The sequence below is a fragment of the Manacus candei genome, unplaced genomic scaffold (genome assembly GCF_025592945.1).
Source record: "Manacus candei isolate 608988 ecotype Guabito, Panama unplaced genomic scaffold, ASM2559294v1 h1tg000067l, whole genome shotgun sequence".
NCBI classification, from domain to species: domain Eukaryota; kingdom Metazoa; phylum Chordata; class Aves; order Passeriformes; family Pipridae; genus Manacus; species Manacus candei.
The window spans coordinates 12,514,713-12,586,801 of record NW_026138115.1 but is presented as its reverse complement, the minus strand read 5'-3'; the positions used below and the strand labels follow the sequence as shown (position 1 = coordinate 12,586,801).

The 72,089-nt window shown below is 38.1% G+C and overlaps 1 protein-coding gene and 1 long non-coding RNA gene across 5 annotated transcripts; one reads left to right on the top strand and one right to left on the bottom strand.

Annotated features, from left to right (window-relative positions):
* Positions 1 to 23,247: 23,247 nt before the first annotated feature.
* On the bottom strand, positions 23,248 to 39,155 carry MBIP (MAP3K12 binding inhibitory protein 1). Of its 3 annotated transcripts, none has more exons than XM_051806185.1 (9): positions 38,988 to 39,151; positions 34,621 to 34,740; positions 32,690 to 32,911; positions 32,482 to 32,578; positions 30,988 to 31,053; positions 29,180 to 29,332; positions 26,620 to 26,717; positions 25,346 to 25,384; positions 23,248 to 24,195 (listed from the first exon to the last, which is right to left on the bottom strand). In XM_051806185.1, the coding sequence occupies exons 1-9, from the start codon at positions 39,102 to 39,104 to the stop codon at positions 24,085 to 24,087; spliced, it is 1,023 nt and encodes a 340-aa protein (XP_051662145.1). In that variant the 5' UTR covers positions 39,105 to 39,151; the 3' UTR covers positions 23,248 to 24,084. The 3 variants fall into 3 exon arrangements, with proteins under 3 accessions (XP_051662145.1, XP_051662146.1, XP_051662147.1); XM_051806186.1 differs by having other exon boundaries at positions 23,248 to 24,192; XM_051806187.1 differs by lacking the exon at positions 26,620 to 26,717 and having other exon boundaries at positions 38,988 to 39,155.
* Positions 38,776 to 55,383, top strand: LOC127479361 (uncharacterized). 2 transcript variants are annotated; one of them, XR_007907542.1, is made up of 5 exons: positions 38,776 to 38,921; positions 40,289 to 44,300; positions 44,897 to 44,949; positions 52,367 to 52,438; positions 54,294 to 55,383. It is a non-coding gene; the product is annotated as an uncharacterized LOC127479361 (long non-coding RNA). The 2 variants fall into 2 exon arrangements; XR_007907543.1 differs by lacking the exon at positions 38,776 to 38,921 and adding an exon at positions 39,293 to 39,518.
* The last annotated feature ends 16,706 nt before the right edge of the window (positions 55,384 to 72,089 follow it).

Below are 72,089 nucleotides of genomic sequence, written 5' to 3'. Positions count from 1 at the left end.
TGGAATATTATTGTCTAATTATTTACTTTACAGGCCTAAAATGACCTGGAAGATTAGGTGAATAACCTCATCTTTCAGTTAATAAACTTATCTATTTGTAAAATAAGATTTTTAATTGGTATATTGGTAATTATCTAGAGATTTTGATCTTTATCATCACCTTAAATGAATATAGTAAATTAATGAGATATTATGAGATAAAAAAAGAAAGAGGAATAAAGTAAAATAGTTTAATTTTTTCGAGTCTCTCACATAAACAGATACGAACTGACAATAATTGATTAGTATATGTTTTCATTAGCTAACATCTTAAGTTCAAGGACTAGATTTCTATTCAACCTAAGGTCCTTTCACCTCTCTTTGGCAGAGTGTCAGGGACTGCATGACACAGCACTTTCTCATCAGAAAAAATCTCTATTTGTCAAAACAAATTAGTTCTAATCTGTGCTATGGAAATATCTGTTTCTAGGCAGTGGTGGCAGGAGAAAGCATCTCAGCTCCAGTTCAGCCCAGGGTTATGCTCTGTGGGAGCAACCAATCTCTGGCTCAGAGCTCTCACTCCATTTGATTTAGGCAAGAGTCTGGACATAGTCTTTGCTATTCCGGTGAGTCTCTAAATCCCTTTTTTGGGTGCTCATCAGCTGTGCTGGAGGGAGTCTGTCTTTCTGTTTTGGAGTTGTTCCTTTTTGTGTCATCCCTGACCCTCACTCAGGCAGAGGGCTGATACCCAGGAACCGTTCATGTGCTCTCATCCTTCCTTGCTCATTCTTTCTTGCTTGCTTTATGGAGAAATAACTAAAAAAGAAAGGTCTTGATGAATTGCAGTAAGTAATGGGGAAAGGTTTGCAGCTCAGGAAAAGTTTTCTGTGCAGCTTAGTGCAAGTCCCACACAAAGACAGTTTTGAATAAAGAACCAATGACTTGTGCCTGCACTTTAAGGACCCTTTTACACCTTCAAAGTGACTCAAGAAGTTCCAGAAATGACAGGGCTCTGGTCCAAAGTGTTTCTGCCATATTTCCTTTTGTTGGCTGCTTGTTAAGGTGGAGGTAGGGAATAAAAAATACCAGAAAGTGCTGTGGGACTGTTCGTTTATTTGTTTGCTTTTCCCCTCTCTCGTGCTGCCCCTCCTCTCCTGATCTCAAACTCTTCTGAAATAACTCATCCTCCCGCTCTCAGAGGGGCTAGTATTTGGGGGGGCTCAACTGGGACCTTTCCTCTCCGTTGGTCAGGCCCCGTGTCAAAACACTCCTGACTCCTGGGAAGTCAGCTCTGCTGAATCCTGGGGTTTGCCAGTGCCAGTCAGCTGCTGTTTGAACTAAGTCCTGACCGCAAAATCAAAAGTGGGTCCAAAGAAAGCTGTAAACAGTGTGCAATGAGCCATTTGAAGGCAGCTGATGCCTCATTTGGGGTGACATGTTGTGGCTGATGAGTGTGGATGATGTGGGGTTTTCGATAAGTGCCTCATCAGTATCCTCATCATGATCGTGTTGCTCAGCCACGGCGTGTGCCCTGACTTGATTGTAATTGCCTGAATCTGCTCCTGCTGCTCAGGAGCGCACAGTAATATGCAATAAAACAGCAAGAAGTGAATGTTAACCATCTGAGTTCTGACATGGCTGCTTGCAGTTCAAGTTTTCCATTAAGGACAAAAAAATCTATATAGACATACAAATATGGATATATAATTGCATGTTTAGAATAATTATTGTTTGTATATGCAATAAACTCATTTTATAAATAATGTATGATGGTCATATACAGATAAATAAATAGATGTGTTTATATACATCTTCCCCTGACCCCTGTCTATACTGTATACAAACGAACATCACATGCTCATGGTCTGTAGGTAAAGAGCAGAGGGATGAAAAGCATCAGGATCATGCTTAGAGTCAAATTTTTAGAAACCTAAGGAGAACCTGTAGCTAAATCTATGCATAATCTTCATGAATCTTAATAACACGTGTGTGCATACAGATAAGTAATTAATTTTTAGATGCAGTTAATCTCCTCATGTAAATGTGTGTGTATGTGTGTGTGTGTGTGTGTGTGTGTGTGTGTGTGTGTGTATAATTGTGCAGGTGTGTCGGGGGGGTAAGGTACACATGCATATATACTTTGTAGCACTAAATTAGTCTTTGGAGAGAACGCAATTTATTTTCACAAGTTAACTGCTTTGGATTAATTCTGTTGCAGCACTGGTTGGAGAGAAAAAGAAAAAAACCCGAACCCTAAACTTCCTGACCTCTATGCCTGTTACGTCTGACCATACAAAGTACTGAGAATTTATGCCAGGGGGAAGCCTTTCAGATCAGAGACCTTTTGTAAGGTGGGAACCGTCATTACTCTGTTGGGGTCCCAGTGCATGAGAGGGGCTCCAAGGCAGTGTATTCATGCCCATCTGTGGCATGGATGTTGTTGTTGAATTTAAAATTACTATCAGCTTTGATAATAGGTCAGAAAAGTAACAAACCAAACAGATTATGGTTGTATAATTGTATCTGGTGTCTCAGATACACCTTTGCTTTGGAGTTCCTGTATGTAGCTAGTTTTTTTTAGCATAGTTTGGGGAACATTTAAATAATAAATTTAAACAGGAAAATTCTATTTGCATTCAGTTAATGCTTGATGGATTGAACGTGTGGGTTTTCCTCATCTCCACTGTGTTATTTAAGCATTTCAGTAAAAGTGCAAAAAAAGGTCTTGAAAATGTTATTTGCAGCTGTTGTTGCTACTGTGCATCGTCCTACCTGCTCTTTGGCTGCATACGGAGAGTACTGCTGGAAGGTACAGGTCCTGCTACACCGAGATAGAAAGATCAGTGTTAAAGTGAAGGTGGATAAGAGATTGTTATTTGCAGACCAAAATCACCAGGGCATAAGAGTTTTTGAACCCTTTAAAAATAATTCTCTTTCTACAATTCAAGTGAAATTTGCACTGTCTTGGAAATGTCCTTAAAATCTTCATTATAGAGAAGAAATCTGTACAGATTAAACACTCTAAGTCTGACCATTTGAGAGGTAAGACAATCACTATAATTATAAATATTTCTGTTGTCATGTGTGATCAAGTGGTTTCGCTGTTGTAGCTTAAATATATTAACTTTAACCCTTTTTAATTACGGATTTAGCACAATGGTGACTGAGTCCCTCCTAGAATCCGGCAATCACCCCGGGCCTCTCTTTATGCTCAAAATATGTAGACTAATAGAGAGAAATTCCAAGGAGGATAGAAAACATGACTGAGAAGTTGGAAGGATTTTTTTACGAGGAAAGATTAGGAGAATGAAATGGGGAGCTTTAGTTAAATGGGATTAAAAGCAACTAATCTGCATGGCTTTTATAGTTTCAAGGGATGAAACCCATAATTCCTCTTAAATTAACTATGCTTCATTCTTCAAGCTTGTGTATCAGATATCTGATTACTGCTTTACTTATTAAAGAAAAACTTCTACTATCAACAATTTTGATTTTTCATAATTGTGAGAAAAGAAACTGTTCAGAGGAGCAAAATGATAACAAAGGGATGGGTTATAACTGGGGACAAACATACAGAGTGTTCAGATGAGGAATGGCATTGCTTGACTTGGTAAATATTGATTCTGACTATCAGGAAAGAGAATTTTTTAAAGCTAACGATAGCTGGGCACAGGCCCAGACTTCCTCTCAGTAGCACCTACAGGTAGCAAAACAGTTTTTCAGAAGGGATTCTAGGATCTCCATTGCAAGAAACACAGATTACCAGTTTGGATTAAGAACTGGGACAAGATTTAGCAGTGAGAGCAACCTGACAGACCCAAGTTACACAGTAATTCTTTCATTTGGTAATTTTTCTTATCCTCTTTTTTTTTTTTTTTAAATAAAATATGCATTGCCTCACATGCATACAGACAGCTTTGATGTGATTTATTATTATCATTAGAAAATATCTTGAGAAAAATTTCATTATGAGTTTTTCCAGGAACTTTCTTTACCTTCAGAAAGGGGCAGCGTGTGTCTTAAAAATTTTTTATACTAACTTAAATTAATCCAAAACCAACAGCTTTATGCAAACATAAACCAAAATTAATGCAATGATGAATTGGGGCCCACATCTTGGACCTTTCTGAATCCTAAATACAAATCTGAATCCTAAAAACAAATACAAGGAAGATGTGGTTTGTTATGAACTGGATATTTTTTTAACTTTACAGGATTAATGGATCTTCACAAGAAAAGTTTTCTTAAGAGATGGAGGATAAACAATTCTTACAGATTGTAGTTTCTACTTGAAAAACATCACAACAAAAACAGGTGTGTTTTTTTATCCTGGAAAGTTTTTGTAGCATCAGGATTCCTTTGCAAAAAGATAGAGAGTATTAAAAAAATAAACAAATGAAAAAAACCCACCCAGGATGAAAATCTAAGATTCAGCATAAATCCATTGTAAAAATCATATTTCTAGCTCTTGTGTTCATGAAAAAATGCACTGGTCCAGATTCTTGTTCTGTATCTTCTAGATCTCCTATCTAGTCCTGTCTGTGCCAGTTGGGATCAACCAACTTGGTGGGTTTGGATGCCGCTTCTAACTCCAGTCCAGTGCTCTGAGCCTGTCTGGTATAGATATGGTAATGGAGCACTTGTTGATAAATTATCAAATAAATCCTGCCAGATCTAAGCTGGGCTGCAAATTCATCCTTCCCTCCCTGCTCTAACCCTCCATTCCTGCAACAAACATGATACTACCCCCAATTTTGTTTTCCTCTGCTCAAGCTATATTACCAGAAGGGTACAAGAAACTGTCCTATGGGCTAGATATGCTCAGCAGGTGGGTAGTCTTGAAACAAAAGAAATTTCCTGGGATTTTATCTTTCTCAAGTCAGCACAGCAATGACCATATAAAGAGTTAATTGTTGATAATGGGGAATTTAATGCTGGGTAAGAAGAATGACATCAGATAAAAATACGATTGTCCAATAGTAATGTTAGAAATCATTCACATCTCCTTGCAAGTTGAAAAGGATATTTGATTTACAAAAAACTTCTTATTTTTTTTAACAAACAGTAAGTTCAGAATTAAATTTGGAATTAAATTCTTAGTTATTCAGAATTACATCTTTTTCACAGTATATGTGAAGGTTGCAAGGAAGAAATGTGTGCATGCTGCACCCCCAGGCACCATTGGTACAGCTGTATTCCTGCTCTGGAATGACTCTGCTAAAGCCAACACAGGGGAGGGTGATTTGTGGCCCATCTTCTCCAAAGGAGTTTCAAGCTCTCCTTTTTACCAGGCCTTGTTCTTCTGTTCAGAGCAGAGCCTGCTGCACACCTGCATCTGACTCCTTGCCACCACCACATAAGGCATCTCTCAGAACACCAGCAGGGCTGAGGGGGCTCTTATGAACCCTTGCCCACCTTCTGTACAAAACCCCAAATATTATGTTTATATTATATACACCAGCAACATCCATCTCCTTCTCAGAGTGCTGCTGGCATGGTCCCCAGGCAGGGGCTGCACCTGGCCAGGCACACTGTGCTCAGAGCAGGGAGCAGAGCTCAGCCTGCACCACGGTGCACAACACACAGTCTGTGCAGCTGCACTCCAGGTGAACTTTTCTCTTTCTAAATGATGGCAAGGGAAGGGATTATTTTTGCCTCACTGTGGCAAATGTTCTGCCTTCACTCTGAACACGTCCCAAATATTTCCATGTTCTCAAGATAACTTCAGAGATAAGGGGTTATTTGACTCTGCCAAATTGTGGCATTTGTTCTACATGATGTATAACTAGCAAATATTTACACGATTAACATCTGAATTCAAGCATACTTTAGTAGTACAAAGATGCGATTAGATTTTTTAATGGACATGGCTCCCACTTTCCAGCAAAAATTTAATAGCTGAGTCCTGCGGGGAAGTCTCCATTTACTGAACTTTTATAGCGTTAAAAATATCCTAGGGTACATTTTCTAGCATGCAGAATGGCGCAGCACGGAATTTAAATGAAATACTGTATTAAAAATGAATGAACAAAGTGTATATTGTCACTACCCTCATCCTTTCCTTCCTTGTAGAGCCAAAATCATTTAATGACTGGTACTGACAATGGGCATGGCCCTGGTGGTTGGAAGAAACATCATTTTTTTTCAGCCTGAAGATCTGGAATAGGGTGCTAAGAGGCTCTGAGCATGCCTTTGGGGCACCTCCTCAGCCTTTTCCACTCCACTGGAGACCTGCTGGCATCTCCAGAATGCAGTGACGAGACACGGAGGCAACAGGCTCACATAGCTGTTTTACAGCTTCCTCAATCCCAATGTACACAGGTAGACAGAGGCAGTGGCAATGGCATGGGCCTTTCCCTTTTGCCTGAACACATGCATCTGTGGCTCCAGCTCGGTGTGGGTGTCTCTGACCCCTACCAGGTACCCTGAGGGTTCTGGCCTCCCAGTACAACAAGCTCTGGTAAAAGTTCCTGAGCTGCGGGAGACAGCCATTGGGACTTCCCATAAATTTCTCCCAGTTTGGTTTTTAACGAAATGTACCTTTTCTGCCTTCACACCATTGCCCTCAAGATCAATGGTGGCTCCCAAGCTGCCTAAGAGAGGGCAAAGGTTAATTTGCCCATCAATGCATTTGGAGATAGAGAAATTAAAATAAAACAGCAGAATCTCAAATTGCAAACCCCACCACCTTCTTCCATTTCTTCAAACAGTTAAGTAAACTGCAAAATACCCAAGTTGGTTTTGGTAGGAAGAAAACTCAAACCAAAACATACACAAGGTGTTTCATCCCTAACGATGATGAGGACAGTCAGTGGTCAGATGAATAACCTTCTGCGTGCTACCGGGGGCTCAGACTATGAATCTGATGTAAGTAGCTGGGTGTGCCATAACTGCAGAATCAGCATCTTGTTTTGAAAGGACTCCTGCAAACCCTGCAGGAACATTTCAGTACTAGATGGTGTTGCTATGGGCACCAAAGGGAAGCTTAATATAAGAGAAACTGTCTTAGGAATTCATGGGGGATGGGTGTAAACAGTATGTGTACATAGGAACTGGAATGTCCCTAGCACTAAAAAGCAAATAGCATTTTTGGGTTTTTAATGTTCTGTTAATAACATTTTAGGGTAGGTCTTTCCAGAGGAACAATATAAGTTGGTACCTTTTTTTCAAGATGCTCGAAGTGAAATATAGGTAAATAGATGATCGAGTTCTGTAAGGTACATCTGCATCCTGTGTAGCAGAAGCATAACGAAATCTGGATGCTACAGATAGATATAATTTCTCTGTAAAAACAGATGTTAAAAATGGGAACAGAAAATTAAGGAAATTGAAGGACTGCAGTTCTCTCTAGTATTTGGGAAAGAGGATGTCACTCTGCATTTGAGTACAGTTCAAACTTTATTCAAGAATCACATTGGCAATGGACAGCCAGATGATTTAATTCACAGCTAGATTTCTCCCATTCTGGTTCTCTCTCTGCCAGTGTAGACTACCTAAGTAGATAAAAAGAACGAAAAAGTACCCACTGTAGAATATCTGCAAGTGTATCTCAAGACGGACAAAGAGAATGCGAAATTAAATTCTTGATGTGAAAAGAATGGGACAATGAGCCCCTCTCCCCAAGATACCTTTGGAAGGGATTCCATTTCAGTTCTTTCTTGCTTGCTTGCTTGCACTATTTTTCATTGATGCATACCAAAGAAAGCCTGAAAGCTTTTTATTATTTCTTATTTTCTTCTACTTTTTAGTATGTGGTATAAGTTCTTTTTTAAAATATTATTTTCCTGCCAATGTTAAAGCAGTTCCCATTTTTCTAGTTTGTTTCTGACACCTAGCTGTGATCAACAATGCTTCTCCACTGAATCACTTCTTTCATCTATTCAGCTTCTGTTATTTCCCTTATCTCACCTCCCCCCTTCACCAGCTTACCTCTCATTAACCCTCAGGGTCCCAAACATATTGTATCTCTCCCAAAGATACATATTTTTATTCAGACATAAGTCATTTTTGCTTGCTAGCTTCAGTTTCCATAATTCCCTAATAGAATAGCTGTGTGTAGTACATACTCTTTAAGGTACGGTGAACAATAAACCAAGACATTAATTTATACTTGTGCATTGTACACTGTTCCACTTCACCTTTTCCCCCTCTGAACCAATAGTCAGAGAAAATCTAATTCTTTTTGATGTAAGAAATATAGTTCTATCCACATGTAAAAATCTGCTTGACTACTAGTCTTGTTTGACCAACAAAATTAATATTTTCTAGAAGTCAGTTTAACCCATTGCAGTATATTTAAAATCATGTTTTAACTTTCAGAAGTAGTGGTTGTGATACATTAAGCTCAGTTTCTGCTACAATAAGACATACAGGATGTTTCCAGGAAATAAGCACTCTTTTACCTACACTAATGTATTTATGGCCTGTTTTCAGATATATAACTACCTTCACTTTTCTGAGGATGAAAAATAAGCAAAACCCAAGAGGTTTACCACTTGAGTTTTAGCTATAACTTTTGTGATTGAAACAGGTGAAAGCAGCTGGAAGTACATCCAGCTATTCATGTAGACATCCCTATCTACTATCCCTCCAATTAATTGTGTAACCCATCTCCAATCATGAAGTCAGATAAAATTCATATAAAGTTTTTGGATATGTGTGTTGTGAGCATGTGAGCATGTAAGTTCAGATACACATAGAGAAAGCTCATTGCTCATACTGGTAAATAAAATACCTGTATTACATAGACATCTATATTTAAGAAAAATTAAGGGAGATATGTAAATACAGGGAGACTATATAAATAACTTAGAATTCATCATGGTTGCATAAAGAAAACCTCTTTGGAAAACACATTTGTTCCTTGCTATTCTATATGTTATTAGCATTGCCTCTAAATTGAGGTTATTCAAGAACCATAGAAAGTTAATACAATGCTGTGTTAATACATTAATGGGTGTATTTATTGGAATAAGGTGGAAGTTTCCATGCGTGAATGTCTCAACTTCAGAACTTAAAGTTGGATGATTTGATGTTTATAAAACACAAATGACTCTTTTTTTTTTTAAATTTAGGCAACATTTCTCCTGATTTTATTGTGTAACTAATCATTATCACTTGACTGTACAAAATATAAAAAGAAAAATCCATAGTAAATGAATACATCTTTCATATTTTTAAATGAAATGTTTATACTGGTTTACAATAAACTTTTTCAAAATTCAGTAAGATTTTAGCACAATTCAATGCAGTCTTTTAAGCAAAAACAAATTACACTCAAGAACATTCTCATAGATAATAAAAATAATTGCCTTCACTAAAATTTTCAAGTTCCTGCCAGAAGCAAAATAAATATTTAAGTTACATTTTGTGCAAGTAGTCCTTGCTAATTTCATCCTCAGAGATACTCAGTCCTTTATAACTTAATCACTCCTTCATCTTGTATTTATTACTTCAAATGGTTAGTTTTCTATTACAGAGGAACTTATTGCTGTATCAAAGGCTTAATTGAGCTCCTTTTAAAAAATCATGATTGTCACTATAAAATCATGCATCCACAGTAAGTGTGTTTACAGAGAACTTACAGCTTTAAATTTCACTTAGAAAAAAAGCCTTACACTTTCCTGCAGGTTCTGAATGCAGATTTACTATAAAATAAATGAATAATAATACCAGGTTGTTTTGGAAAGAGTTCTTTCATGCAATCCCTGCATTTAGCACAATCCCAAAATGGCAGCCCAACAGGTGGCCCTTTCATAGCCTTCAGCCCAAACAATCGGGACAAAAAGGACACCAAGAATCGAATGTTCTTCAGGATTTAAAAAGCTGTTCACTTCCCTTTGTTCATTTTCAGATTTAGCCATGTTCGTTATTGTTGAGCCACAAATGCAGGACATTCTTTTTTGACATTTTGCCATAAATAGACACTGACTGGGGCTGACTAGCCAGCTAGCTGCTTTGTCACATGCAAGCGGAAACTACTTCACAAAGCGAATGCATTCTTGGTGACTCAATGGCCCCGGCAAGCACCGGTTGTGACATGCGGCAAATCTGGCAAAGTCTAGGTTAACAAAAGTATGGGTGACAAAGGCTGAAGTTTCTCTTCCTATATTTTCCTCCACAGTAAGTATTTAATTCTGGCCTAATGAATTTGCCTGGAAGACTGGGTGACATTGACAGCCTCTTGAAACTCTGAAAATATACTTTTGCATTGTGGGCCCTCTTCAGAGGGAACTGTTAGCTAACTGGTAATGACAGACTTCAGGGGTGAAATCTAAGTTGAAATACTTGTTTCTCTGTATTTTAAAAGTTGTGAAGGTTTCTTATTACAGTGATCTCAGTCTCAACATCCATAACAAAAGATAGGCCCGGTCCTGTGGTTCTTTAATGATGCAAGCAGCCCTTACAGCTGCCTTCACTGTGCTGCAAGGAATTACTCTCACAAATAATGGGTGTAGAAGCACAGATCAAACTTTTTCCTTCATGTGTATGAATAAGTGTGTAAAACACATCTTGTAAAAAAAGCAGAGCTATCTATAATGGTGTCTAACTGTTCAAGAATAGTAAATGAATTTATCTTCTAATTTTTAAATTGCCATGTCTAATCCTCTTCTGCTACTGTGTATTTTAAATGGAGTACACACAGTGGTTTTTTTATTTTTAGTTTTGGTTTTGGTTTTTGTCTGTTTTTTTAATTTTTTGACATCTCCTGACAAGTTCAAAAATTCCAGGACCTCCCGCTGCTATTACCTTGGAGATTTTCCAATGCTCATCCAAGTCCAGGCTTTCTGACCCCTGCTGGGATGTGGATGAGACCTGTATTTGTAATACCTCTAGTGTGTGGGATGAAGGTTTGATACTAGACCCTTGTTAACCTGTTAGATTGAAATTAGACCCTGTTAATATCTTACTTTCTACATTAAATTTTTGGTGGAAAATGTGACTTGCTTCAAACTGTCTTATGAAAAGCTATGATGCAGATATAAATAAAAGAATAATGCATTTTAATTTTAAAACATCTACATGAAGAATTGTTTATAAAAGTTTAAAATTATATTGGATCACTGCTGATAACAATTCCAGCACAGGCACAAGGAAACGTGTCTCTCAAGCCCTACTGCTGCCAAAGGCAACAGTACAGCCTAGAAGAAAAAAACCTGTAGGTAAAGACACAGTCTTGCCTATGTTAGTAAGGTAGCAGCTATGCTGAGCAGTGAATTTTTGCTCTTCAGTTCAAAAGCCTGAAGTCAGCAATGGAAAAACTCAGTGTTAAATAGGTTAATGAATGAAGCCAATGTTCAGTGCTGTTTGTCATCCCGATATTTGTTTCATGGTTTACCTGAGCCCACTGTATGTGGAGAAACCAGTTTATAAATGAATGAAAGGGTGAAAGCCAAGACCTGCTGTTGACAACCTGAAAATACTTGGGCAAACCTCTTCATTGCGAGTCTCCCCTTTGAGGGAAAACATCCACTACGGTGTTTTCCTTGCAAACCTTCATGGAGGGCTGTGAGTCCTCATGGTGTTCTTCCAAAGGAGGAGGCTTCTGCCTTTCTTTGTAGTACAGAAGCAAAATTTTTCAACTTTTTAATAAAGCCATGTAAAATCCATAACCCTCATGGACTTCAAGGGAAACCAGTTAGTAAAATGTTTAGGCAACAACCAGTCAAAATGATTATTGGGTGCTAAATGATGAATAAGCACTGTAAGAGGATTTTGGCTTATTTCAACCACAACGTACACACAGACCAGAATGGTTAGCTTGTAAAAAACCACAGTAAAATGACACAAAAGAGAGACTCGATGATCTTTCCACTCTTATCTTTATTTTTAATTTTATTCTAGCAATACTATCATTCCAAATTTCCCTAACAACTATTTTAAATCAAGATGTCTTTCATCAAGAAAAGTATTTTTATAAAACAGATACATACATTTTCCACTAAAGTCCAAGTTCCAAGTTAAAACTGGGAAAAAAATAATTCTGTTTGTGTGGGAGTGCTGATTTAAGGGAAGAAAAATAAGAGTCACAGGATACAGAGAAACTTCACTAGAACATATCAAACAGCACTGAAAGTCAAGTAATGGGGAGGTAGAAGCAGGGAAGCATTCAGCTTTACCTCCCTCCAGACAGCAATAAGTCTCTTGCAAATTTAGCTGTCAGAAATGATTGCTTTGTTTTCAACAAGTGGCATTACTTCCTCTTATACTGGAATTAAAATTGATTGAAATTGATTCATTACTTTTCAATATTTCCCACACTCCTTCATCACTTCCAGTTTGAAAACACTATTTCAGTGAAACAAGCACAGATAGAAACAGCATATGCTTCTGGGTTTTGTATTTATTTCTTTCTTTGAGACATCAAAGTATTAAGATGAGATACTGGCATAGTAGTTCATTTTCCTTTAAAAAAATGCTTTCAGAAATTATGTCTTCCTTGGGGAATGAGGTTTTTTTAAATTTTTTACTTATTTTCCTGAGGGAAAAAAGGGAACAGAATAACTATAAACTCTTAAGCAGCCACACAGAATGGTTCAAATCACAACAAAAGTTTTGCTATGCTGCTTGAGAGGATTTCCCATTTGAAGTCTGGCTCCCGCTTTTGGACTCACCTGGATGAAGGGCAGTGAGCAAACAGTGATGCCAAGTGGTAGGATTAGCCCAGGAGCGGAGCCAAGCAGGACAAGAAGCCTGTGACAGGCAGTGACCTGCAACGGAAAGCAGAGTGCACTGATGGTTCAAGGAGCTCGTGACAACATTTCATGGTGAAACTGCCTGCAGCATAGCTCTGCCTGCACTTCTTCGGTTCCAGCAGCTGTAAAACTGTGTTTGTTTGGATTCAGCTGCAGCACCAGCTTACCTAAAGTCTTGCAGCAGCAGATTACAGTATAATTCAGGCATCTATTCTGTAGGATTACTAAAAAAAGATTGTATTAAAAAGTCTGCTTATTCTTGTCCCAGATACATTATACGAAAACATCATTCTAAGTGCAGGACCCGGACAAATCCCTAATATTTCTTGATCTATCATGACAGTAACCTTGAAAGACAGTCTTTATGATGCCCATTTACTTATAGGGAACTGATGGATAAAGCATGGAAAAATCAAATGTTTTGCACAAAGATTCACCAGTAACTTGTGGATGTGGAAAGCACTGCTAAATCTCAACAGAGAATTGCAACCATCTTTTCTCCCTGAACACAGAAGTTTGTATTTAGTCTAATTGAATTCTTTGCTTTTCAGTGTTTCTGCCTGCTTGTATTTCAGACCTTTGCTGACTTTTGTTCAGCTGTAGAACCCCACATGAAGCCAGAGTGTGTTGCTTTGAAACAGAGACTAGCATGTCATCTCTATATAGACTCACTGCTGAAGTCCAAGGACTTCCCTTATGCCAGTGGGCTTTTTCTTATGTTCCAATAATGAGAAGATCACCAAAAGCATGACAGAAAAAGGGAGGATGAAGGCAGTTATCTGAGCAAGGGAGAGCAGGTGAGAAAGGGAGCAGTGCTTGCAAGTGCTTGTCAAGAATGGGAGTGACTAAAATAAATACAAAACAGCTGGAGTCACAGGGAACATTCTAGGATAGGGTGAGAAGGAAGGCAGGGTTTCTTTCTTGCCATGAAGGTATGCCATGTTCTTGATGATTAATACCTGCTAAACCTCTTTTTCTAAATCTTGCTGTAGTAAATCTTTTTTCCCTCAGAAGGACGCAAACAGGCAACATTCGCTGTTGCCACACAGCAGTCTTTGAATGACTGACAAAGTGAAAAGACATAACAAATATTTTGTAAGTAATAAAATCTGTGGAGTTACAAAAATGACTATATATAACAATCTCCATAAAAAACTAGATTCTGAAGCTGATTTCTTTCTCAGTTAATCCTACAAGAGCCCTGAACCCTCATTATAAGCTGCAACATTGATATTACTTGAGAGAAAATTGGTTCCTGAAGCCTGTAGTCATTGCAGGTAGAATCATGGAGCTCTGTGTTGCTAGGAGTCAGAAACACCTTTTTCTGAGACATTCTGAGGGACTAATAGTCTGGTTTTCTTCTGCACAGAAACAGCTCTTCTCTATGCATTTAATGACCTGATAACCCTTAGACTTCTTGGTGTCTGTGCAACTGCAGCAGCAGCAGCCTGTCAGTCATGTAACCAAAATTTGTTCCTTCCTCTCCTGTCAGACTCCTGCTTCTTTGTTTTCATCTCCTCTGTGCTAACAACCCTTCTGTGTAGCATCCTGCAAGGTCAATCTCTGGCATTCTCCTTTGGCACATCTTGTGTCATCCTGGTCTCTTCCCTACCTGTACAGCTATCTGTGCTGGGTAAGTGTCTTTTCTGCGGCTCCAACACCTGGAACAACCTTACTTTGCCTCCTGTTGACCCTCTGTCTTGTTTCAAATTGCATTTGAAATAGCTTTTCACCTTTGCTATATCTATTTTTCCTCTTTGCTGCTTGTTGGACTTGTTAGAGGTACTCAGTGAAGCACTTTGGCACAGCTAAAATACAAGTCCATACACACATGTTCTGTATTAAACTGGAATTCACTGGAAGAACAATTTGTTACTTGATACGTGGTATTGTAAAAGCAAAGCAGAGATGAAGCACTCCCTGTAAGTGTGAGTTCAGAACTGATGCTTCCCTCAACCTGTGCTGGAGGGTATATCAAAACTGTTTCTCCATGTTGCAATTAGCATTATCAACTTTTAACATACTGATTTTTAAATGCTCTCCATTTTGCAGTGTTTTCCTCCTTTGCTGTTTGCAACATGTATTAATGAAGAATTGTGAGTGTGAGAGGACAATGTTTCTCATCTCCACAACGTAAGAAATGTTTTTATCATAAGCCATTGCAATGTCAGTGAAGGTTTTCCACTGCACTGGAGAATTCCTGTACTGTGTCATGTTAAACTGTGGTAGATAATTTTTATTGTTTACCTTGGCTGAATGCCAGGTATCCACCGGGCCTGCACCCAGCCTCCCCTCTGAGGAGAGGGGAGGAGGAAAGAGGAAAAAGGAAAAGAAAAAACGTGAAATCGAACCTGCTAAGAAAGGCAGTTTAATATTTACATAGAGAGGAAAACAAATTGTAAAAACTATACACACAGAAAAGAACTAACAATAAAGACTCCTTCCCCACGAGAACACTCTTCTCCTCTGAAGAAATGGCCCAACTATTTGTGCAGCTACCCAGAAGAGAAAGCCCTTGCTTCCTTCTAGTCTCTTTTATATCTGAGCTGACGTAACATGGTATGGAATACCTTATTGGCACAATATGAATCAGGTGATCTATCTAGTCCCTCTTCCCTCCCAGGGAGGGTAACAAACTCACTGCAATAATTCAGCAAGTGTGATGATGTGCCCTGCAGCTGAAGTTACAAGCAGTACAATCTGCTTAGCTGTGTAATCTGAACAGGCTGCTTTCCCACAATGGTAGTTTAGTCTGTATTAAACAGAAGACTCTTTCTGCCCTCCTATCCCATTTTACGATGCTATACTTGGTGGCAACAAATTCTGAAAAATTAATGTGTACATGAAGGCAACAACCCATATATTTTCTTTCATGAGTTTTGTGCAAAGGCTATTGTTCAGTATTTGAGCTTGTTTGATACTACACACCTTCTTGGCCTGAGAAGTGTCTGGTTAGTTAAACTCCTTGTTAGTTTTCTTCAGATTTATTAGTGGTGGCTCCTGTGACTGATCACAAAATTAATCCCCTGCAAGGTGGTCAAGCAAAACAGTTGGCACACTTAAGCAAATATCTATAGTATGATGTGTACAGAATTGCTGGCATGAAATTGTACCTCTCATTACTGTAATAACTGCTGACATCTTGCTTTCTTGCTAATATACATACAAGTTACATTCATGAAGCTCCAGGTACATAAAGCAGAGGCTGGAGCACTAGGTAATTGATGGTACTTCATTCTTTGAATGATTTGGATGATTCGGGGTCTGGTGTTGACAACAATTCTTCTGTATAAAGACAACTACAATGCAGGTTCTTCAAACTACTCCTCATATACCCAGAAAACTCAGAAATAAAAGAGAGCAAGAGCTAGGTTTGCAGACCAGTGCTTGGTAAAGACTTGCTTGTGCTACGTGTCTTTTCTAGGAAGCATCTAGCCAGACTCCACTGGTCTTGACAACTCAAAGGGGAGTGATGGTTTCCACCAAATGCAAAATTCTGTATAAACTGAGTATAAAATAATGTAGCATATACATGTACATGTGCATAAAATACTATGTATTACAAACTTACTAGAATTATCATAGAACAGGCTACGGAGGCATAGCTTTTATTCTCTCACAAGTGTTAGTAGGTGTATAATTCGAGTTTTGAGACAAATGAGTTTGTGACAATTGATTTATCCTGGCTGTTGCTACAAAACTGCATAACAGAGCATATTGTAGAACCTGTAAACTGGGTCATAATTAAGTAAGAAATTTTATTATATTTATGTATAAACAACTTATTTGTATTCATAGTAGATTGTCTCCACAAATCTATTCTTGTCTCAGAGCCAAATAGAAATTTAATGTCATTGTTATGTTTAGGTGAACATCACGCTCTTATATTCCCCTCTGTTTGGCCTTGAATAAAAATCAGAGCAACAATAATATAAATGGTATGAAAGTAGTCATGAACGGTAGCCCATCTGTACTGGACAGAATTCTATAAATCAATTAGATGGTCATAAAAAAGCTAATCAGATGTGGATGAATCAACTGTGGAAATAAAACAGATTGAACTCTTATGTTTATTGTTCATGTAGAACCCTTTTTAATAATCAAGATGGGTAAATTACAGTAATTAACCTTTAAAAATTTAGATGATTTCCAAATAATAGCTTCGAACAATGCCTATTCTTTTCATTGTTAATTCTAAGTGTTTTGCCCATGACAAGGCAGTTTCACTACAAGATCTACAGAGGTAGTTGTTCTGTAGTTGTGCTTTCTTTTTTCTTATTTCTCAATCATTAGACTTTCTACAGTACATAGTCCCACTTCGCCCCCATCAGATAGGACTTGAAGTCAGAAGAAATCAAATTCATATATCCTAGGAAGCAATGTCAAGAAAACTTGGCTCCTAGAGACCACTTGAGTTGGGTCTCACTGTTCTTGGGTGGGATAGATTATCTGACAGGTCATCAAATCCTATTCCTAGCCACAGGAGCATCTTGTCTGGGTTAGGGCAACTCTGGCAGCAAAGGCAACGTGTAGCCCAACACTTTTGGACAGGTTGCCTGGATCCTTAGCAACTCACAGGGCTGGGGATAGTTTCATACACTTTTTGCCATACTTTGAGGTAGCAAGGAATTGTGACAGGATTATATGGCTTCATGCTATAGCATGAATGAAGAGAGATCTCTACTGCTACAGAAGCCTGGAGTACTCAGTAAGTCTTCAATTGGAAGGGTTAGGGGAAACAGTTGCTTTTATGGGGGAAGGGAAAAAGTTATCTGTAAGGGAATCTTTCTGTAGACTGTTTTTTACCTCTTCAAAGCTCTTTCTCCAGGTCTTCATTAAGGAGAGGATGGCTCAGCATCTGTTACTGTAGAAAACACGTTCTTTGTTCTCACCGGAACAAATGATTTGTAAACTGGTCAATCAAAAATGTATTTTTATTGTCCTTCAACTAATTCATCTTCAGCATTCTGGGGTTAAAATTTCTCAGTAGTGTTGTAAGATCTTAATTACAACAAAAGAGATAACTTATAATGTATTAAAAATAAATAAATAATCCAGTACAGATCACAATACATTGGATGGAATGGTGAATGGTTTGAGTTTCCTAAATTACTGATATTACCTGCTGATATGAGGGCTGTTCAAAAGGGCACTTCACTTTTGGGTTTATTTATTAAAATCCTGCACTCAACTGTAAGAAATTAGCCTCCTAGAGATGAATCGCTCCCTATTCAGAGGAGCCTGAAGCAACAAAACCAATCATGCACACACTGCAGAACTGCACAGTAACACAAGCTCCAATGTTTTATTACATCTCTCACACAGGGTGCTAAACAGCAATGTGAAGTGTTCCTAGAGGGAGACAAATGTTCTTAGCTTAAAAGTGATGCTCTTAGATATTTCCTCAAATAATTAATACCAAATTTATAGTGCTGTATTATTATCCTTTTTATCTTGTAACTGGAAGCCCTTAATAACTGAGGTGAAGTGTGAAACACTGACAAAACCTGGAAAGATCACTAGATCAGCATAAATAAGGAGATGGAATGTCTCATTTTATCTGTGAATTTTACATATTGAAGCTGGGATTAAAGTCTGTCTTGAGTTCTTGCAGTGGAAACAAAGCTAACCTTTCAGTTCTTGGTTAGCTACAGGGATTTTAGCATTTCCTTTATAGCATGCACCTTAAAGAGCAGAAGAGAGGCAGCTCAGGTAAGTGCTTTGGCAGCCTTGAATGCTTTGCAATCTCTGTAGAGCAGGACATAACATGGTCAATCTCTCTTTCCCAGCTAGTTTACAGCACAGTAAGCTTGCTGTTGTTGATAGCGTGGAATAGCTGTACACTAGAACAATGGTAAACCTGTGCTGGGTAATTAAGCAGTGCAATTCTTAATTGACTGGAATTTTAATATGTATAGATTGGAAATGTGTGGGAAAGGTTCACAAAATTTCCTCTGAACCTTGTGATATATGATCCTGCAATGGGTTTCAGTTGTGTTCAGCGCAAGAGTTCCTCGATGGGGAAACCTTCTATATAGAACTAATATTATGTAACCCAAATCTGGGTGGGTTTTATTTATTGCCAAGTTAGGGGTTCACATTGTCCTAAGAGAATTGCTTTTCTTACTCCTGTGTGACTTCAGAAACAAATGGTATTTGTGCATTGATTGATGTCAATAGGATTTCCACTACTGAGTGGAGGGGGGGGGGTGGGTAGTGATGCTGGGGCATCCTCTTAAATGTTGGCAGTGCCCCAACAGACCTGCTGTTTCTGAACAGAGAAGGGCTGGTGGTAGATGTGGTGGTTGCAGGCTGTCCTGGGTAGCAATAATGAAATGATAAGGTTTTTCAATCCTCAATGAAGTACGGAAGGGGGTCAACAAAACTTCTGCCTTGGACTTCTGGAGGGAGGACTTCAGCCTGTCCAGGACACTGGTTCAGAGAGTCCTTTGGGAAATAGCCCTTAAAAACAAAAGGGTCCAGGAAGGCTGGACATACTTTAAAAAGGAAATCTAAAGGGTGCAGGGGCAGACCATCCCTATGTGCTGACAGGTCAATTGGCAGGGAAGACCACCAGCCCGGATGAACAGGGAGCTTTGCTGAAATACAGGGACAAAAAAGAGTTCATAACCTTTGGAAGAAGGGATAGGCAACTCAGGAAGAATACAAGAATTTTGCTAGGTCACATAGAGTAAAAATTAGAGAGGCGAAAGCTCAGCTAGAACTCAATCTGAGTGGCTAGAACAGCCACTGCTGTGAAAGATAACTGAAAGTGTTTTTATAAATACATTAACAACAAAAAGAGGGTCAAGGAAAATTTCCATCCTTTATTGGATGCGGAGGGGACCATTGTAACCAAGGATGAAGAAAAGGCTGAGGTACTTAATGCCGCCTTTCCCTTCGTCTTCAACAGAAGGACCAGTTATCCTCAGCTGAACTGGTCCCCCCAAGCTGGTAAACAGGGACTGGGAGCAGAGCAGATGCCATGGTATCCAGGAGGAAGTAGTTACTGATGTGCTGTTCCACTCAGACACACTCAAGTCTATGAGGCCCAATGGGATTTACCTGATGGTGCTACAGGAGCTGGTGGAGGAGCTCTCCAAGCCAATCCATCATTTATCATCAGTCCCAGTTAACCAGGGAGGTACTAGATGACTGGAGGTTGGCCAATGTGACATGCATATACAAGAAGGACTGGAAGGAGGGTCTGGGGAACTACAAGCCTGTCAACCTGACCTTGGTGCCGGGGAAGGTTATGGACCAGATTGCCCTGAGTGCCATCATGTGACATGTACAGGACAACCAGGGGATCAGGCCCAGCCAGTAGAAGTTTATGAAAGGCAGGTCCTGCCTGACCAACCTTATCTCCTTTTAAGACCAGGTGACCCACATAGTGGATGAGGCAAAGGTTGTGGATATGGTCTACATGGTCTTCAGCAAAGCCTTTGATACTGTCTCCCACAGCATTTTCCTGGAGAAGCTTGGACAGCTGCATTGTTTGCTGGGTAAAAAACCGTCTGAATGGCCAGGCTCAGAGAGTGGTGGTAAATGGTGCTACATCCAGTTGGTGACCAGTCACTATTAGGGTTCCCCAGGGCTCAGTATTGGGGCCAGTCCTATTTAATACCTTCACTGATGATCTGGATGAGGGGATCAAGTGCACCTCAGCAAGTTCACAGACAACACTAAGTTGAGTGGAAGTGCTGATGGGCTGGAAGGTAGGAGGGTGCCACAGAGGTATCTGGAAAGGCTAGATTCACGGGCCAAGACCAACTGTATGAGGTTCAATAAGGTTAAGTGTCAAGTCCTGCACTTGGGTCACAACAGCCTCAGGCAGCAGCAGTCTTGGAGAAGAGCAGCTGGAAAGCAGCCCAGCAGAAAGGGACCTGGGGGTGCTGGTCAACAGTGGTTGAATGTGAGCAAGCAGTGTGCCCAGGTGGCCAACAGGGTCAGTGGCATCCTATCAATGGCACACTATCAAAAATAGTATGACCAGCAGGACCAGGTGTCCTAGTTAGAACACCTGAGACCAGTTCATCAGTGTGTAGATGTAACCCAAACTGTGTATTCTACACCTTCCATGTCATTTCCCAGGAACTGTTAACAACAGACCATTTGCAGCAGCTGCCCAGAGCAGACCTGACCCTTCAGGCTATAAGCTGGGTGTTAAGAGGCCTGAGAAATAGGAGAATGTTCCTGTCCTCACAACCACTACAAACAATTGTGGAACTTCCCTCCCTGGGAGAGGTACTGGGCATTCCTGCCTGAACCTGAGGGTATATAATCTTGGGGTCTTGGGACTTCTGGTACCACTCATAGGATCCAGAGGAGGACCAGAACCTCAACCAGACTGCGACCACCACTCTCAACCAGCCTGAGACCATCACTTGCACCAACAGGTTTTTCTTCTCCTTTTACTTTTGGACTCAGGGGACCATGTGGGGCTCAGCACGGGGGCCAATGAACACCATTCTGTTCATGCCCCAAGGTGCCAGGTTATATATCTGGGGGTTTGTGGGCTAAAACCAATTGTTCATCTGTATAATTGTATTTATTGTATTATTTTTATTAAATTGTAGCTCTGACTAATAATCTCTTTTGGGTTGAGTTAATTTCTCCTGCCAGTTTACCTTTAAACCAGCACACCAGGGAAGTGATTGTCCCTCTGTACTCGGCACTGGTGAGGCCATACCTTGAGTACTGTGCTCAGTTCTGGGACCTTCACTACAAGAAAGACATTGAGGTGTTGGAGTGTCCAGAGAAGGGCAATGGAGCTGGTGAAGGGTCTAAAGAGTAAGTCTAAAGAGCAAACCTCTTCTCTCAGGCAACTAGCAACACAACAGAGGCAATGGCTTAAGCTGCGCCAGGGGAGGTTCAGGTTGAACACAGAAGAATTTTTTCACTGAAAGGGTAGTTAGGCATTGGAATGGGCTGCCCAGGGAGGTGGTGGAGTCACCAGCCCTGGAATTGTTCAAGAAACAGTTTACTTGGCATGGTGGTGTTTAGTCAAAGGTTAGACTCCATGACCTTGGAAATCTTTTCTGACCTTAATGATTCTAGGCCTTTAACATTACTGGGATTATGTATGCTGGAGGAGGGTGAAATGGACCACATAAGTGATGTACAAAAATGCATCTGTACAGTTTTATCTATGTACATCTAAATCACTTCTTCATACAGTTCAGATTCAAACCTGGCCTTTTGCCAAGTAAGAGATGTTTCTGTAGCAAGCAGCAGCCACAGCAGTGCTTCTCAGAAGATAGGCCTCTGGATGCCAGGAGCAGCCTGAGAAGAAAACATTATATAAGGGAAGTTATCCTCAGTGTTAAATAGCTCTAGATGGAAACAGGGAAGGAAAAGATGATGTGTAACAAAGATATAAAGTTCCCTTCTTAAGGACACTTCCATGCATCCTTTTGAAGGCAAGAGTGTAGATCAGCCCAACTTCAGTAAAAAGGTATTGGTCAAGCTGTTGAGACATGTCAACAAGATAGTAAACACTTCCTCTGCTTTTACTTCATCTGCAGCTACCTTTCAGACTACTTCAGCTACTGCAGCCCCACTTCTCAGCAAGTGCTGTAGTGCTTCAGGTGCAGAGGAAGAGAAGCATAATTGGTAGATCTTAAAAATGGATGGTGTAAGAGGTCTATCCTGCATCCACTTTATTATGAGGCTGTGGTGGATTGGGTATTTCACTTTTTTCTGAAGAACCAGTCCTTACAGTAGAAGTTAACTGTAGGAGGTCAAGCCCAAAGAGACAAAAAGCAAGCAAGGATAAACTAGTAAGACCATTAGTACTGAACACCAGAAGAGTCTTGTTCCCCTGTCCCTTTGTGCATACAGGTCACCTAGCAGAGGAAGGAAAACTTCCAACAGCTTGGCAGCCCTCTGAAATACGCAAGTACTTTTAACATTTGGCTCAGAGCAGAAAATATCTTTCCACTGAATTATTATAGTACAGGAACATTGGCATTAAGCATTCAAGAAATTGAGAACTTGAAACCAAAGAATGGTAAAGGACTAGTAACAAAGCAAGATGAATATCATGACGTTTTTCAAGCTTATCCATAGCAAGTTATTTGATAAATTATATAGGGTTAATAAATTACAATCCAGAGTACATCCATCATCATCTCCTTAGCTATTGTCATGCCACAATGTATCTTTATTATGCTTTTAACCCTTAACTGCTATGTTGCTGCCATGTCAATAGAGGAGAAGGAGAGTTCCATGGCAAGAGATCTTTCAAGTAGCAGGCAATTCACTACTGAAAAAGCCACTTTGAAACTGCAAATGCAGTCTTTGTAACCAGTCTCTCTTGAGGAAATCACCTTCAGAGAAGCATTAGCTGCAGTTGCTACAACAAATGTTAGTCTAGATAAGAACATGGAGTCACAGAAAACGCCTACTGTTCTTCAAAGACTGTGTCCAACTCAGTACTGTTCATAACACCTGTCACGGTGATACAAGGACATCAACGATATGACTGCTGTAAGCAAAGTAGTTAACATAAAACTCCCTTTGCAACAGCTACTTCTCTTCTAAACTGGAATAAAGACAGTAAATAAAGAACTTGTATAAATAAAAAATGGTTTATTAAAACAAACAAGCAAAAATAAAGTGTCACAACAAAATCACACTGCAGTGTGTGGGCAAAGGTCTGACTTTAAACTACATAGCATCCATGATTCAAAAGTCATGTAAGCATGCAAATGGAAGGGAAGTTGGTGCCTTGCTGGCATACTCCTCAATATCTCCCATCTTTAGAACATATTGAGTTTGTTAGCAGGGTATGAAGTTTGAATTCACACAGAACACTGAGGAAGTGAAGAACACTTGTTTTTATTTACACATATAGGATTTTCATAACCACTTGTCAAACAAATGCAATTTGCTGCATTTTTAACAGCTGTGAAAATGGTGACAAATTCAGGAAAAAAAAATGCAGGTAAGCATGCATGCTGCAAGATTTTTTGTAATTTTTTTCCCCGAGACAGTTTATTTCTGAGGAAATACTTAATTTTATTTCACAACTCTATGCAAACTACTTAGGTGAAAAGTACTCAAAAGACAGCCCTTTTAAACACTTAGTCATAAAGAATTACATGAGAGATATAGCTTTTGTATGCAGGTTGAGACTTTCCACACACAAACAATGCTGCAATCCTTCTTTATAACAGAAGGGAATGGATTATTAGAATGATATTCCTGAAACATTCTTCATTTTAAAGTAACTATTTCATTAATAAGAATGCTTTTAAATGAGTTATTATGAAAGAAAGCTTTCAAGATCATCCAAATGGAGCTTATATGCATACTTTGTCTTCATTGCTAAAATCATCCCCAAAGCACACTACCCAGGTCTATGGTTTATGTGTAAAGCACGGTGAAGATTCTGCAAAGACTTTTTTTATCGAAGAAGCTGCTCAGCCTCCTTGGACTTGCTTTCTTTTGTTTTCCTCAGTAATGCCTGTTTTATAGCATTAATCTTTTCATCAAGTTCAGCCAATGAATAGTTCTGCTAAAAGAACAAAATAAAAATCACAATCATTTACATCTTTTACTTGCTAGAGAAGTGGCCTAGCACTTGATACTTGAGGTCACTGCATATTGCATTAAGCGACAGAAATACTTTTGCAGAATTGTCTGAATCTAGTCTTTGGCTATTTAAACCTGAAAAAAAAAAGAATGTAAACTTAGAAGAAACAGACAGTCCTAATCAGAGATTGATTGATATAGCCATGTTATTTCTGTTAGACGTTTGTTTAATCTGCTCATAAAAAAAACAAGAAATCCTTTGATGTTAAAGCACCAGATGAGACTGTAGATCTCATGAAACTTGGGGTTTACAGCTGAAGGGTTTTTTCCTATTGTCCAACATCAAGCTCCTCTGCGCCCACTTAACCTGACAATCTTTCCATGTCTTCTTACACAAACTGGTCGTCATCCTTTTTATAAAAATATTTCATCCTATGGAGGATTTTTTTCCTCATATAAACAAGCCTAGTTCCTCAATTCTCAGATGGCCCACATCCCATTCTAAGCATTGTCCCCAGTCTCTCCGTCTCCAAGTGTGATGGTTAGTAGCAGACAGCGTTCCAGCCATGGTCCCACTTGCCCCAAGGACAACTTCTCTCTTGTGGTCTAAGGTACACAGTTAATGCATTCTCTTATGTGATGGTGTTGTGAAAATGGCAAGTCTTACTGACTTAGGTTACTATCTGCTACAATGCTGGGTCCTTCTGCAATACTTTTGCTGAGCCAGCCATTTCTACTTTTGTCTCTTCAAAAACCAATAAAGCAAATTGAAAAATGATTTTTAAAATCAACATAAACCATTAAGCCACAAAACAAAACCAGAAGGCATTAGTGATCAGAATACAGAAACTGCTTGTTACTCCCAGCTTGATTCACATCATTACAGATTTGTTTTATTCTGTCATCCTTCTAACCGGTGAAAACACCGACTTACCCTAATACAGATTCTTAGAAGACTCATTTCATTGTAACACCTATTACCTTTCTGATTCTTTCCCTCCTTGTTTGCCAGCAAACTATCTAATACTGATGCAGCTATTTCTGAGAACTCAGATATTTGCTTGGTAGAACTTCTGCTTACTTTCGCTCCAAACATCTTAAACTTAAGATAAACAAAAGTTAACGGCACTTACATGGGGAGGTTGAACCTTTCTCCTCTTGCCAGAACAGCTCTGAAGAAAAGACATAATCAAAACATACTTAATGTTGCACTAACAGAAGACCACAAATAATTCTGTAACAACATTGACAAGAGTCTTTAAAGTAAAGTAAAAACACTGACTGCCATTCCATGGATTAAAGAAATCTTTTTTATAATTAAGTACTTTGGATCATGAGAAATACTACTGGAGAAAAGTCAGAACCTGTTCAAGCTTCTCCATGCTTGGCAGTCAACAGCTATCAATTTAACTGAAGCTTCCTTCAGACAGAATTGAGCTTTTGAAATATTTATGCAAAACTTTAGATAAAATATACTAATTACTGTGAAACACTACTATTGACACGATCACCAATTTTTCTCTAAACCTCATTCTAGAAAAGACTCAAAGCACTTTCCATAGAAATTTCAGCTTATGAAAGTGTACGTTTTAACTTATGGTTTTGAACAACTTGAAGGAATAGCCTCACAAATAAAGAACTTTACTGACCTCCAATACAGATTAAAAAATGAAATAAATTTATAATATTGCCATTTATTTTTATTGCCGACTCTTCTTTGGCTGGTCTCAAGGGAGAAGATATAAATTAAAATATGATCAACAGGAAGAGAGGTATTCCTACTGTTACATGTGGAAAGAAGAGCAAGACAACTGACAAAAAATTTCTACAGTCAAGTAGAGCCTAACGTAGTAACGACTAATGTTCTCTTTGTCCTAATATACTTCGGTGAGTGAAGGTTAAGGTGTACTATTCAGAACTCTGCCTGAACACCAGAAACAAAGAAATCTAAGTCATAGAATCGCATGAATCCTTTTGGAAGTTATTCACATAGCTGATTGTTAATAATTAGATCACGTACAGAAGCCCAAAAGATTTCAGCTGATTTAAGCCATTAATGATTTGTATCAAAATCAAAACTTCAGTCAATTTTCTTGACATAAGAAACACTTCGGATTTTAGGGCAGAGGGGAGAAATCCAACCTCTGAGATATATTTCTCACAAATTATTTCAGCTTGAGTGGCTGCAATTTTTTCCCCCAACAGATAATATTTTCTTTGGAATGAGAAATTAGGTAGACATGAATATGAACTTGACTAGATGTAATGTAGCCACTACATCAAGCCAGAGTTGTCTATCAAAAGTGTCTGCCCTCTGACTCCTTAAGTTTTTCTCTGTACATCAAAGATTTAAGCAGAAAAGGCCCAAATGCACTTAGGTATGCCAAAAGGTGAGAGAATTTCTTACTACAGATTGAAAATATTCAGGAGACAGTCCTTCCAGCTCAAGGATTTTATCTTCAAGCTTCTTAATTCTCTGATAAATGTCTCTTGGTACCGGGCCACCTAGATGCATCAGTACAAATGCAAAGAAATCAGGAAAAGCTCTTGAGTAACTTTTAAAACTAAAAATTGCAAATTTGACATGTGAATTCTTCAAGACCAGCTATCAACCAGTAGCTGAAACAAAATAAATGGATGGGATAATAAAAAGGAAGTATAATTAGTATAATTCAGGGTAAAACCTAATTGATAAGCCAGTGGCAGCCAGTGAAGGCAATAAGACAACTTCAGCATTTGGCTGAAGTTCTTACAATGCATTGGTCATACACGAAATGTTACCACTTCAAAACTGACAGCAGCATTAGAGAGGGCAGATGGGATGGCAGAGCACACATGAATTCAGCGCTGATATCTAAGATTGTTTTGAAAGAAACCTATCTCCACTGGACATCAGAGGTTAGAGGACAGTTATGAGTTGTGCTTGACAAAAAACAGCATTTGCCTGGCTATAGGTGGGAGAACAGGGGTGGGGAACGTGTGTGTCAAGTGGAATAAAAGAGCCTTGGGGGATCAAAAAAAAAAAAAAAACCACCACAAAAAACTCCAACCCCCCCCGACAAAAAGCCAACCAAACAAAAAAACCCCAACCCACAACAAAACCCACAACACCACAAAGACAACAGCAACAAAAAACCCACCTCAACCCATTTGCTGTTTTCATCTATACTACAGCAGCTTGGGCTTATCAAAAAGATCAGTCTTTGCAGTCTTTGCAAGCATCTTACTTACACACAGTATTTTATAAACTGAAATAACTGTTTATTACAAGCGCTGGCTATTCCAATTAAAATGACAGTCTGGTTCTGAACACTGACAACCAAAGCCATAGCAAACTTTTACTTCTTGTCACCCATTTTCCTCTCTTTCTGGGTCTTTTAGACAAGACAATTCTATTCCACAAACTACTGAAATAAGCACTAATGTTTGTGGGGTTTTAGTCATTCACCTATTTTGTCCCTTCAGAGAAACAATTTTTCAGGTAGCTTCCCTCCTTCAGTTCTGCTCTCTACTCAACACTCAGCAGCTACTAATTAAATTGGCTAACCTCTCACTCTTCATATTGCTTTCTCTTAGTGTAAAGGGAAAAGAGCACTGCTAGCACTAGAAGAAGCTGTTCTGAAAAACAGCAGGTGAGTCAAGATTAACTCTTCTGTTGCCAGAAACAAAAATTGGCGAGCAGGTAGATGAGGCATGTTACCTGCTCAGATTAATACTTTTTCCACAGCTGCTGGGATAAGCATCAAATAATCTTGAGACCTTCCCCATGAATGCTGATTTGGACAGGAGTTGAGTTGGTATTGCACACTTTCACTTTCTTACCCTATACTGTAGTTAAGCTGACCTCTTCCTTCAAACAAAATTATCTATCATCTTTTATAGGCACAATGTGGAAGCAATGACCCCTCCTTAACTACCTCCAGTCGTTATCCCCAATGCACATGAACTGCAAAGCTACCACACATTGCCACCCTAATACTGGTCAGCCACTTTCAAATTCTATTTCCATTCACAAAAGCCAGCTTATTTTTCAGACAGCTATACAGCTAAGCATGAAGCTCTCACTGCTGCCTCAACTGTATCTAGGCATATCCTACTCTCCTTGCTGCCAGAGGACTTTTAATACAGTACATATTCAGAGGAATCTAGTAATCTAGTGAATATTCACCATATTCCTAGAGAATGGATTGGCATCTATTCAGTATTCAAAAGACAAAATAAGTCAAGCGTGCCTGCAGTGTGATGTGTAGAAATTTCACTTTACTAGATGAAGATCTGGGCTTTTGTCCTGTTTTGTAAACAATTTTCAAGAAAAATACAAATTCCTTCTTGATAAGTGCCTCATTGATTTATAATATAAAAAACTGGGGCTGTGGTGAGGAAAGCAACTACCTAAAACATGTCAGTAGCCTGGTGGCTATGGCATTTATTTTAGTGAAAGGTGTGGACTCACATTTGCATGGCTAAAGGGAAGTACTGACAACAAGCTTCCCAGATTCTGGGAAATAAGCTTTACACTTAATTATTTTAAGAATCATCCACTGTTAGGAAAGGTTTTCAGTTGTCCTCTGGGTTGATTCTGTCCCCAGGACATGTTGTCCATGAAGCAGCACTGAGAACTAACCTCAGCTTTTCCTGTTCAGTGGGTCCAGTCAGGACAACTCTAGTGGCTATGAAGAACCCCTACCACCAAATATTCCACGTTGTTTTAAATCCTGTTCTGAAGTGCCTCTCTCATTTGCCACCACATAAAGTGTACATTCACTAACTCAGCATCCCGATTTGGGCTTAAACCTGGGTTCCGTTTTGGGCATAGGATTGTTGCACTTGGGGTGACTAAACCCTTCAGTGGATCTACCCACTGTTTTACAGTAACAATTTTTATAGACATGCCCAGTTTTACCATAGTAATGATAACTGTAGTATAAACTGGCATACCAATGTCAAAATTAAAACACGATACAAACCTGTTTGTAACCGTAAGTGTGCTTCAATGTTTTGCAATCTCTCCTCAACAGCTTGGTTTCCACAATCATGCATGGGTAGGCTGGCTTTGTGACTAGACCTAAGCGCTCCTTCAGACCTAGTCTGAGGTCCGTATGTATTTACTACCCTAGAAACTAGGTCAAGAGAACACAAATTTCACATATGAAACATATATATAACTAAAAGAATCAAAATATTCAAACATAAAAACCCGTGTTAAATCAATTTCACACAAATCTCTCATACGAAAGGTCCCACATGCATTAAGATCAAAAGTTGAAGTAAAAGTATTTTCCTATTTTTTGCATGAGCAACTAAAGAGGACAAAAATCTAGGACTTCACATATGCAAACTAAAAGATTTACTCATACATTCATGTAAAATAGCAGTACCAAGAATTTGTCATCAGCTGCTGATAAATAGCAGAAACCTTGATATCTATGTCAGCAGTTGTACATGTGAGCTGTTATGAATGCAAAGAAGAGGCCAGACCAAATATTACAGGAAGCATCATAAATACATGAAGACATGGAGAGGTAAACAACCAGAAGAACCAGTATGAACCTCAACAAGGAAGTTCACTTCTAATCTTTGTTATTTGAGTAAAAGCTTTAGTGACTCTACAGCAGATTCTTTTACCCATGCTGAGCCATGTCTTCATCAGATGATTTTGATCACTTCTCTTTAAGTCGCAGTCATTTCTTAAGTCCTTCCTGATACAACTACTGCAGTGTACTGTAGACTTAAAGACTTTGTTGGCAGTTCCAGACACTGAAGCACGCACACACACACACACACACACACACACACACACACACCTTCTTACTCAGTATTTCATGAAGGCCACATGCTACATTCTTGCTTTAGTTTATGCTGGTTTTACTTCCAATTCCTTTCTATTCTATGTCTATTCATGTTTCAGTTATGAACTGGTCCTTGAAGCGCAAACTAGCACTCAGTTTAAAAAACTGACTCGTGAAAGAGCTTCTTAGTGAAAGATTCTAAAATCAAACTCACTTGCCCATCTCCCTCTTAACTCACCAGACCTTCCAATACCTATCATTGTGCTTCACAGTATTATTCTGAATTATATAATTCAGAATAATTAACTGGTTTTTAGAACCAATATCAAGTGGATAACTGAATACTACCTCTCTCAAAAGAGAGACAAGAGTTACTTTCATTCTCATTTTGGGTATTTTTTTTTTTTGTTTTTAGACAGGGTAACTTGTGTACACCTAGAGAGCAGCAGATGGACAAGCAATATTTTATACATAACTTCTGTTGGACAACCATTTCTATACTATCTACTCCTTTCAAAAAGTTAGTGCAGTGGTAAACTTGTTCCCCAGTCTGCCACTTCCCATAAACCTATGTCTTGGAACTTTCACTGTGTCCCAAAACTATTTTCTATTTCAATACATTATACCAACTAATGAAGAATAGAAGATAATTCTATTTAATTTCCATTCCTTAACTGAACTGCTGGCTTCATCTTTGAAGAAAAGCTAAGAATTGTTCAGCTTCTCTGTCCTGCTCTATCTTTTGCACATTTCCTTTCAGACAATGAAATAGGCTATTTTGTTTTGGTCTTTAGCGCCTAAGCATTAGTTTAGTGAAGCAGATATGGGATTGAAAACCTTGGAGGCATTTTACTGGAGATGTAAAATTATTCACTAGAGTCAAAAATCAATATGTTTGCATTATACAAAAAGTTCTGAAGTCAAAAATTCATCAATGCTATTATATCTGGACAATTAATAAAATGGGTATTAGAAGAGTTGCTTACCCTTTATATGGCTTTTAAATCCAGGGTAGGGTGTGAAAATTGCATCTGTTCTGGCACAGCTATTTTCTAAATAAATAATAATATAGAAAATGAGGTCTTAATTATGTATTATTTATTTATTTAATTTGTATTTTACAAATCTAATTAAAATGTTTCAGACAATAAAAACATTAGAAATACTTCATTCATTCTATAAACACTTGCCCATTAATAGTTTCATACACTTGCATGGACCTACTGGTTTTAATTGGATAAGTCTCTCATATAAATGTATGCACACATGTACATAGTAGTTTATTGGATCAGGACTAAATTTACTTGGTTCTTACTTCTCACTGTGTTTCTCTGTAACTTATTTCTTTCTTCCTGTAGAAGCCTTTTTCCTGCTTACCAGTGTTATTTTGGTTTTATGCCCTTTTCTGAAACTGTTCTCGTATTTTTAGACTGATATAGTGTACTCATCAGCATTCTTTTTTAAGTCTTCCTGCATTTATTCTGATGCCTGTGATTTATTGCATTTGTTTAGCCATAAAAACCTACAGTAGAGACCATCTCAGTTTATTCTAATGTTTACATTTTAAACTCTGTTCATTTACACTAAAGCTTTACATGTATTTTATTTATTATGTCTGAACATACCAAGAAAGATCTTACAATTTCTTCTGTATGTAATTAAAAATTTTAAGAATCAGTATTTTACTATCTAGCATATTCTACTAGACTTCAGATGTCATTTGAATTCCAACTAACGTTCAAGGAATTACTCTCCTAGAAGCTTATGGAACAACACATATTGATCTCCAAGAGCATAAGTACATTACAGAGACAATGCACATCTGGGTTCACAGGTACTTAGAAAATGTCTCCATACCACTTATGTATCTAAAAGTGTCTTCACTTTTAAGATGGATTTGCCTACAGGGTTACTGATCGTATAAATGGAATCCAGCCTACTAGATGGATTTAAGATTGTTTGGTTACCGATACAGCCAATTGTACCAGTTGGTGTATGTAAAACAGCATGAGCAATGTTAAAAGAAAAATGTTTTTTTAAGTAGCTAGTAACTCAGATTGATTGTAAAAATAGTTCTTTGTAATTTAACTAGCATTAAATTAACTTCAGTTGGAATATGCAATTCACAAGGCATTTCTGAATTGCAATTCCATTTACTTTGGAGGAACACCTAGTTAAGCACCGGGAACAATTGCTACAAAATCATCTGATCTAAGATAGAAATTCTTAAAATGAACACAATAATAGCTATAATCTTTCCGTATCAGATGCATTAAATATTGTCATCCAGTGACTACTTTCTTTGTTTTTCTGACAACTGCAGTGCACATGCAAGTTCCTAATTTTAAAACAAAGTCACTCATAAAAGAAAGTTCAGTTTTAAATATAGATCAGTGCTTTTGAAAATAAAAAAATTATTAAAGAAAAAAACCCACACAACTTAAATTGCTATGAAGATTAAAGTCTGGCTAGCCAGTTACCTTGATTACAATCAATAACATTGCAAAATTCCCTGACATTATTTTCATTGATCTCAGCTTGTTTCCTCTCGATGAAGGCTGATATCCGCCTGTCAATCTGCAGGTAATAAACATGATGGCATATATCTACTTCATTCTTTAAATTTAAAATTTAGAAAGATTTTTTTTTTTTTGCTTGTTTGTTTTTAAATTTAGGTAAATCACTTACTTCTGCTTTTCCAGCTTTTATTTGGACCACCTCTGGATCAAAATGAATACGAGTGTCCTTCAGATCTCCCAAGTCATAACTTGGATACTTTTCTTCAGTCTGACAGTTACCATCATAAATATCTGAACTTGTTTCACAGGTTTGGCTTTCTGGTTTACCTGCGGGTTCAACATGGCCTATATTTTCCTCTTTAATCAAAGTCTGGAGTTTTTCTAAAAGAGGCTGAACAAAGAAAACTGTATGTTAGGGTTAAAAAAAATAAAAGCCAAAAAATCCTATAAAAACAAAAAGCTGAGTACTACCACAATTTCCAAACCAGACCAACAGAAATAATTTTTGGGAATTACAACATCTTCCTCTAATGGAGTACAGTAATAAGATTAGAAAAAAGCCCTCCAAATACTGTGCACACCATGATTCTGACCTTTTTGACCTGTGTCTTTTAGAGATTTGTAGAGGAAAACTCCCAAATTTCTGTGACAATCAGTCTGTACTCCCCTGTTACTAGCTGAATCAAAGCTTCAATCGCTGGCATCATTGCCACTTAATTAACATGTCATTCAAATGCTTACTCAGAACAGTAAGGCTTAGTATTTTTTCCTCCTTAACATGAAAGCCAGTGCTTTTACACTGTAAAGCCTTTTACTTTATCACCACAGCACTAGGTTCTCCACTTGAAACCACAGTTGCCCAACTGAATGAGAGAACACAGACATGAAATATGTAGGCATTATCCCGAACACATGCTTTGCTTGACACGGTTGATTATCTACTTAGGTCATGAAATTAAATGAGAGAATGCACTGACATTTGTAGTGGCAAAAATGCTTATTCTACTGCACTAATTCTTACACGTGATGTAATAGCAAAACCTCAGTACATATATCTGCCACTGCCTCTTTTTTAATTTTTAACAGTTTCACCTAATCTGAATACCATAGCTTTATTTTCTCTCTAGTAATTATTTTACTTTTTTAAAGACAACATGATTTTTACCAGTCATGTTTCCTTACATGGAATCAAATTCCTACTTGCAGTGTTTTGACAGCTGGATGTAAATTTTACTTGCCTTTATCTTGCATATTTTCTCTTTCTGTTCATCACACCAAAGATTTGGTGGATGTCTGGAAAACAAAGGGCCTTTCTTTTACCTACAGACAAGCAAATACAGAAACTTCCTTTCTCATCCTCTCAGTACTACTCACCTGAAATAATTCATTGACTAGCTGAAGCAAAATACTGGTATTCAAATCCCCATCTTTTACATATGAACTATCAAAGTCAAACAGTGTTCAGTTACTAGCTGACAAACAGCTAACCCTCCCTGCCATGCAACTAAATTACACGTACTTTTAGCAAGGTAGGAAAGTTTCAAATAGTTAAAAGAAATGACAGTAATGGTGACTGGCTACTTGGCAAGATGAGACATTAATGTCAAAGAAATTACTCTTTAAAAAAAAAAACTACACTGAAAATATATTTAATTGCAGTAAGACACTCCAGGATGTGTCATGCTGGGATAATGCCACTTCTTGAACCACTGAAAGCACTCTATGAGCCTCAAAACTCACCCAACGCATGGAATCATTATCATAGCATGACACACACCTGCCGTGTCTTATTGCTTAATTATAACCCACCATAGATGGAAATGTATCACATTTACAATGCAAGTCTAGAAATCAATGAGGCTGCATTTATTCAGCCTGCTCACCTACAGTGGCTATTCTCAACACTAATCTGAAAAATCCGTAAGCGTGAGTACCTATGGAGTATAGTGGAATCCCAAGCATTTAATACTTTTGCATTCCTTTTTTGTTGAACAGAGCAATGTAAGATCAAAACTACTAAAATTTTACAGTTTAGATATATAACTACTTTCAGTTGTTGATCACTTTTGTCAAGTCAAATGCGTCCCGTGAAATATTTACCTGTAAACATAAAATATGCTCCTGAAGTGCACTAAAGAGCAATGCTGGCTGAAGTGCTGATGTGCTCTGAAGCTTGCTCCAATCGATTACAACTTTCACAATATCGTCTCCGAGGTTAAACTTCAACAGGGCAAAACAAACACAATAAAAAATTATGTTATCTGTATCAACATCACAGAACTATACAAGACAACAATTATGCTCAGTCTCATACAGACCCACACCCTTTTTATATGAGGACATTGGAAAGGTTTGATATTAATTATAGTCCAAGCAGCTGTCGTGGTATTTGTAGAGTATATTCAAAAATTAAAAATTCCTTACTAACTCATCATATAGTCATTGTATTAATCTGGTCCTTAGCTTTATTCAATTAATTATTGTACAAAAACATACCATTTATGTTGATCACTTGTACCTACTTCTAACAGCCGCTAGCACCACCAGTAGGAAGAAACATGTATCCAGGATGGCAATCCTGGATGTTCATATATTTTCTTCAGAGATTTGTAAGACTATCTATGCCTGCATGACCAATGTCTTGATGGCATTATGCCACAATTTTTTACTTGCTGCAAATCCAAAGGAAGCTTTGCATTAAAAATGTGTATAAAAATAAATATTTAAAAAATCTCAAGGTTAAACAAACTCTAGACTACACAGCACCACTACCAAATCCATTTCCAAACCACACTATTTTCCTGTATATGCATTTGGATCAAAATAACAATTGCCACGGTCTATTCTGTTTACCAAGGAATTGCAATGTTTAACTCCCAAACCAATAAACACATATAGTGAATCTGAAGTTTTATTTAAAAGAACTACATATCTTCTATAAGCTAAAAATAAACTTTCGCTTTCTAATACAAAGCCAATTGTCTGTGATCACTAATTAACTACACACATTCATTCACACCCACCTTCACCATTTTTGTTATACTAAAACTCTTCAAGATCTTGAAGTAATGAGCACTTTCATTTCTTAAAGCCAAGTAGGTTTTTCTTCAAACAAACATTCTGCAAGTGATCCCCAAATTCTAAATACAGATAAAATTCTTGTTTAAAATCAAGAGGACGTACAGTACTCTGCTTGCCACACTGAATTCCCAATTTATATGCATATTTGTATGTCTATCCCTCACTCCTCCTTCCATTAAAAAAGGGGTTGTGGGTGAAACAGAAAAAGGTACCTCAGGAAGATGACAAAAGTGACCTTGAACTTATAGTCTAAAGACATCTACCTTCTAACAGCATCAAATATTACGGATGAGAACATAGAATGCATATGCATTTGTTTCCTGAATCCACTGCACAGAGTACAAGGAAACAATGGGAAATGAATACAAGACTGCCTCCATCATTCTGAAGGAAAAGCTGTGGATGATAAGTTGTTCCACATGAGTTATCACAATTTTGTATGTAAAGAACTATAAGCCTGAGCCTTCCTTCTTTAGTCAAAGATCAGCCTTTTTAAATCCAGCAGTAGTTCCCAAATTACACAGCAAACAAGACAGTCTGACTAGATATATAATGTATTTTAGACAATTTTCACACATTATTATTCCTGTTTAGTACTTAAGCTACATAGGATGTAAAAAAAGTAATGTTTTAGGAAATAATAGTTTTAAATACCTTTCAAAATCACGAATGTATTTAGAATTTAGGAAAACAAAATTTACTTTAAGAATTAAGCCATTGTGTGTATGTCATCATCTGAAACATGTATTTCTCCACAGAGTTTCTACAGTAACATCTCCTATATACTCTATTACAGACCACTGTCAGGGTAAAAAAGGTGCAGCTGTAAGCTGTTGTAATGAAACAAAACAGAAGTCCTACTGCAATTTCCTAATAGGCCCCCTTTTTCGAAAAGAATCAGCTGATGTGTGCCTTCATACCACAGTGCGCCACTACTGTGTCCAGGTGGTTCAATGTACAAAACCTTCAGAACTTCTGACTTCAAATAATTTAGAGGCCAGTAACATTTTCAACTCACAGACACTGTTTTTAAATACAATTAAAGAATAAACCCCTCCTCTATCCAAACAAGTTTCCAGTACAACAGAGTAAGTTCTCGGTGTTTCACGTCCTTATACCTATTAGAACTGTAACAAACAGGTTTATAAATTCAGTGTTTTGATAACTTTAAGGCCTTTGTCTGTTTATAACTCCACAGCCTATTCTGCAGCCATTTACAGGATTGTAAATCACTCCAGCTCTTTGAAATCTGTTTTATGAAAAACACTGTCACTAGAGTTTTAAAGAACTTTCCAGGATCAGCCATATTGGTTTTATGAGTTGTTATTCTCAGAAGTCCTCCCAGTCACTGTGCTGCAATTGATTGCCCTAGTAAAAAAATTACTGCACCAGAAATATTCCTGTTTACAATCCAACCTGCTAACATAAATCCAACCTTAACTACTATGACAGACCACAAACTGTGACTGCTAAGAATCTGGCACATGCTCACTCATCTCTATAAAAGAAAAACAGGGAATCCGTACTTTCAGTTAAAAATGCAAGACAGATTGCTAGAGTCAGTAAGTGGGTAAAACACCACAGTTAAATCTAACTCAGGTGCTGGCAGAAAGCGTGTAACTCAACAGCTGGAAAGGATCTTGACTGAGCAACTAAAATGACTTTCCCAGCTAAGATGGAGCAACCAGCCCCTTATAGTTCAGCACAATGGACAGTAAAATGGGTCTGCTGTCATGGAAATAAGACAGTCCAAATACCAACGAAGACCCTAACTACTGGAACTCTACTGAGGGGATGCAGCAACTCTAAACTGGTCTCTCACAACTGTCCACGCACACTCAGTTATTTTAAAAAATCACTAAGCTCTCCCCAGTGACATGCTACCTGTACAGCAAATTTTGGAGAACAAGTAAGCTACTGAAGAAAAGGGAGAAAGTAAGAGTATTTAATGTAGTTTTGAAAACAATCAATTAAACTTGTGATGAGTACCCTGGTTAAGAGCTTAGGAAACTTTCTCGTTAGTCTTCTTTGTGGTTTTCATAAATACAAGAGTTCCATCTTTTCACCAACATTAACGTTGTAAGTACAATACTATGAATAACAGCATTACATCTAGATAAACTGACATTCACTAGTTCTTCACTGGTCACATTTAGAATTTTCACCAGGAAGAATTATGGGGCATTTCATCCTCACTACATAACTAGTTTTCATGTCTCTGTGTATGATTATCAAGTTGTTTAGCACTGCACTCCTATTCAAAAGCTAGGGTAGTTTTTAACCACTTCAGAGATAGGAAAACTGAGACTCTTACTACTCAGTGCCTGAATTTTCAAGCCCGTAATTTGGGATGCTGTTTGTTTGAAAACTGAAACAATTACTAGCAGATTTGGAGGTGAGAAGCAAATATAATACAGAGTTCTACACAGACAAGAGGGGAAATACTCTAAAAATTAATTTCAGGTCAGCCAGCAACTACTACCAAACTGCCTCTGTATCTAAGAGTCCATTTCTGAGTAGCTCTGTTACATAAACATACACTAAGTTACACTAGCTCCTGCAGATATAGCTCATCATCTGGTCCCAAACTTCTAGAGTGCTAATTTTTGAAGCAAGAGTGTACTTCTACTGCCTTCAGAGAACTACATTTATGTTTCCACAGTGGAAAATAAATTAATCTGTAAGTTATTTAAAGTAATAGTTGTTACTAAAACCTTCTCCTGATAAGGGCCTCCCACCACTACTGTAACATCTGTTAAATAATTCATAGCCATTACTCAACCTAAAGTAGGTGTTTCAACTTAAGTACCATAGAGCAAAGCTCCTTCAAAAATTCTGATCCACTGAGATGCACTGTTTGTTTCACAGTATGTTATTCCAAGGCAGGGCTAACTTCAACCTCCTGATCCCTTACACACAGTAAGCTTTCAGTAGCGTTTCAATTCAGAATCGCTGAATGTGAAGATACAGCAATTAGGCAGACTGCAGTATCCCACGGGAGAGATCATCCGCCAAACTACTAATTGACACGAAACGTCCGGTCACTACGAGGCAAAGGCACGGCCCCGGCTGTGAGAGAGCAGCAGCAGTACCCTTCCGCCCTAGGCTGCCCGGGCCGGGACGGAAGGAGAGGGGGAGGCCTCCGGCACCGCCTCCCCGGTAGCCACGCTCCTGCGGGCGGGCGCGAACAACCGCCAGGAGCGAGGCCGCTCCCTGGTTTGTAGCAGACTTGTGTCCTCTACAGCGCCGCAGTCTGTTCCTGGAGCCCGGGAGGGCCCCGCAGGCCGGACACAAGCAAGAGCTCGGGCCCCCGAAACGAGGTGAGGTGAGCTGGGCGCGGCGCCAGCCCCGCCTCGAGCCTCCCCCTCCGCCCGATCCGCACTCACCTGCCCCGCCAGCCCGGCCAGGCAACGCAGAGCGCTGCTCGCTACCTCGGAGGCCGCGAGGTCCGTGTCCGGAGCGCTGCTGCCGGGCGGGAACGGGCCGGGCGCCGCCGCCGCCATAACGCCGGGCCGGGCTTGGTCGCCGTCGCGCCGCGATGACGAACCTGCCGCTAGCCCCGCCCCGAGCGCTGATGGACAGGCGCGGCAGCCAATCGGAAGGGCTCTCCGGCAGATCGGCGCAGGGCGCGGGTGGAGTCCTGCCTGCGCCGTGCCCGACCGTGCCGGGGCACCTTGGTCCCGCACCGCCCTCTTTGCCCCCGGGCTTCATCCTGCCCTGCTGCAGGCTCGCCGGAGCGGTCAGCGCGGGCCCTTGTCAGGCACGCTTATAGGGGGACAACAAGTGTTTATTTAAGTGCGTCAGATTGCTGCCCTTGCTTCAGCTGTGTTTTTCTGGATACACCTTCGCTATTTTTTGTTCTTCAAAGATCTGACTCTTCTGGTTACAGCAGGGCTGTTTTTAAATCAGGCTACAAGGTTTGTCAGAGTACTCTGATTATGGGGATTGCAAAATTGCGTTCCCTGTAAGATGGTCTTAATTCTTTCCTAAAACAGTGTAGTGCTGACAAAGATTTTTCTACCTGATGCTTCTTTTGATACCCTAATTTTGCTCCTCTAACCTTCATACTAATTCCTGTTCTCTGACACCCCCCCGCCCCCAATATCTTTTATTCCATTGGAAAATGGTAAGTGCTGTTGTATATACAAGTGTTAAAACATTCTTAAATAAAAATGTTAGAAAGGCAGATAATTTTTTGGACAGTTATTTTAGGTGTTACTTTAAAGGCATTTCCCTATAAAGTATCCAGATAACACTTACCTAAATTAATTGAAAATAAATCCCACTAAACTGAAGGCATTCAGCAACAGCAGTTGGCACAATATTTCAGAAGACTTGAGTAGATCCAGCCCTTCTCAATTCCAGAGGAAAATAAGTTCCAAAGAGGACTTCAGTGTTAATGATTACAAATATATTTCATGGAGAGCTGCAGTTAGCAAGAATATTTTACCTAAGGTGAGCTAGATGGCATTTAGCTGGATTCAGTTGATGAGAACCATTCTTTGGGTTCAGAAATGCTTACAGCAGAACGTGTTCATGAGTTGGAAGCTCGGAAATATATAGCAATTTACTTAATTCCTGCAAAGATACTGTTTTTGTCAAATGACAACATCTTGAAAACATACACAAAATATGTTAGTCAATTAAGATAAATTGTGAAATTTTGTTTCACATTTCTGTGCAACAGTGTTAACTCCAGCTCATGGTCAAGCCGTGACTGCTTCAGCCTGCCCTACTTCTTGCAGTTTTGGCTCCGGACAGGCAGCTGAAACAACTCCGCAAAATGTAATCATCTCATTTGGATCAAATTATGAAGCTTTCAGAAAAAGGGAAAATACACTGTCCTTCCCCCACCAGCACTACAACAATGAATAAAGGTGTAAGTAATTTGCTGGACAGAACAGAATATGGAGCATAGATGTAACAACCTGGCATTGTTTGTTGCTTCTGTGTCAGAGGAGACAGTTTGCCCTGGCTGATTTCCCCATGACCTGCAAAGATGGAGCAAGTCCAGGCATTTGAATCGAATTTTAACTTCAAGTGATGAACGCTCAGCTCCCTGATGAATTCCACTTTTGGAAAATGCAGCTTTCCTGGAGTGATAAGCAGGTGTGTGCCTACTTTAGCAGCGAGCATGTGTAGCTTTCTTAGTTGAGTGACCTAAGATCTTTCCTTTGCTTTTGAGCACATTATCTTTACATCTGCAAGAGGTTGTTTTGGGGTACAAAACATTTCAAGTGAAAAATACATAGATAAGCAGAAAGATACTGGAGGTTATGTTGCCATATACTCAGAAATACTAGGGAGATTGAGTGAATGTGGACGATACCAAGAGACCATGGAGGCAATACCTGGTTATTTATTCAGTGATAATTACAAGAGTAAGCAAAAGACCGTGAAGTAGTCTGTAGAGTTGTTGATGTCCTCCTATTATTTACCAAGCAAAAACTAGATCTCAGTCTTCTTCCTGTTGACAGCAAATACCTTCTCCTAGAGAAAGAGTAACAATTCCCATGGGTAAAGATTTCCTTCCTACTTTCACTGTCTCAGAAGACCTTGATCTGCATTGTGGCTGCTGACTGGATAAATTCAGTATAGTCTGAAACATCACAGATTAAATTATGCAATGCATTATGCAAACATGAACAGAAGTAATCCAAAGTAATATAAGAGATTAGGAAAATGAGAGCATGTGGGAAAATGAGAATAGGGAAAAAACGTGGAAATACAGCTAAGACAGAATATGTTAAATGTTCATGTCTAATGGAAGAGACAGGCCAGAGCAGAATGGTTCCAAAAGATGATTGTATGCTCACTGCATGTAGTGCATGGTAAAAATGAATGCACTTGCAATTGCTTCTGGCAGTAAAGCTGGCCACAGTAAATCCAGGCCTCCCATAAAGACAGAGGAAATTATATGGCATGCTTACTAAAGCTGGTGAAACAATAAAACATTGGAAGCTCTCATTGCTGGAAAGATACTGGCAATTTGGAATGAATTTATAGGAAACTGGCAAGAAGTGGATTGCCAGAGATAGAGATACTTGTTTAGAAGGAATCAGAAGATTTAAATATGTCTAACTTGGCAGTAATGTCCAGCTATTTTAATAATGTGACTACCAAAGGAGGGAATAATCTGCAATTGCTTTCAACATTCAAGGATAGAGTTATCATGATAATATTAAATCTTCTGCAGCTTTGATCCCTGAAATGGATCTGTGAGGCCTATAAAAGCTTCTCCCGCTAAAACCACTGTGAAAAATATAAGCAGGAAACCATTAAGTTCTTAAATAGCAAATATTGTTGTTGGATTGAAATGATTTTCTTTTGATTTTGGACTATTACTTCTTTTTATTTGCCCAAATTCTGTTTAGTGTCCTTATCCTGACATGAACATAGACCCATGGCCCTTCCTTTCTGAATTCTTTTACCCTCGAGATTTTCTAATACTGTTCCATGCTTTGCCATACTTTATTTTTCATGTCTTTGTTTAGTAATTTTACACCATATTTAAATTTTATCTACCTGCCTGCCCCCCCTTTCTTGGTGCCATATGCAAATAAGATTGATTCTCTCTGCACAAAAGTCTTCAGTTCAGTTATATAATTTGGGATCGAGAACTGACCCCTGCTGCAAGTCCCAGCTCAACAGCTCTTCTTGGAAGTCAGCAAACTGTTATTATAATTATTCTGTGTTCACAAATTCCAGACTTCTATAGCTACTTTGAAAGATTTGAATATAAACCTCCTTCCTATCATTCTTTGTGAGACTATCACATGAAAATGTAGAAGGTATCTTGCAGAGTAGGTGTCCATGCTCACAGTGTTTCCCATCTGTAAACTGTCAATAATTTGACACACGCGATGTGAAATTAAGCACTCACACCTGAAGACAGTCTAAAATGTAATAACTTTCCATTGCATTAATATGTACGGGCCTCACATATTATATATTTAACTCAGGTTTAACAGGACACTTGAAAATCTATATTTAACAGGGAAACAGGAATTATAGCATATTTATTTCAGAGAAAATTTAACTTTCGGGATTCCTTGATTACTGAGTACTTGATTTTAAAAGATGTAGCTTGCATCTTTATTAGTATAACTTGACTATTATTTTAAAATAAATAATAGTAATAGTTACTTTGGAATATTTTAAAAAGGGTTCTTCAACTATGCTATGTACAAGCTTTTCACATAGGTGCGAGCCAGGTCTTTTTCTAAATATTACCGTTTTCCTACCCTTTTCTGTGGAACAGTTGCACTGCTCAAATTTAAATTTACCTCCTGCTTCAACAGTTCAGCTTATAAATTTCTGTACTCTGTAGCTGGACAGTTATCATCTAATAGATCACATCTGTCATTATTGGTCTGATCAGTCCTTCTGTATCCTAGTAGGCTCCCCCATTGACTTGAGGAACCAGATCTGTATCTGCTTTAGATGTGAGATTCATGGACTGATAGTTGAAATTAGGGACCTGTATTATGTAGTTGAGTTGAGCCTCTCAAAATAGCCATAAGGAGTTCATATATCCATATGGCAAAGTAAGATAGGTAGCTGAATCCTTTAAGCTTAAACTTATGAATCTGTACAAGTAATGTACAAATAATGCCCTTTTTGGATATAAAGTAACTACAAAGTTATTTGAATGATCTCATTTGTATTATAGTAAATGAACAAAGGATTACACTCATCTTTACACTGTCAGTATTTTTCTAATGCAGAAGAGGCATTTGTTAATAGGGAATATGGAGTCTTTGACATTTTGGGTCCCAATCCTTCAGTGAAGCTAGTCATGCACCTGCTTATTTGTGCACAAATCATTCTAATGAATTCTAAAGGACTATTCATGTGCATAAAGCTAAGCCTGTGTGTAAAAGCCTTTGCAAGACTGGGCCTAGGTTGTAAGTTTGATAATGACCTGAGACTGATTCAGCAGAGAAAAAACAGTCCTTTTAAAAAGTTGAGGAGTGTAACTCCAGCTCAGCTGAACAGGTATGGGCAGTGCTAAAAGACAAAACTAAAAACTGATCAAGAAAAAATGGCAAGAGATATAAATCTTTTTTTTGTTTATATTTTATAATACTGCATTTTACCTTAATCTTATTAATTCTTGGCTGCATTTTATTTTCATTATGGCTATGAATTCCACTTGAATAACTTTATGTCAGGAGCTTAGAAATTTCCTGTTTTAATTTCATATATATATATATATATAGCCTGTGTGGAAGAGTAGATCCACTTAGAGAATGGTAGTTGTGAGAAATCATAACTAGACTCTTCAGGAAATTTTTGCTTAAGGAGAAGTCACGACATCAACACTGTTTCAGAAAGAAGTGTACAGAAGAGCTTTGTGCACTTATTTGTTTGTACCATGCAATATTCTGCCTTCTGCTGCATTTTGTGCTGCACTGCAGCAATTTATGTTCTCAGAAACAGCACAACACCTGCAGGAGCCTCCGAACAACATCAGGGGAATTCCAGTCATTGTGACGCATCTCCTGAAACCATTTTCTAGATATTCCTTCCATGAGTTGCTTCCATCAGGAACTTCCATAGAATTTGGTAAAGACTTTTCATGTGTTTGATATTAAACACACAGGCAGTGCTACTGAAAGTACCATGAAAAAAAAATGAAATTACTTAAATATAAACTGAGTTCCTGCTTGGGCCTATGGTGTTTGGCATTTGATATTGTGAGTGTATGAAATAGGCATCTTTATGCACAAGAAATGTTTTCCTTTGCATATAGCTAACTGTTGTCTTAACACGATCTGTTCACTGGCAAAATAGTCACTCTACTCAGTGGCCTTTAGGTAACGCTGGCTATGAAATGACACTTGTTTGTTAGGCTCACTAAGTTAAACTTGATAAAAAAAGAGGGAAAGTGTCTTTGTCCTGCAGCTTAATCACTTTTATTCACACTAAATATTAAAAAAATTTCAGTTTCCTCAGTTAAAGGATGAATTTAATAGCTCAGCTGGGTGAAGAGAGCAGATTAGGCATAGACAAACCATACCAAAGCTGCAGTGGGTGAAGGTGATAGCCCAGAGACCACCACTGCTGACTTTATTCTAGTTGTTGGCCTTGGGGACATGACAGATCTGTTGCTGTTTGATGCAGGAAAAAGAAGGAACAAGGTACATCTTATAAGGCATGGTTCTCCTTTACTAACCTTTTAAATTATTATTTAAGTGAAGATTGAAGTTTTGGAGTTGGAGAGTATTTTGCTGTTTTATAATTTAGCAGTTCAGGCTGAAGTTTCCTTTATATTCTTTCTGGCTTTATACAGGCAGCCTAGAAGATGGACATTTGACAGGCCACAATAGACTGCTCCTTTCCCAGGTATCTCCTGCTTGTTTCCTTTATCTGTGAATAGGAAATGGCTTAAAGGCACCTGTGTTATGAAGGTCCCAGGGGCAGCTGCCTGACTAGTGAATGCCTGATTATGTGTTAACATGCTTTGTCAGATATTGGCAGAATCTGTTCTCTTCTTTTGCCTTTTCAGCAAGGGTACCATTGACAGACTGGCTACCCATTTATAGAAATGTTGTCCATCAAACTGTGAGGAAGGACAATGGTGTTTTTCTGTGACCAGTGACTGTGGGAAACTTTTCTTTGGCTATTCAGGCAATTTTTGTAGCTTGCTCTGAAGAGGAGAGACTGATGAGTGCAAAAAGTACAATTAAGCAAAGCCAGACTTCAATTGAAGGCTGTAGTGTAGTCTGCTTGTTCTCATTTTTTATTTGGAAAAAAATCTATGGGTTTTCACGTTGCTGTGTGGCATTCAGCGGGGGGCTATTACAATCCTAAATTTTTTTTCTAGACCACCTAATTCTAAGTAAAAATTAAATGTAATGAGAGCCACTTGGAGTTCTGAATATTTTAAAGCATAATTCCCACAGAAGGGATTCGACCTAAACTGTGGAGAGCATCAGTTGGCTAATTATAGCTGCATTTTATATTACAGCAGGTGTCAGATGCAGTCATCTCAATAAAGTCCACATAATACTCTGAAAAATAACAAAAGCTTTTCTTTGAATGTGGGTACTAATTTCTGCTAGGTGTCATATGAGCTCTGATACTTCTTATTGGCGTTAACAAGAGCACTGCAGCACTCAAACATGCTTTTTGCTTAGGATGAATTGATACTGTAAAGCACTTACTAGTCAGCCTTGGCAGATGTCAGTAGTTAATACTAGTGTTGCAGAGGTTGGTATATAATGCAAAGAGTCTTATGTAAATACTTTTAGATGATGGGCTGGTTTTGAGAATGAGTGTGAGCCATGCGTCGACTTACTTAATGAAAGCTGAACAGACAACAGCAGAATAACTGCACTTCCTTTAACTTCTGTCTTAAGTCCTCTGCAAGTAAAGGGCATATGGGAAGGCAGTAAACTAGGTGAATAAAAATATTAAACTTGATAAGCACTTCATGTGTTCATACTATTTTCCCAATTCAATGGAAGCAGCAAGTTTGAGTTACTGAAATGATTGATGAGAAAGGTGTCTCCTAAGCCTTGAAACTGAGGTTCCTTAAAGATTATATCTTCAGAATAGCCTGCATGTGGTGAAACTACAATCTATAGACATTTGATGGTCATCTGACTTCCTAAAAAAAAGACAGAATTCTATGATTCCAAGAGGATTGTGTTTTAAAATATTGATGAATCATTAAAATAAATGCTTAAGTGGGAAGCACACACAGAAGCCCTTGAATACAAGGAATTGTGATGACATTGAAGTGGAGTTGCAGACACAATGGGTAGGGTGAAAAGCAGAGGCAGGAAAACCTGCCTAGCTGGTTGTGCTTGGCCTAAGATGCAACAGAGATGTTTCCCAAGATTGCCATGTACCCTGAGAAGCAGTAAGATAGGAGATGCTTCAGTTCCGAATAGCAGGGTCAGGTCATGAGGGGCTTGCTGCTTCTCCTGAAGGGGATAGGAGGTACCTGGTCCAAACACAGAGAAGGGTTTCAACAATGAATGATGCAGGAGAGACAAGCATGTACTAGCAAAACAAAGGAAATGTGACAGATGATCAAATCTTCCAACATCTGAGTCTCCTGCAAGAGCAACAAGCTACTTAATGAACTACTGTCTAGTACACCATATACCTTTCCCTCACATCATCTCCCCTGAGAAAAGGTAGTCCTAAACACCAGGCAGCCTTTGTCTTTTATACAGAAGTCTACGGAGAATTGCAGAGGTTATATAAATAATAAACACAACTTAATGTTATAAATATTTTATTTTTAAAATGTAAAAGCCAGTCAGCTGAATAAAACTGAACCACAAGTTCCAGCATGTTACCTTAGCAACTCTGTAAGAAAAAGGCAATCACAGATTATGAAGTATTATTTAATGTTTTGTAGAACTGCAGAATAAAGTATAATCTTATCATGTTACATACTGAATATACTAACAGGTAGGAGGAACCTGATTTTGGTCTGAAGTCTAGATGCAATAAGTGACTCGTAAAAAATAAATGTAGGTAAATTAGAGTAATATATTCACACTAAGAATACATGAATTTCTGGTTTAACATACACATATTGTTCAAGAAGAAGTTTCTAAATACAATACTAAACATATATAATCCATATTAGCCTCTAAACCTGGTCAAAAACAGATACAGAAACCAAATAGAGGTACAGAGATAAAAATGAAGGAGAAATAATTTCTTGGCTAATCTGTGCCTGGCATCTGGGGAGCAGAGGGCTGTCTATGAGAGAACTGCTTTAGCTCTCACACATCAGGTTACCTCTAAGGAAAAGACCTATGAAAAGGCCTGATAACAAAAGCCCAATTACAAAAGCTGAAGGCATGATTGCCATTGTATAAATGAATTTACTAATTTACCCTTTATTCCACATAGCCTCTTTCTGAAACCTTTTAATATGAAAGCAGCCCAGCTCAACTTGGAAAGCTCTTAGGAGTTCTGTGAAAGGCTGGGAAGGTAAACAAAAGGTTAAGTTAACTGCAAGAACTGTCAACCTAGTCATCCTTTAGTTGTCTCTCTTTTAGCACAAAAGGCATGAGGAGACCACCACTGTACTACATTGCTTCTGCAATATTGTTTTCCCATGTCTTAAATTTCTGATCTTGGGATGTGCTCCTGTCCATGTGATACAGAGCTAGGTATTAAAGAATAAAACCTCCTCTTGCTGGTAGACATTCTAATTTTTTTTCATTTTAGGGGAGAAGGTAAGGGATAGTTATCAGCAAGTAGAGGTGCTGCTGTAAAAAGTAACTACCAGTAGTGTCACTCAAAATGTATTACCCTTTGTAGATTACAAAAACATAGTAACTTCCCCTTGTGATGTCTCTGAAGGATTCTTTGGAAGAAGGCATCTAACAGTTCCTGTGGTAATGACTGTTACTGCCCTATATCTGACAAGAGTTTTATGTGTGTGTAATTTTCCTCGATTATTATAAAAAAATGAATGTGTCTAGGATAATTTTGTATGTCACCTACTGTGAAAATTGTTTTGGTGGCAAGCAAAATCCACTACTCCATGTTCTACACTTCTTGATATTAGGGCTTACATGAAACTTACTGCACTCTCCTTTCTCCATGGTTACTGCTACTTCTTCCCCTCCATTTTTGCTTTTGGATTACAGAGATGTGATTTCAGAGTACAAGCAGCACAGATGTCAGCTGAAGGTCTGTATCTGCCAGGTGTCTGCATAAGAGCTGAGCCAATGTATGCAGCTGAGCACAGCTCACTTTCTCACATAGGTGTTCAGCACCATTTCTCTGAATCATAGCCTTGCATAACCTTTGGAAGTACCTCTGGGAAATTTTAGAATGTACTCAAAACACAATACTTTGGCAGGCAGAAGTCAGAGGAAGTCTTGCTCTGAATTCATTGTGAATGCTCAGAAAAAAGAAGTGCTTCCTGCATTTGCTGCTGTGGTTGCAAAGGATGGGCTTAATGATGTAAAACATTGGGAAAGTACAGGCCCTATATGAATATATCACCTATAAATATAAACATATATAAATAATCACCTATACTCAAAGAAAGGTGGTGGGAGATCACTTGGGTTTGCTGACAGACTCCAGTAGAGAGAGGAAGATGAATCTTTAAAGCCAACGAGGAAGTCATGTAGTCCTATAATAACTAGGAGCAAATAACTGATTTTTGTAGTTTGGGAGTGCAGGATTGTGTCATTCTGATCTCTGTGGAACTGTCTTCCACTTGATAGGGCTCAAAAGCATCCAACACCTCCTTTCTGAAAGTTGAGCTTCACAAATTGGGTCTCCTGAGGAGAGAAGTGGTGTGATCCAATATATGCACCATCCTGTGATGGTACCACAGGGAGATAGATGAACTTTGCTGTAGATACTGCAGCTACACACCAGTAGACAATGCAGATTACAAGTTATTCCAGCCTAATGCTGCTGGTCCCCATGTGCAAACAAATGCAAGAGGTGGGAGACTGGGAACCTTTGACTGAAGGGGGAAAGAAATCTGAGGAAGTAAGAAACCAGGTGATGGCTTACATAGGAAGCAGGTTGGGAAAGAAGAGGTTTGCACCTCATAGGACCAAGACCTTGAAATAGGTCAGGGAACAAAGGAAGATAGGAATGCGAGAGAGGAAGTTCTGAGCGTAGTGCCTACTGTGACTGACACTTTCAGGGACCACAAATGGAGCCAAAGCCTTATGTCTGAGAAGACCTTGTGCTTCTCGAACAGTTTTCTAGGCAACATTATTTCACTGTCTTCATGAAACATTAGAACTGACTACAATGCTGTAGGTTCAACAAACTGGGGAGATTTGGGGAGGAATGTTGTTCTCTAGAGTAACTTCACAAGATCAGCTTACAGAAAGGGATGGGGAGTGGGAGGAAAAAAAAACACATGAGAAACAAGAACTGAAAATTCCCAGAGCATTTCACCAAACAGTATAGCTATCAGGAAGATCGTTTTTGCATAAGGGAATGGCAAGATCCCAAGGGTGCCATCAGTGCTGTACATTATACAGGGACAAGTTCATCCATTACTGGCACTGTGAAGAACTGAGTTATGCAGTCTAATGGTGGAGAATTTAATTCCTAGATCCAAGCCTCTGGGAGTGAAAAAATGGTTCTTGTTGCCCAATGTGAAAGATGTGTCTTCTTTGAGAGCTCACTTCTTTGCTTTTGTTGAAGGAGAAAATAAAAAGATTTTCATAAAAATGAGGAGTAAACATTTGACAATATATCTGTGGACATAGTTTCATTTTACTTTGGCTGTGCCATGAAAGACCATGAAATATCTTCATCTGGCCTTTCATTAAACTACATTATCTTTAAACATATATCAAGGCAAGTAAAGAGTTTGTAATATTAAAAATATTTTAAAAGACTTTTCAGGTAATGTCTATGTGAAGGTTCAAGCAATCATCCAAGGCCAGAGTACTTGAAGAACTGAGGAACTGTTAAATTACTATGATCTTAAAAAATGATTACTGTAATACTTTGGAGAATACATTTTCCATAACAAATATAGAACATATTTTCTAATTTCTATTATGGTTATCAAGGTCATTCCGTGATAGAATGCAAAATCTTTTCTTTTTCTCATTCAGATACTGTCAGGTGCATAAATTCTATAGCTAATATAGAAACACATTTAAAAATTGGAATTTATTAATGAAGAGATTATGTCTTTGCCCAATATCATACAATAATTTTTATCTTCTGAATGGAATTTAACAATACACAGACTCTGGCTGGCTTTATTCCACTAATACATGCTATTTGCAAAAGTGTGTTGCCTTATATGTTAAACGCAGTGCACACACAATTACCCTAGCATTCCTTGAAAATTAATTTCAAATACACATTTATTGTAAGTGCTTTGGGGCAAGAACCTTCTTTTGTTATTAAACAATACAAATGGGATCTTGGCCCATAATTGGGGCTCCTAAGCACTGTGAATTCTTTCACCAGTGTCTCACATTCTCTTTCTCACTCTCTTTGTCCCTCTGCAGATTATGCCAGTGTTTACAAAGGTTGGGATCCTTTGCATCCTCATCAGTTTTTACATTTGCCCAAGAATCAGATTCAGTTTAGCCTAGCATTGTTCACAAAGATAAAAGGGTGACAGATCCTGACACATTTGTGCTTTTGAAAAGTGGAAAAGCTGATTTAATGCATAAACCCTATAGTAAAGCTGTCTCCAAGGTGAAATTGCACCAGTCTTGGAATAAAAAGTGGAAGAAGACAGATACTTAAACTACATACAGTGATGTGCTTGAGCACTCTTTCTTATAGTATAACCAGAAAATGCTGTAATTGCCTTATTTTCCAGTTTTTAACTACTGAAACTTGGCTGATTTCTTTGTGATCAAAGACACCTAAGACACCTGATTTATGTCTTAGGTAATAGTCAATCTTCTTCGCATGTGTGGGCTTCAATCACTATTATTTCAAACTATAATACCGGGCAAGATATATTACTGAATGCTTATTTTACAGTTTCATTACTGGAACAAACACACATGTGAACCATGCATTAGTCACTGAATTACTAGACCTTAGTGGTTGATTTATACATGACAGATCAGTATGTTCTATCATAAATAAATGATTTAATTTACCAAAGTATTGATAATTCTTTGTGAATTCAATGACAGTGATTTAGTAAAACTAGAAAGAAATGTGAAATTATTAAAGACATACAAAGAGCCAGAACTGACAAATTACAAGTCTCTTTCTAAGGGCGGATACTTTAGCCTGCAGTTGAAAAGAGCTTTGCCACTGAAAGAGCATTGTGACCATAATGGTTGTTCCCCAAACAGGAGTGGTATAGCTACAACTATTCAGTCACAGGTTCTTAGGTTGTTTGTATAGTATAAAGCCAGTGGAAACCATTTCAAATCTCTAACTGGACCTCCCACATAACATATATCTAAGATTTTCCTGGAACTAATTCCTTCAGGAATTAGAGTATGTTTGAGAAAACATGCTAGTCTTGATTATGACATTTACAGAGATAAAAAATCTACCACAGTACTGAATATGATGTTTCAATTAGTATCATAACAATGAAAAAAAAATGAGTCCTCTAGTTTAGATTTGTGTAACCTTTAATTTAAGCCACTGAGTCTTATTACACATTGATTTGTCCAAAATGGAGACATGGATGAAACTTCATCTTTCTTTAGTAAAAACCTTATAGAACTTGGAAAAATCATTACTTAACTTGCTTTCTGAGCTTCTCTACTGACAGAATGTAGTGTGCAGAAAGCATATGAATTTACAGTGCTTGAGCTCATCAGCTCTGGCTTGCCAGGCACACCCATCTGATCAATGCTAAGTAGGTAAGACACAAACTACCTCACGTTAAAGACAGTTTTAATGCAATATACATGAGATTTCTAAATTTAACTTTGATATGAAACAAACTGCCTCTAAAAAAGATGGAGCCACCAGCAACGGAAAAAACCCTCTCCTTTTATTCAATACTCTTATATACATGTGCATGCAGATCACATGAGGCTGCAGTTATAATTGTCATATATGCATCAGGGCAGGCTAACCTTTATATTCTCAGAGGTATTCAGCATGTTTAGGCTTTATTCTACTGGTCTGGTAAGGGAGTAGAATTATATTATTTGAGTTACAGTCTGCATTGCACATAGGTTATAGCTGTAGTTAGGATTGTTCTTAATGCTCATGTGTTGACTTTAAATGAATTACGGTGGATAAAAAAGTTGTCAGGGAAGGAAAACAGTTGATGCCAAAATCTTTTTCCGTTCATTATTAATAGAAAGACATCAACGGAATCCTCACTTTCAAGAAAATCACAATTAGAGGCTGGAAAAAGATTAAAGAGATACAGGTACAGCAGAATGTCAAGGGAATCTTGCTATTATTTTGTCTCCTGGGACATGTTACACAGAATTAGTAGCCTAATTATGGATTTGGACTGTAGAACCACTGACAGGCTTGTGACTGAATGCAAGATAAGCAGAGCTCGTGGTTCCACATTGAAAATCTGTATTCTGTTGCTAAAGAGCAGAGCTGATAAGGACAACTGATTGTAGTGGGCTGACCCTGGCTGGACACCAGGTACCCACTAAAACCACTCTATCACTCCCTTCTGTAACTGGACAGAGGAGAGAAAATATAATGTGGGATTTGTGAGTTGAGATGAGGACCGGGAGACATCACTCACCAATTACTGTCATAGGCAAAACAGACTCAAAGTGGGGGTATTAATTAACTTTATTACTAACTGAATCAGAGGAGTACAATGAGAAGTAAAAGAAATCTTAAAAACACTTTCCCCCACCCCTCCCTCCTTCCCAAGTTCTACCTCCTCCCCCCAGCAGCACAGGGAGACAGGGAATGGGGGTTACACTCAGTCCATCACAGATTGTTTCGGCTGCTGCTCAGAGTCCTTCCCCTGCTCCCCGTGGGGTCCCTCCCAGAGAGACAGTCCTTCATGAACTTCTCCAGCGTGAGTCCATCCCACAGGCAACAAACTGCTCCACAAAAATCTCCACAAACTGCTGCAACGTGGGTCACTTTTCCACACGGTGCAGTCCCTTCAGGTACAGCCTGCTCCAGTGTGGCCCCCTGACAAGGCCACAAATCCTAGCAGGAAAACCTACTCCAGTGTGGGCTCCTCTCTCCATGGGTCAGCTGGTCCCTGCCAGGACCTTGCTCCAACATGGGCTTCCCGTGGGGTCACAGCCTCCTTTGCGCATCCACCTGCTCTGGTGTGAGTCTTCTCAATGGGCTGCAGGTGGATCCTTGCACGCCCATGGACCTCCATGGACTGGAGGAGAACAGCTCCTCACCATGGTCTGCACCACGGGCTTCAGGGGAACCTCAGCTCTGCCACCTGGAGCACCTCCTGCCCCTCCTTCTCCACCAGCCTTGGTGTCTGCAGAGTTGTCCACATGTTCTCACTCTGCTCTTCTCTGGCTGCCATTTTCATCTGCCCAATAACTTTTTTTTCCCTTCTTAAATATGTTATCACAGAGGTGTTACTATCAGTCCTGATCTTAAATATGTTATCACAGAGGTGTTACTATCAGTCCTGATTAGCTCAGCCTTCACCAGCAGCATGTCTGTCCTGGAGCTGGCTGGAATTGGGTCTGCAGGACATGGGTGAAGCTTCCAGTAGCTCCTCACAAAATCCACCCCAGTAACCCCTCTGCTACCAAAACCTAGCTGCAAACCCCCAGTATCTTACAGAAGATATTCTCTTTCTGTACAGGCTGTGTGTATCTTTAATCCAAATAAGATGATGTTGTTTGCTTTAATTAATTGAAAAGTTTTGTCCTGACCTTCTTTATACAGAACCTTGAGTGAACAATTTTGGATGTCTAAGATCTCTTGAGACAGAGGTCTATCTTGTATTCTTCTTGTGCTTTATTTTCATGATTTGGAGAATGTTTGAATTCTCAGATTAAGGCTATATCAAGTGTAATTGTTTAAAATGTTCCTACATATTGACTTTCTTTTAATCCCATCAGTCTTCCCCATGTTTATCCTGATTAGGATTTCTCTTATCTGACACTCAAACAAAAAGTGAGAGATTGAAGGGTAATGTGGTGTTAACACACTTATAATCTATTAACTATAGCATTTGGGCCTCAAACAAATGTCTGCGTAGGTCTTGGAAGAAATAAAAAGCAAAATGGTGCTGTGCAAACTAATTCTTCGTTTTGTCGTAATATTTCCAGAATTGCTGTCATGAAGCTTTCAACATGAAGCTTGACATTCAAATTGAAATCTCAAACTGCTACTGATATTGGAGAGGAAACAGAAAAGGATTAGAAGAAGAAATAGTAGAGAATTTTTTCACTAAATCTATTCTGGATTATATTATGTACTTGGGTCTTGTGGTAGTGATATGTTTAATGCAAATTGACACAATAATGAACTTTGCTGAACAGATATTATAGTACTCTGAATTTCATTGATATCTATATATCCCTATGTAAATTCCATAATTTCACATAATAAAATATATTTCTATCAAGTGTGTTGCACAATTAATCTTAGATACTTTAACTACAGTTTGTCTTAGTTAAGAATTTCAAGAAGGGTTACTTCTTGCAGTCTTGGGTGTCTCCTGTTTTTTCATCTTAATTTTGGGACTTCTTTAAAATGGGATTGATTTTCAGAGGTGGAAGTACTCACCTGCTTTCTGTAGGGCACATATTTCAAAGGTTTCTTTTTCTGGTGTTCAAGCACAGAGATGCTCAAAATTTTCATTTGTTTTTGAAAAATCTTGATGATACCACGTGTTCATATTTTAAAGCACACAAAATTTTGGAAGTGTTGAGAGGATAAAGGCTAAAAAACTGTGTCCTGTAATTATCAGATTACTTTCCTGGTGAATATGTTGCAGAAATTATTTTATTTTTGCATATAATTATTTTTTTAAAAAAAATCTGTATTCTGTGAGCTTATGTTAGAAGGGGCTGAACATGAGTAATTCCACTTACATTAACAATACTTTTTCAGCATCTGCTTAGATTTATATACATGCTTAAGTGCTCTGTTGGGAATTAAGTGATGTGGGTTTGGATAGCCTGATATTGTTATTTCTGTTGTCACTAAATATACATAAAGTGAAAGTACAAAACCCTATCAATAATATCTGTGTTGCTCTATTCCGGTTTGTTTCAGAATAATAAAGTTTTCCTCTTTGAAAAATTATTTATTTTATTCCCTTACCAGCATCATAGTACATTATATTAGTCCTTGATTTAAAGTATTCCTGAATACTTTCTGAAAATGAAAACCAAATATATGCTATCTATTTGTTCCCTGATTATGTATAACCTGAAAGAAATTCAGAAGGTAGTGAAGCATGACCTTTCATTCCTGAGGCAATATTGTCTATCCTTCATCAAGCTGTGCTTTTCTAAATGGTACCCATTTAATGTCCAAAAATGCTTTTTAAGATTCCCTCCTCCCAAAAGGCATCAAAACTAAATGGTCTGTAATTTCCTGAAGTGTTCCTGAGTCCATCTTCAATAATGACATTATGTTGGCCATTTTCCAGCCATCAGGTCTTTTTCTGAATAGAACAACTTTGTAAAATGTCTGCAAAACTTGAAATAATAACACCTCTGCTTTTTTTCCCTTTTTTAAAAAGAAATATTAAATATTGTTAGCTGTTTATTAGTGGAATGCTGTTATTAAATGTCAATATATTATTATAACATGTTATAGATGAATTATTTGTTTTTCTTTCTCAAAACCACTTAATCTAGAAAATACTCATTTGAGGTATTTAATTTGCCTATAGTAAATGTCCTTAAAGTGAGGTATTGTTTTATAAATAGTAGAAGAGCTATAAAAAATCCAACAAGAAAATTAACAATAATACAAAAGAGCTAAATCATTTCGTTTAATGCATTATCTTTTAAACTGAAAGACAATGTTCATGGAACAGATTTGAAAGGTAAACTAGCAGAAAGTTAGAGCTATCCTTGCTATTTAATCTATATTAATTTCTTTTTAAGTGCTTCAAAACTAAGATACAAAATAAATAGGAGAAAAATTAGATGTAGGACATGTACAACAAAACTGCTTAAAAAGGTGGATATTAGAAATGCTTCTAGTACACTTGTAGATGTCACAGCCTGTATTCTCTATGTACACAGGGCAAAAGCCAATAGCTTGCTAACACAGGCCCTGAATGGTCATCGTACAGGAGTTTAAGCCTAACTGTTCTATGTCCATATAACAGAACAGTGGTTACTGCCCCACAGAACCCACATTTGAAATATCGGAAGGGAGAAAAATCTGGTTATTGCAAAAAGAGGACACAGGACAAGAGTTAATCACTGCTGTCAATCACTAGCAGTCGCTATGGAACTACTTTTGAGGGCTCCTCATTAAGTCAGTGCTAACTGACTGACCACATACATCCTCCTGTCTGAACCAATTGCAAGGTAAAATATGTTATGTGAAAACTGCTTTTCATCAAAATAAGGCTATGTGCATATATGGTCAATTGCTACAGCTCAGTCAATGCTCAGCACTTTGGTAAGAGGTGGTACTGCAAGTTGTTTAAGCCTTGTGTTTTGATTAGTAATTTTTGTGAAGTTTTTGGTGGTTTGTTCAATACATTCCTCCAGCACTTCATTTGCAATACAAATTTTTCATTTTAAATAATTCATACTTAATTACAGTAGTTGTCAGTTTGTGTGGTCCTTTTCATTCTTGAAATGCTTTAGAAGCATTAATTCCCACAAAGTTTTGAGAAGCAATTAAGTATTAATGTTCCATTTTTACAAACAAAAACCAGAAAATACAGAGGTTGGGCAAACATTTCAGAACATCAACTGTAAAATTAGGCACTGACTAGATAGAGACATGATCTAATTTTCAGAGGCACTGAAGACATTTGCATATTCAGAATGGAAACTTTTGTCCTAATAGCTAAATTCATAAAGAATCTTGGATACCATATTACTGAGCATTACAAGTTTTTAACTACTCAAGATCAAGATATGGGAGGAGTTCATTAACTCAGAATGTTTACAGCAGGTGAGCAAGAAGCTGCCTAAACTAACACAAAAGAAAGACTGATTTCCAGATTCTCACAATTCCAGCTGTATAAATAACCCTTTACAAACTTCCCTCCATGTGGGCTGAAGAACTCCACATCCTTTTCTGGCATGAACTGCTTAAGTCATTTCTGAAGAAAAAGGAGATTGAGAGAACTGGGGATTGTATGATCTATTTCCTCACAAGACCAGGCAAATTTTAGGACTGCTATTTAACAGCTCCAACAACCAACGTAGGATTTGTGTCCCAAGAAGAGATTTCAGCTTAACAATGAAGCCGTTGAGAGCTGTGGTTTTGACCTTGCTTTTGGTTTTGACCTTGCTTTTTCTCTCATCCTGAGGAGAAAACTGAACCTGGGAGAAATACTGTGATCACCAGAGTATGGTACAAAAAGCAGGTCAGTATGTGCCTTTATTTTAAATAAAATAAATATCTAACACTGAGTTTCACACAAAAGCAGTGTCCAAGATACACACTTCACATGCTCTGAACACAGCTACTCTTTCAGGATTCTCAAAAGGCATGGATGGGATGCACCCAGTTTCTCGCTATGAACAAGGGAAAGTGTGCATGAGGCGGGTGTTCCGCTGCTGAGCATTTGCGAACACATATGGAGAGAAATACTGAAGTAGTGAGAATTTTAACTGGTAGTATCTCTGGTCTTTGTAACTGAGTTCCAGCTTTGAAGTGTTTTACAAGAGTGGTGTTGAGACTGTCACAATTATACACCCTAAGGGTATGTCTATAGTGATAGTTATTCTCAAATATTTTGAGTCCCATGAGCCATTATTTCTTGTTTGCATCATATATCTATGGGCTGTTTGGTGTAAACCAAATTTGTTTGCATTCATTTTTATTTCATGAGCATAGAGGTAAGATTTATCCCAAATATCCTTGTGGGACAGTGCTGTGAATCATTTAGCAGCCTTGTTTTTTCTTCTAGGCAAGCTGCCATTTATAAATAGTAAAGAAAGCAAGGAAGTACAGAAAGAGTCAAAAGCAAACAATGGACACATTCATGGTGAGAGTGTACAAGTATCTTCTGATGTGAATTTCTGAGGAAATGTAGAAAGGCATGGCATAGTATTGTCAGAGGCATGAGTATTGTCAGAGCAAGCTTCATATGCTGAAGTGTGGCAGAGCTTGCATTACTGTAGTAGACGGCCGATGATCATGTTTACATGTTCACAATTCCTAAAAAATTGTGGGTTCAGGACTGAAGGTGACTGTAAAATTGACCCCAGTACAGGCATGACTGGAGTAAATTATCTAAAGCTACAAAGGGGATTTGGAACCAGACCTAAAATCAGATGTTAGATTTTCTAGCTTCTTCCATCTGTAGCCCAGGTCACTGCACTTTACTTCTCCAACAAGTTCAATCAAAACATAGAAGTTCAGCATTACACTCTCTGTTTAAGAAAAATCACATAACAATGAAAAATGAGTAATAATTGATGTGAAAATTGTTGAGACATTTATATACATATGATTAACAAAGTATTACATGCATTGATGAATCAGCAGTTTTAATAATTTCCAGTGTGATGAATATGCTAGAGTTGTAGATCACCAGGAAGAAGATTAATATTCTGTGTATAATTATACACATTTCTTCTCAATTCTTTTTTTGAAGACAGACAGCAAATAGGATTTAAAGCAACAGTCATTCACTTCACAAGAGCACAAAGAAAATACATAGAGAACTGCCTGCCCCCCACACCTGCCAGCTTCCAGAATCTCTCTAGAAAACAATTTCTACTTAGTTTCCTGTCTACTCCCATCTTTCTCCCCTAAATTTGGTCTCGTGGCCCCACTCAACATTCTTTTTCCCTCTTTTTTCAGGGACAGAGAGGCTCTTGGCCTGTGGCTGTCCAGTGCTGGATAGTTACCCTTTGCTGGCAGTGGTCTTACACTCTGTCCCTGGCATGCCTTACTGTAGCTGTGTGGTGACTCTTTCTGTGGGTCCGTTTGTAATGAAGCCTGCACTGGCTGAATAGGTTGAATTTCATTTGAAGCCATTTTGAGAGTATGCCTGTGTTCAGGGTCTTTGATGTTTTCCTCTTTCATCAATGGGCGCCACTGTACCTTCTTCTTGTACATAATTACAAACTGTCCATCTTTAACCTTTCTTGAAGCATGTCTCAGCATTTTTTCCCGGCTCACCTGCACACTGCCTTGCCAGAACAGACAATGATCTCTGCATTGATGTAGCATTTTTCAAGTGAATAGTCTCTTCCATCCATTTTCCATTTGAAAAGAAGCATATGGGCTTCCTACTGGGATGAGAAGTTGCCTGTCTCTATCTCAGCCATTTGACACTATTAAGATTAAACTTTGCTGTGCTGTTTTGTGTATTGGCACAGGATGTCTGGGGTAGAGTGTGAAGACAGGGCGAAGTTAAGCTTCTTTAGACCATCCAGGTATCTATAATACTCTGAAGGTTGAGTGTTCTGAGGTTCCCCACTTGCTATCTGTTGATGAGCTCGAAGTGCACCCTGAGGGGTGGATAGTGACTAGGTAGTGTAGACAGTAAGGACACTCCCTGGGATGCTGATGCAAGATAACATAGATTTAATTGTTTCTGCATCTGTGTGTCAGTGGTCATTAATTTGCATTTATTGACTGCTTGATACTATCACAGGTCTACAACATAGCAATCTCAATAATGTAAGAACAGCAGCCAGTCCTATTTCAAAGAACTAATTGGATGACTCATCCTAAACATCAATTAGCACGTTCAGGTCCTTAGTGATGATTTTTTAAGCATAATTGTTAATTTTCTTGTTGAATTTTTTTATAGCTGTCATCTGTTGCTATCAGACAGTGTTAATACGATTCACAGTGGTGCTCTCTTTGTAGGAGAAAAATGAGAAAAACATTTTCGTACTGCTGATAGCTACTAATTATCTTTGCTGGGGAGAACTCCAGGCTGAAGAAGTATTTAAATACATAAACTGGCAGAAAATCATGTTAGGTAAAATTATTTAAATTTTATTTCAAACTCCACAATTTCTAATAAAATATCTGACTTTTGTTGGAGCTGTACAGGTCACCAAACTAGATGTTTGCCACAGTGCATCCACCCTAGTCATCTAGCTGAGTAAATTTTTCAGAGGACTGCCTGACTCCTTCTGACATTAGAGGTACAACAGGAATGCAGTGCGCACTATTTCCCAGTTCAGGAGGACTCTTTCCTTGCTGTTTGCTGAAAATATAAATAGGCTAGATTCCTGCTGCAAATGTAATGGGGCATCAAGATAGCTCAGCCATAAAGCATTCCGACTGATGGCAGCATTTTTTTGGAAGGGAAAATTGATCCAAGCTGACAGCTGTGCTGGAATGGCTAGACTGCAGTTAAGTCGTTTAAGGCCAGTTCTGGTATCTCGCCCTGTGCTGCAGCCCAGACATAGCATAGAGCAGCTCCTATGCAAAGGCACATTTTAACTAAACAGTTATTTGAGATTTCCTGCCTTTTGTCAGAAGGACATTAAGACAGTTGGGTTTAGAAGTTAATAAAAATAAAGACAAGTATAAATAAAGGAATATATTCTGAACATGGACAGAGTCTTTTTGCTCTTGCTGTATAACGGGACTGTAAAATGGTTCTGAAAACAACAGCCAAAATCACTTTAGATACCCCAAAACTTCTACACAAGCCACCTTGAGACAAGATAAGATGCAGCACTTGGCTGGCTCACTCTAAGAGCACAGTGGGACCCTGTTCTGCACTGCAGCAACCCCTCTCAGAGGAGCTCATCCAGCTCTTTGGTGTCCAGCTATTCAGGTAGTCACAACCTGGAATGCAGGTCATAAGCATCTGCAGATACTCAAATGTAGCCATCAGTGCCCAGAAGTGGCAACATCTGAATGCTCACAGGTATTCAACAGTAAGTGAATTGATAGTTTTGCTTTACTTTTTGCTGCTAATGGTCTACTTTATAGAAACTACACTTACATATGGCACTCTTGTTAGTACTTCCAGCAGAGTGAAAAAGGAGTGTGTCTGGAGAGCAAGCTGCCTAGCATCACTATAATAAATCTGTGGTTCAAGAAGGTCTGCACAGTCTTTGTCCCTAGCTACCTGTAGTTTGGACAAAGGAGATCTTGTCCTTTTCTATGATCACCAACTTAATTATCAGAATTAATAAAAATGCTCTAGGATTTTTTTTTAACTCTCTTCCTCCAGTACATTTATATCTGTTGTCTGCAACAATGGCTATGTCAGACCTTTGCTTTACTTCTAGGCTTAGGGAAAGTTTTATGAAGAGAGATAGAAAAGTCTGGGATTCATTACCTGAGAGAGAAAAAATAAAAGGGGACAGATATGATAGATAGAGCAGTGAGAGGCAGTGAAGGTTGAGGAGGAACTTCTGTTCACTGAGGCTAGGTTTTAACTGCAAGATCTGGGGATACTTCTCATCTTCTGATCCAGGTATGGAATGTCTCTGAGGTGGAGACATGACTTCTTTGTCCTGTGCTTTATGTTGGTCTCCATGGAAAACGAACCTTAATGTGAAAAGCAACAGTGCTGGTAGCATACTCTGGTCAGGTTCCTACGCAGACCACAAAGGTACAGAATCCTGATGCTTTTAATTTTTTTATATTTATACATGCATAGAAAGATAGAACCTTCCAGCATCTTCTATTCATGTTTTTGCTCTTGCACCAGATTTTTTTTCAAAAACAAGTGCGATGATTTTAAGACTGTGATCATCTGTTTCTCATCATCAACTGATAAGGGCAGAAGAGGCAGTAGCTGTTACATTATCTAATGCTTGTCTGAGCATATGTGGTGTTTTTCCAGCTCTTCTATGTAATGCCCAAGCTTGAACAGAAGGTTTGGAGAGTGCCTCCATCCAAATTACCTTGTAGGCGAAGACAACTTCCCAGAACTTGAGAAGTGCATCTGTCAACTCGATGACATCAAAGGGGGATGTTCAGCCCTGGTTACTCACGTGGCACAGTGAGCACTCTCGCTGCTAAACAGCTTGTCTGTATGAAATAGCAATTAAGTGCTTCATTCTGTGTAAGGGTCTTAAGATAAAGCAGTTTTCTTCTGATCTGACAGTTCAGAAATAGGTGGGTAAGCTTTGAAAAACAGAGTCATTCTGTACCGGCTAGTTTGGGCATCTCTCTCTTACCATTCTGTTATAAAACCCATTTTGAGATGAGTTTAGCCCAAAGTATGTTTAAAAGCTTGACACCACCATAGCCATATATTTTGTGGGTTTAGCTTCTAAGCCAAATCCTCCTTGTTTATTGCCTAAATATGTTTAGTGCCTCTAAAAATCAGGTCACGTACTAACTTCTTATATATGAATATGGCATCTGCAGCCTTTACCAACAACAAGTTTCTATTTTCTTCCATCTCATTGATAAAGATATTGAATAGCACTGAACTAAGAATAGATTTATGTGGAACCCCATTATATAATGATGCCCTCTGTGCAATTACTTTTTAGCTGTATCAGCCTTTTCACATGAGTTAAAATTTGCTGCACAGATTTTATGTTGTGTCACATTTAAGCAGAAGGTCAGATTACAAGGTAAAATAGCTCAGTTATATTGAGCAACTTCCTTTAGCAACAGAACCTTTTCATTTCATCAAAAGATGTAATCAGTTCTATCACTAATTTTCCATGAAAACTCATTCACTGAAATGGATTATGCTACTGTCTTTATAAATTTACTGATTAGATCTCATTCTATTCTATATCTCAGTATTTTTGTCTGGAATGAAATAAGGTTGCTGGATTTTTACTTACTTTGGTAATGTTGTGTAGGCATTTTTTAAAAATGCTAATGTGTTAGATGTTTCCCAGTCCACTGAAACTTTGACAGCATTACAGTGTTTTTAGAAGATTGTTTCATGAGGAGTAGAAAGACTTAACCTTATTTTCTTTGGAGTTATATCTTCCACCACTCACTGCGGTCATCCCAGCCCTCTCCACATCCTCTAAATCCTTCCCAACAGTTCTGCCATGTCATCCCCTCCATGTTTCTAGCTATCCTCCATCACATCACCTAGCTCCCTACATCCTACACCACCGCTGTGTGCTCCTTCCTGTGTCTTTGATCTCTGATACAGTTGTCCTTGTAAAAAGCTCCATGTACTCCATGCTCTTTATATTCTTCTTTCCATGTTCTCTACCTCTGTATTTTGTCCTGCCAGCTGGGGAAAAGCCAGCACATCTGGCACAGACATGCTGGCTGGCTGGCTGGCTGGCTGGCCAGTACATGTGTGATCCCTGAATAAGCTGGCTGCTCCTAAGTGTAACAGACAATGAATTCTCCTCTGTGCCATGAATAGGCTTTCTCTTTTAACCAGACAGTATTTTTTAAATTAAATATAGAGGAAATTAATTCTCTGTGCCTCTACTGAATGTGACAGCAACTAACTCAAAGGGTACAAATTATTTGGGGGTGGGGAAAAACATGGGGAAGGAAAGGAAAACTGTTGGCCAGCTGAAGGGGCAGCCACACAAACCGCATTATTTCTTAAGTGCATATACAAATCAAGCTTAGAATGCCTCTTCGGCCAATTGCTTTAAAACTCTGGAGTTCATACTATACCATTCTTCAGATCTGAAAATTATTTAATGTCAGTGTTTACTGTAAACATTCCCTATCATTGGGAAAATAGGAGGTATTTTTTTAGCACTGAAGTATTACACACCATTTCTTTCCAGCTACCAAAGAGAAGAATTTATATCATGCATTGATATGAATTAATAATATGTTTTTACAGTAATGGGTCTAATATCATCTTAAAATACAAAAAAAGAAAAACACAGCACATCTACTTAATAACACAACCCTGAGATTAAGAGGGTCAGTACTAGTTCAGAGGCTTTAGCTCGAGACCTGTAAAAAGCACAAGCTACAACTTGTGCTGCCAAAGAATGCTCTTGTTAACTTGACTCATGCGAAACCCCTTCAGTTTCCCAGTATTGTGCCCTGCACTGCCCCAGGCTAGAAAAGTGCACTTCACTTAATATACATATAAAAATACTAAACAACATACATTCTTCAGCTAGAGCTTGAAGCAGTATCTGTGCTACAATCATATATCACATTAACATTTAATGTTATTACTGCTTCACAGGTGCAACAATTCTTGGTCCTTGCCCCTGTGGGAGAGCGGTGGTTGACTTCTATTTCTTTTTTTAACTGTTTACATTTTTACTTCAATCATAGTTTGTCTTATCTCTCCCTCTGCAGGAGGGCAATCATCAGTGAGATTTGCCGCGAATACATTGTGGCTGATGTATCTAATGGAACCTGCACTTATAGCCAGACCTGTCAATAACCCTAGCACCATTACAGTAGATAGCTTTTCACAAGATTGGCTTCTTCTTGCAAAGATTATTCAGTACCATATGCGCAAACAACAGCAGCCATTATTGCCCTTTATTTCCCACCTCTCCTTTCCTTAGACTAGCGTGTCTCTTTATTATTATTTGACAGCAATGAAGAATAGCCCAATCTTTGCCATCATTTGGTAACAACAATTCTTAGCACTTTTCATGTTCAAAAGGCTTTGCAGTCATTATCTAATTAATCTTCACAGCAGCTCTATGAGACTGGTAAGAAAGGTTTAGCCTCATTTTATAGATGGGGAAAATGAAGCTGTGAGTTTAGCCGCTTGATTTTTCAAAGGTGCTGTACATTCTTGGTTCCCATTGAAGTTAATGAGAGTGCAGCGAGAACAACATCTCTGAAAATAAAGGAGCTTGTGCAAGCTTGCAGAGGAGGTTACTATCAGAATGCAGTGGGCATTCTTTGGTCCCAGACTCAAGCTACTGGGCCAGGCTTCCTGCAAATCTGGGTTGTCACTGGCGCGCCGGCCATTAGACCTTGGATATTCACAGCTAGATTTTTATTTAGATGTTTCAGTGTCACAGGGGAATATTTCAGAAACTCTGTACTTGAAGTTTCGCTCCTGGGGTATTTTGTCTGTCCTCATTCTAGAAAAAAAAGCCTTTAATCTCTTAAAAGATGTCACTGTGCAATGCAAGAAGTAGGTTTCACATACACTGGTTCACTTGCAGTTTTATGGCTACATTTTACAGAAATGGCACTTATTTTGAAATATCCCTTAGGCACTAAAACATAGAGAGAATGCATTCTCTAATGCTTCACTAATTCATTGAGGTGGCTGCTTTACCAGTCACTGTCAGATCCTTAATCAGTAGAGTTGTAAAGCTTGTAGATATTCAGCAAAAGTGCTTAATAAAAATAATTTAATTCTAAATTACAAGAGTGCTCTTAACCCTAAAGATTAAAACTGATTGTTTGATGCACTGCACCGAGTGATAGAAATTTGAAAATAAAAGCTTTCCTTACTTGCATCAAAGTGAATAAATCTTCTAGCCTTCGTATCCCAGTGTCATGATATTATGCTGTGATAAAATAAATCATTTTAGAGCTTTAAGTTGTAAATACAAAGTCCTTCAACCTGACTGGTGACAAGACGAGAAACTGGGTTTTGAAGAAAAGACCAAGCATTATGGTTGATGTTCCTATTACATGGTTCTTGAAGGCCATCTCTCTCTGTTGGTGTACTTTTTCCTGTGGATTTGTAAATCCATCCTATAGTCTGGCTGGTGATGCAACATAGTGGAGCGCTGTAGTGGTTGTTGAATATTTTTGGTAATAAATTAGAAAACATCTTCATCTCCCCTTTCTAAAATATACTGTAAAACATTTCTATTCACCCCTATATGCATGGATCAGTCCCACCAGACACGTGCACATGCACACACACACACACGCACATGTACACACACACATTCATGCACCACCCATGCACACACATCCCCCCCCTCCTTTGAGCTGATCACCTTCTTTTCATACTCCTTTACAACAGTAAACACTCAGAAACTGGACCAGCAAAGTTCAGACTTTGGGTGGGCAGAGATGTTGATATTTATTTACATCATATGAAAAGTAGTAAAAAAAGCATTTTTAGTTCTCACATCAACTTTTTTCACTTGAAATTATTTTGCAGGTTGCTCATAGTCAGAATGTAACCTTTTTGAAAAATATTAGTAGCAGTGATTTTTTTTTTTAAGAAATAAAATTCTTAATATTCTTTTTAGGCAGTTAGTAATAAAATTATTTCTTTTTACCCAAACTCAAAAAATGTTAGTATTTTATTGTCAGAAAAGAGGAAATAAAGGTGATGGATGCATCTGGATCTTGAAAAATGTAAAAACTTATCAAAATATATTCATTTTTAAAGCAACAGAAACCTTTTAAGTTCCAGCACTTTTCCCATACGAGCAAAAATCATCTTTCTTCAATATCTATTGTGCAAATAACCCTCACAGAAATATCTAAAAATATTCTCCTCCTGGCTCTTTATATATCGCCTGTCTTCCTGGACCAGATGAAGGACTTGGCTAAGAATTAGTGCTTTGCAGCAGGACTCACCTGGATGTCAGACTCTGTCACAGTTCTGTATTTCTCTCACTGCTGATATTGTTTGTATTCAACCTTCATCATTTCCTGCTTTATAGCCAGATGTTTTCAGATGCATTTTTACAGCTTTAATAGAGCTTTTGTGGATTATACAGTGTTTTATTTGTCTAGTTTGGAGGATGTGGGAAGATGCAGGTTTTATTTTCACTGAAGTCCTCCAGAATTGTGATATGTAATCTGTCAGTTCACAGTACTGAAAACTGCTTATAAATAAAAGATATTTAATTCTGTCTTATAATGTTAAAAATCTCCCGCCATTATAAAATTATTTGTCTAAAAACTTTTATGTGCTCTGGTTGTTCGGATTTCCCTTATTCCAAAATAGAAATATAAGTCTTGGGAACAAAGTCAAGGAGTCATATGCCTTTTTTTTCTTGTAATGTTTTCTGATTAATTTGTACAGTATGTTTGATTGCTTAATTGTTTAATTTTACCTTCCATAAACAAGATTAATTGCAACTCGCTAGCCTGAATAAATATAAAACCATTATAGTAAATAAGTACTGACATTCTACTTCTGAGCTATAATGAACACTTAGACAAAAAAGTGATGCAGTGCAATCCTCAAATTTTTCCCGACACCTACTACACAACATTAGAACAAAAAAGGAAGATTTTGAAAATATTATTTCATAGGCTTACACCCAGAAGGCAAGAAGGACACCAATTTAGAGGCCTGCATCTCTTCTGCCATCGCTCCTGGATCTACTGGGACAACCACCTGTTTCTTGCTGGTTTGAAAGAGAGTAATAGGATCTCACAATCCTTTAAAGCAAGAAGAATTTCTACTACATTTAGAGGTCACTGAGCTTCAAAGAAGCCACTGTCAGGATTCAGGAAGGTGCCTGACTTTGTGGATCTTCCATCATACACTGAAAGCCTTATTCTCATCACATCATACTGTTATTATACATATATACTTATATACATATATACATACTAGTTCACATAGTGCACAGCTTGGCAGATAATGGTAGATATTATACATCATGATGCAAGAAAGAATTACTAAAAATTCCATTGGTAAGTCCCATACTAAAGAAAATTGCAACATACTAATCACCTGATTCAAAATAATGTTCATGTAGCATTATTTACTAGTTTAAAATATTTCTGTCCCCCTGACTCCCAAGTAACAGACTGGATTAGTTAATCAAAGTTAACTGTGCACACAGCTTGTTGATTCTGAACTCCTTTTTTAACGATTTCACACAAAACCAAATGTAAACTTAACTTTTCTATCTAGGATAATAATTGTGAGCACAAAATACAATAGGACTTCTGAAATGGCAGTTGAAAAATTTTAACCGAATTTGACTGCTCTGCCTCTGCTCCTTCTTTCTTCTTTTGGCAAACCCCAAGGTACAGTGTACGTAATCAGGGTTTACAGTAGATATGTAAAGGGTGACCAGTTAGCTAAAGATAATGTTGCAAATATAATTGGCCATATTAATAAAATTAAGGGATTAACATTTCTGTGTTTACTTGTCAGGACAACTATGGTCAAATATGAGTATTAATAGTTTAGAGAACTGCTGTTAACTTAGAAAGCACAGTCTCATTTTTCTACATCTTGCATAATTTTCCACATGTATGCAAATAATATGCCACATTCACCTTCTAATAATTTTGCAAAAAGATATGTGGCAATATAAAATGCACAAAACTATATAAAGGCCAAAGAGCAGCAGGAAAATGGTTACTTCCCTTGTTTATATCACTAAATACTAATTTAAGTCTAATTTAGATTACTGGAAAGGAAAAAATCTGAAATTAATTGTAATTGTTATGATTTTTCTCTACTTGTTTAGTTTTTGTATTTATCTCAGTTTAGACATTTAAGAATTATAATATTAATTTCACTGCAACTTATTATAAGCTTCTCTGTTCAGTTAGATTTTAGCAAATACATTTGCTATTTTAACTATTTCTACTGATTATTTTGTTTGGAAAAATTTACTGTTACAAAATCACAAGCTTGGATTATGTTTTGGAATTTAGCCCAAAACTAGAAATTTATTGAGATGAATTAAAATTATTTGTCAGACAATGCCATTCATCAGAGTTCTTTTTCAACCAATATACATATCCTTGGTACTCAACATGAATGTTATATAACAGTAATTGCATAGTACAGAAACTCACCTGTCTGCCTAAATTTAAAAATAATTTCTTAATACTTGTATTCCAGAGGGAAAGAAAAATGTTCAGAGTAGTCTAATGGCAGATTCTCAGCTCATGTAAATTAATATTAAAATCACTGATTCAGAATAGTTATTGTTTCAATGGCATGAGAAAAAATGTATTGAGTTTTCATTTCCAGGAGTTTTTCCTTATTCAGCTCTGATAGATGTATATTACTAAACTCTTGAATAATTCCTTTTTAAATTAAACTGTGGATTCATATCTTACCAGATTTATGAGTCATTTATATTCTGCTAAGCCACACTACCCAAATGGTTATGTATACAATTTTGATGAGCTGGTAGTTCAATACAGAGATAATAGACAGAGCTTTTTTTGAAGTGGGTATGGGGATATTAGTACAGTTGGTGTATAAATATGTTATCAATATGAAATAAAAAAACTGTAATAAAATCAGTTTACCATGAGAAATCATATGAAGTTTTAGTCCAAAGTTTTGCAGAATGATGTTGATATGATAAATCCACAAACATGGTGATGCTAAAATTACTGTGAACTAACTACATACTAAGCACTCTATGTGTGTAGGTAACGTATTTGAGTCCACTGAAGACTGAATATGGGTTGTGGTGGCAGAATTACCCCCAAGTTATGTAAAAACAAAAATTTGAGTTTCTCAAGAAATTCACTACTGTGGTAGTTTTCTGGAAAGCCACTAGGTGGAAGTTACTGAGCAACTTTATTCCACTCACAGAGGCCATTGTTTTCTAATATAGGGCTGTAAAAGCGTAATTTTCCTTCAGTATCATCCATGCTAGAGTTTCAAGCAAACAGCACAAAGAGTTGTTACTAACAAAAGTCCTGGAATATAAAGCCAGGACCTTTACTGAGACAAGCACTAGGTAGGAGTTATTCTACTAATACTAATGCAATTAAATTGCTAAAAAATTCACGAAAGTAGAAAGTATCAAGCCGGATACAGATGAGAAATTACTCTAAAACTAATCTTAGATGGAGAAAGAAATTAAGCACATACAGTATTAAATCTGAGCAGAAATTAGAAAAAGAGTCTGGCTAAAAGTGCAGAAGGAAAAAGCTCTTTCATCAAAAATGCTTCCAGATTTTTGAGGTCGCTATTTTTATTTTATAAAATTAAACTCATAACACAGGCTTTACAATAAATTATTCTAAGTTTCACTTTCTGGTCTTTTCTGAACTTGTCAGTACAAAATCCAAATAGAAGTGAAATTTGCATTTCAGCTTGAACTCTTCCACTGTATTTGCAGAAAAGTTGAAAGGAATGCGACTTCAAATCGGTTACTGAACCTCTTCTAAGAAACAAAGACTTCCTCACCATGCTGAAGATGAAGACAGTTCTTCCCCCTGAATTTGCCCTTTGCTTTCTAGTCATCCTGATTTCACTAGTAATGAAGGATTGTTATTTGGTGCTGTGTCAAGGAGGATATGAATAGCAGAAGGCCATGCTTGCAGTCTCCATTGCAGCTGTTGTTTTCTCTGCTGTAGTCTTTACTGAAGAAGAGGGTGGGATGCACAACATTAATAGCTGACACGACTTGTGTTTCATGTCAAAAGAAAAATTTGAGCAATTCTGAAGGGTTTTTTGCTGAGTCATGGGGTAAGGAGTAAAGAGAACCAGAGCAGAGCATATCATCCACTTTCTGTGGTCTCCAAAAGAGAAGGAAAACAACTGATTGTGAAGCATGCAAGTATAGAAATCACAACTTTGGTACAATGCACACTGCTGGGAATACCTTGTGCGTTTCGTGCAAATCTATAGTGCTAATAGGCTGCCTAAAATATCTGAAAAACATCACTTTTCATGGCAAAGTTTTGTTGTTGTTGCTCTTGCTGTTTGTTTTGTGGGAGTTCTGGGGGGTTTATTTATAATAATTGAGTAAGCTCAATTCAAGGAAGTAATTACCAGAAAGTCTTAGCATATGAGAAAAAAGTAACTTTGCCTTTTTAGCCCTTTTATTCATAAGGAAAAGAAGTAGCATAATTGTGTTGCTTTATGTAATACTTGGCATTAGATACAAAAATCAGGAAACTGATAAAACTTGATAACATAAATAAATAAATCAATACCTAAAGGAAATTCTTATGACCTTATAGTGATTTTTAGTGGGATGAAAAGTGAAAGTTCAGCAAATCACTCTAAAGTCTGCAACCATTTTCTCATGTAAGGATTTATCCTGCATGAATCATGTTGCTACAACATTTGTAACAGGAATATGTCTAGATAACGTGATTGTTATCATGAGATAACAATGAGAAAAGTCATGGGATCGGGCCTGAAATTCTTTCAATGAATGCTAGCAGTTGGTAAACACATGCCAATAACCAATATGAATATAATTCCTCATCCTCTACTACTTCATTGAGCAGAAGAGAAAAAAATCTATTGAAAAAACCAAGAAGGCGGCAAACAGTTGAGAAAGTGATTTTTGAAGGGTTTTATCCCTTCCTATCTGAACCTCTTGTCTCCAAATAGATTCTTCCATAAGTCATTTGGAATAAGAAAAGAAAGAGATATGGGGAGACAAAAGTCAGTGACAAGCTAAATGGATACTCACTCCAGACTACAATCACTCCTCAAGAAAAGCCAGTTAATGATACTTGAGACAATGGGCCTGATCTCCTGCTCTTCCATAACCACACTGAAATGCTCCCACTGGAATGGTTTCATAGCAGCCTGGTTTCTGCATCAGTCTTTCATCCTTTGTGGGAATGCAGTCTGTGGGTCTCACTATGGGAGATGATGATGTGACTGGGGCAGAGTACATGGAAATGAAATAGTTCAGAAGACAAAGCTGAAGGCATCTTAGGCAATTAAATTTGTTGAGATTTTTTTTTTTCTTTTATGCATTCATTTAGCAATTTTGACAAACTGTGTCAGTTTTCCAGGCTCTCTTCTGGAGAAGGAACCCTCCTGCAGCGTCTCTAACCAACAAAATGGGGCTTGACTGATGAGATCTTGGAGTCCTGGCTCCAGCAGAAATGCCCAGGGTCTAGAACACCAACCCTTTGACAGTAATCTTCTATACTTTGAAAGATGGAGTTGAGCATCTGGCGTTAGGACTTCTGTAACCTGCTACCTCATAGTGATAGTGCTCTGTGACTTTTGGGGCCTTTATAAGATGTACTGATCTAGATGTTCTCTGCAGTAAACCTGGGGCAGAGATGGTGGAGGCCGGGAGAGGTGTCTGCTGCAATGGCTGGCACTTCAGCTGAGGGCAGGAAACCCCAGGGATGGAGCACAGTGTTGCAGAGCAGTTATGGTGTGAAGAATGAAGTAGGATGAG

Bases quoted from the DNA above. Each gene is read 5' to 3' on its own strand.
- MBIP (XM_051806185.1), bottom strand. From the start codon at position 39,104: ATGGCGGCGGCGGCGCCCGGCCCGTTCCCGCCCGGCAGCAGCGCTCCG. The intron at 32,579-32,689 runs GTAAGTGATTTA...TATTACCTGCAG, and splicing joins TAAAAGCTGGAAAAGCAGAA to ATTGACAGGCGGATATCAGC. The intron at 26,718-29,179 runs GTTTGTATCGTG...TGATGCATCTAG, and splicing joins ACACTTACGGTTACAAACAG to GTGGCCCGGTACCAAGAGAC.